Source organism: Epargyreus clarus, unplaced genomic scaffold (assembly GCF_041222505.1).
Source record: "Epargyreus clarus isolate Ecla_fem2 unplaced genomic scaffold, WU_Ecla_fem_2.2 ptg000007l, whole genome shotgun sequence".
In the NCBI taxonomy this organism is placed as follows: Eukaryota; Metazoa; Arthropoda; class Insecta; order Lepidoptera; family Hesperiidae; genus Epargyreus; species Epargyreus clarus.
In genome coordinates, this window is record NW_027332215.1 from 5,433,462 (window position 1) to 5,500,952 (window position 67,491).

At 35.2% G+C, this 67,491-nt stretch overlaps 1 protein-coding gene and 1 non-coding gene across 2 annotated transcripts; both read right to left on the bottom strand.

Moving 5' to 3' along the window:
- Nucleotides 1–24,941: 24,941 nt before the first annotated feature.
- Nucleotides 24,942–59,299, bottom strand: LOC140743256 (sodium/potassium/calcium exchanger 5). The gene is made up of 10 exons (XM_073074389.1): nucleotides 59,201–59,299; nucleotides 54,033–54,147; nucleotides 50,828–51,043; nucleotides 50,057–50,193; nucleotides 49,270–49,440; nucleotides 46,456–46,690; nucleotides 44,860–44,955; nucleotides 42,340–42,564; nucleotides 37,672–37,773; nucleotides 24,942–25,359 (listed from the first exon to the last, which is right to left on the bottom strand). The coding sequence occupies exons 2-10, from the start codon at nucleotides 54,115–54,117 to the stop codon at nucleotides 25,028–25,030; spliced, it is 1,599 nt and encodes a 532-aa protein (XP_072930490.1). The 5' UTR covers nucleotides 54,118–54,147; nucleotides 59,201–59,299; the 3' UTR covers nucleotides 24,942–25,027.
- TRNAR-UCG (transfer RNA arginine (anticodon UCG)) lies at nucleotides 30,381–30,453 on the bottom strand. Its single transcript has one exon. It is a non-coding gene; the product is annotated as a tRNA-Arg (tRNA).
- Nucleotides 59,300–67,491: the final 8,192 nt, after the last annotated feature.

The following is a 67,491-nucleotide window of genomic DNA, read 5'->3' on the forward strand; positions in this document are numbered from 1 at the left end:
AAAGTTGGTTATCCTCACGTGTATATTTTATGGGTTAACTTTTGTAAAGTATGCGCAGCGCCAGTCAACATTCTGTTTGGCCAGGCCAAATAACCACGTTCTCATCATGATTATTTTGCATATTTGCTCTATTTTGCCAGCGTATCATATTTCACTATTATGCAATTTAAATTATTAATATTTTCAACCCTTAATATACTGACAATTTTGCACTATAGTTGTCACAATTTAATAGGCCCATTTTGACACGTGCCATCCTAATGTCATTAATGTTCCAAACTAAATTTTTAGTAGGGAGTTTATGACCACGTGACGGCTAGAGCTTGCGGCTTCAAAGCATTCGGAAGAAACCGTAATCGATTAACTTTCAAACAATCGAAACTTAGAATTACCAATAACTAATTATTTATCTCTTTTTCATCATAACCACAATAAAATAATCAAGACTTTGTTTCTTAGTGAATGTTAAAACGAAAAAAATACAGTTTATGAGAGTTGATTTATTTAATCTTCCAAACATGATTAAATTTTTAAATTACACTAGAATTTATTTTCTTTTCTCCTTTATATTAAATATTTAGATGATTAAAAAAATATTAAATAAATATTGTGTTTACAAAATATTATGTAATTTATACAGTACGATGTGGGGTCGTAATCGATTTGTCGTAAAAATCGGTTCCTTTGGTTATCGATTTGTATGTGACATGCTTAGAGCCTAGAGATGGCACGTGTCAAATTGGGCCTATTAAATTGTGACGACTATAGGCCCCATGATGCGCTTCGGTACAAAATGGCGTCCGGGGTATATAACTGTTACTTGCCCCTTTTTATTCCATAGAAATAAAATAATACATATAAATTTCGCATTTTTGCTTATCTTGTGTTTGTTATGTAATGTTTTATGTGTTGTTCATCAATTTATTTATTTTCAGTGCGACTGTCAGTTATATTTTATTTAATGCAATTGCTTCATTTCGCGGCATGTATTGTCTGCTCTTTTTATGTTACTAGTTCTGGTAGCGATTAGAGGAGACCTGCTCTTGCTCCAATGCGGGATAACGCGGGTTAGTAGCCAACACGCGCCGGATATTTATAAAGCTCCTTTACAGACGGTTTCTAAACTAAGCCGGTTTGTGAATTTAGTCGATTTGGTATAGGGAATCGTTCGACTCCGGCAGCACCAGTGCCACACCTGTTTCTGTCTCATAACAGCAGTGTTAAACACTGCTGTGTTCTGATTTGAAAGGTGTGGTAAGGGAGACATACTTTTCCGAGGCATTCCCGCTTAGTCCTCAGGGGTAGCGGCGCATCTGTGGCCGACCTCAGGTAGGAATATCTTATCCTGTCTGAGGTTGATTACAGATGTCCATGGACGGCAGTAGCCACTTACCATCAGGACTACATGCTCGTCTGCTAATCTTATATTATCAAAAAGACCGTTATGACTCCGGACATGATTTAGAGACACCCAACGAGGAGAACCAAAAACCGACGGCTTAACGCGCTTGGAAGCACAGGAGCACATCTGTAACAGAAGCGTGTAATTTTTTTCTACCAGCGTTCATTAATTCATTCGCTTTGCAGTGTGTACTCAGTTAATTAGCTGTAATTGTTTTTATGTTTTTTTTTTTTATTTTAAAGCATATTTTTGGTAATTTTATTTGTATATTATTAGCACACTCCATAAGGTTGGTTATTATTGGAGCGATTTGAACGCAGGCTGGGTTTAACTCACAGGTACATAGGGAGAAAACACACGAGCAATATTCCGCTGAAACATCGCTATGGGGCAACAAATAACCCATGACATTCCTCAGAGTTCTTCATAATATACATATTGTAATGTGCTGTGTGCCAGAGTAAAGAACCATTCTGCTTATTCTATGAGCACGTGGAGTAAAAATAATTCATTTTTTAATTGTTATTAGTCTAAGATGACAAATCACAACGATTTTTTTTATTAACTTTTCTTAATATAAACATAATTAATATAATGCTCAGTGTGTTTTCTCACTTAGTATAGCTTAAAAATAGTCATAGTGGTAATGGTAGCATCATAGAGTAAACTAGTACTTTGTAAGTAAAACAGTAGAATATAATAACCAATAAGGCCACAAAATAAAATTACCTACATACATCTAAAATGAAATGCCTGTCGTAAGTGGCGACTAAAACGGGGCTTACGGGGTTGCGGGCGGCAAGGGTGGGAGCTCTAGCTGTCCCGCAAGCGACTTCTCCACCAAGCGCTGAGGACAGCCACCGGGGGGGTTTTAGTGCGGTAATAATCTCACATAACCCGGCGCCTCTCCATATGGCATCGGGTACCTTTTGAAAGTTTGCTCATCGTGAAAAAAACGTATGTCCTATGTATATATTGCTTACTACATCAAGCTCAAACCAAATACAGCAGCGTGTAACATCTCTTGGATAAATTATATTATTATTAATATTATTATAACCACTGTTTTTGACATAATAACCATAAACGTCAATTTGCATGAACCTAACAACTGTTGCATTGTTAAGTTCCATTTATACATTAGTTTAATCGAATGAGAATTAAATGCTTTCCAAATAGCCAAATAGTATCTATAAGTAATTGTAGTGCAGTCTTAAGTCTAGCTATATAGCAGTCTTAAGGGTTGATCTAAAAATCTAAAAAAAACCGTGACTCAGGTGCTTCATTGATTGTAATGATAATTTTTCATAGTGGTCGCTCCCGAATTAACGGAGTTTGAAATAAAATTCCAACCCCCATTTAACGACCTTAAGGGATGATTTTCCAAAAATAATGGTATAGGTGTTTAATTATTTTCTATCGAAAACCCAAATACCGATTTTTATACAGTTTACATCAAAACTGGAGGACTTTCATACAAACTTACAACCCCTATTTTACCCTCTTGAGGGTAGATTTTCCATAAATGGTGTTAAAAAGTTCTATTATTTCTAACAGGAAAGCCAAATGCAAGTTTTTATAGTCCTTGCTTCCGAATTAACGGAGTTTGAAATAAAATTCCAACCCCCATTTAACGACCTTAAGGGATGATTTTCCAAAAAAAAATGAAATAAGTGTTTAATTATTTTCTATCGAAAACCCAAATACCGATTTTTATACAGTTTACTTCAAAACTGGTGGACTTTCATACAAACTTACAACCCCTATTTTACCCTCTTGAGGATAGATTTTCCATAAATGGTGTTAAAAAAGCTCTATTATTTCCAACAGGAAAGCCAAATGCAAGTTTTTATAGTCCTTGCTTCCGAATTAACGGAGTTTGAAATAAAATTCCAACCCCCATTTAACGCACTTAAGGGATGATTTTCCAAAAACAATGAAATAGATGATTAATTATTTTCTATCGAAACCCAGATACCGATTTTTATACAGTTTACACCAAAACTGGGGGACTCTCATACAAACTTACAACCCTTATTTAACCCAAATAAGGGTTCATTTTCTAAACGGTAGAATTATAGTTCCACTGTATCTAACCAGTGAGCCAATGGCTAACTTACATAGTGCTGGCTTTCAAATTGGCAAATTTTAAAATAAGCTGTTAACCCTTATTTTACCAACTTAAGGGTTGATTTTCCAAAAATGGTGAAATAAGTATTTAATTATTTTTAATCGAAAACCTAAATACCGATTTTGATAGCGTTTACATCAAAACTGGGGGAATTCTATACAAACTTACAACCCTTATTTAACCCACATAGGGGTTGATTTTCCAAAAACGGTAGAACTAAAGTTATTTTATATCTAACCAGCAAAGCAATGGCTAACTTTCATAGTGCTGGCTTCCAAAATGGCAAAATTTAAAATAACCTGTCAACCCCTATTTAACCACCTTTAGGGTTGATTTTGGAAAAACCCTTAGATTAGATTTTTATTACTTTAAATCAGAAAGCTAAATACCAATTTTCATCTAGTTTGCTTTAAAACTGACGGACTTTCATATTAACTTCCAACCCCCATTTAACCCCCTTAACGGTGGAATATAAAAAAATCCGTTCTTAGTGCGCATCTACATTATAAAATGAAGCTATATTTCATAAATTTTTTTGGTCAAGTTTCAGAGTTTTAAAAGCGATAGATTGGAAGATAATTTTTTTTTTAATTTTCAACGCCCCCGCACTCCCCTCTGGGGGTGGAATATCATAAAATTAGTTTTTAGTAAATTCAAACATGCCAAAAAGAATATCCTGACTAAGTTTCATACCTATAAGAGCTGTAGTTTTAAAATGTGAATTTTTTTTAATCAACACCCCCACAACCCCTCTTGGGGGTGGAATTTCGTAAAATCCGTTCTTAGCTGACCTCTACTCGGTGAAAAGAATATTCCTACCAAATTTCAAGTCTTTAGCTCTAATGGTTCCAGAGATATCGTGATGAGTGACTATATACGTGGAAATCTCTTATATATATATAATAATAGATAATAGATAAAATAGATATTGTATAAATGGTATAATAACTGAAATTTTCATCAGTGAAAAAAGTTTCGGCCGATCTCTAGTGTATAAGTAGGCGTAAAATATTGAACATATAGTATAAAATTTGTTACTATTATCTTATTTTTTTATGTGGTCACATCTGTTGCAGACACCCTTATTCGGCTTACAATATCTTCTTATGCCAATGCATCCCCCCCTGGGGACCGTCTTGGAACTCATTTACGCTGTCTTCACCTCTATCTTCACCAGCTTACAGGTAACATTACCAAATGTCTAATTATATTTATTTTTTCATAGAAATCAAAATTTTATTTGATATATTTAAATTATACGGTAAATTTCATATAATCATGCATTCCAGTTCATTATAACAAAACAAAGTATTGTATATATCTAAGCGAACCAGGGTGCATTCATTGTGCCCAGGGTTGCCAACTGCAGGATTGCTCTCGTACAAAAATAGATAAAATCTCGTATTTGCCTTTTAAATCTTGTACACTCCCGAAAAGATGGTATATAGGCGAAGAAATCTTTGAAACGTGTCAGCCAAACATATCAGCCAAAAAAATGGTCGCCAGGACCAAACACTAAAACTGAAATACGTATTTATTTTCAAAATTCCGCTAATTTATTTTGAACTCAATACCATCTTTAGTTGGCAACGCTAATTATGCTCCTATTTTTATAACCATGAAGTTATAGTGAAACGAGGCGTCCACAGGACGGTAATTGTTCAGTACCGCCTGGACTTCTATAACCAGCGCCACATATAACGGGAGTTCTACTTGAAAGGTTTACATACCTCCTGTGTAATTCAGCCGCCTCTTTGAATGAAGTAAATCTAATGTTTAAGGACCACACTACCTGCCTTACTTAAACTCAGCTATTCACAAAAATCAATATTTGTTATGTACGAAATTATTACTGTAATGATATTCCAAGGATAACTAATATGTATAGAATGGAATAGAACAGAATAATTTATTTGCATAGAATAGGTACATTCATAATCAGGTGTTACAAAATTTAGGTCCTCTTAATCTGCTAACAATACGGTAGCATGCAAATTAAAGAAAATGAAATAAAAGTTAGTTGTTGACTAGACGTTGACCACGTCTGGTGTTTCTAGGGTACAATTGTTCAGCAGTTTTAAATATTTTTTGGTTGTACCTAACAAACAAGCATGCTTCAAGGATATACATAGATGCAAGAGTCAATATATTGAGCTTTTTGAATAGAGGCTTACATAATATATAATATATTTTTTTATTTCCCTAGGGTACGCTGCTAGCAATATTCTTCTGCTTCACTAATAAAGAGGTGAGAAATACAATTAGAACGGAACGCGATAGACGAAACAGACTTCAAAGGGAGATGATTGATATCCAGATGAGTGGTAAGTGTATACCACCAACACACCAACCACCAACACAAGTCACGCGTGATATGTGGTCACATAATGCCTTGTGGCAACATGCACAGTGCATAGTGGAAACACTTGTGAAGGCACACGTGGCGTGGTACGCCTAAAACGCGTGACGCTACCCGTCTGAGAGTAATAGTGGCTAGTGACCAATAAGAGAGACTGAAACTATTCCATACATTTCTGGGCCCGAATGTAACAAGATAAAAATGGTGTGAATTTAAAGGTTTCGTGTTATTAGTCCCTCACTGGATATTCTACAGATTTCGACCATGTGATAGCTGAGATGAACTGGTTTTAATAACTAATTATTATTGTATTCACCTGTCAAAAGTTTCAAAGTGTCATGTGTGAGTAGTTATGATAATTCCCACAGGCTATAATAATAAAATACTGATTTAAATCGATTAGAAACCAATTATAATATATTTAATTATTGTTAATTGAGGATTGTTATGAGATTATATTGTACTAGCTGACCAGGCCAACGTTGTGTTGCCATATAAATAAAATAATGTTAAGGGTGAAAAATCATTATCACTTAGGGGTTAGAAAAATAGCCGATTCTCAGACCTACTGAATATGCACATAAAATTTGGTGAAAATCGATAAAGCCGTTTCGGAGGAGTACGGTAACTAACATTGTGACACGAGAATTTTATATATGGGATTATGATGCGTGTGTATGCTGCATAAATTTACATAATATAGTGCAAAGATTTTATTTTCTTTAAATGGATAATCGATTGTTGAACAACTAATCAATTATAACATGAAAAACATTTTTTTTATATATCTCCACTTCCAGATTGAGAAAACAACTTGTTACATTTTGGCCCACTATGTTCATTCTCCTTTAACACTTACGTCCTCTAATCTGTAGCTTGATGCAGGCATGTTTTACATTTTTTTAACAAAGTAATTAACTGCATTTGTTAAACACAAAAAGCTAATTAAATTAATCATTAAATCAACTCATAAATCCTGCAGCCAAGTACTTACAGAATTAACAAACTCTTGGTAAAAACAGATCATTTCTTGTATATAGATACTAGTACAAGTACTTGTAAATACCCGAAATAATACTATTATTTAAATTATATTTGAAGAATGGGTCCAACAGCTTAAGATTCTTAAACAGCTATTAATATATAAGAAAATAATGTTAAGTTCTAGTAATTATATTGAATTAGCGTAATGTTGTATATGGTTGGTCAATATGACAAAGATAGTGAGGAATACCGATTATAAGTGGGTGGATACAATAAAACAGATCTTGTAGTGCTATTCTGTAAAATACTAACACCACTTCTATTCTCGGTACAGTCTTAGTTGGTCTGTGTAGTAGTTATTGCAAGTGACTTCGTGTATCAAAAACAATGTAACTAGATATTTGAGACGATAATGTTAAAAAATCTTATAATAATCGCTCTCATCGCCATTCTCGAATGCAACGATATTTAACTCTACAAACGTTTGGCTGGATCAAAAGCGCTTGCAAACCTACACACATCAAGCCGAACGCTCTATCCACACGTTTGGATTGTGACGGTTTGGCAAACTGTCTTCTGTAATCAGAATAGCACTTTGTTATTGTAAGAAATTTGCAAAGCGAATATTTGTATCAACCAAAATATTCCGTCTTTTTATATATAAACTTCTTTTTTTTAAAGTCCAACAACCAATTGAACGACATCGCGGTATGTGAAAGTTTTTCAGATTTATAACCGAATTGGTCCCCTTCGGAAAAAAACACTTTCAAAATTTATGTCTGTTCCTTTCATTTCGATGCGGTTTTCACTATATTGTCATGTTAGTTTTTATAAAATATGCCTTTATGACGCCTTATTGATGAGACATAGAAAAATAATAATTTACATCGCTTTCAATCTCTGTAATGTGTGAGCAGGATGTATGCAACAAACGTCGGGAAAGTCGACGCTGATTACTATAATACACATAATATTTAATAAATTAAATACGCGACTTCTTACTGTTAGTTACATCCTACTTTTTATAACAGACCGCGGAATAAATTAAAATTAATCAAGTGTCTATCCATTACGGTTGAAGTGATAGAGCCAGAGTCCCGACAGATAGAACAGACGGACTGACAGACAACGGATGCTTATTAATAGGGTTCCATTTTCTGCCCTTTGAGTACAGAACCCTTAAATGTATTAAAGGTAACTAAATCTCGAAAGCCGTGGATATTTTCCGACTAAGAGTAGAACACACCCTATTTCGCGTCTCAGGGGGGTAACTACCATGTCTTAAAACAATATTATTTTAATCATACTTTTACTTTTACTTTTACATGTTAGTTGATTTTATTTATACAATGGATAAGCGAAAAATTAATAAGGTTTTAAATTTGTTCCACTGTGTATGACGGAATATTTTACTGTTTTAACGGAGAAATAAAACTTTCCTGAACTATAATGGTTTTTAAAAGATGGTGGTAGGCCCCCAGGTGTGCAAAAATTTAATACGGACTTATATACGAATTTTTCCTTTCCAAGTCAAATAGTGGAAACCAAATCGATTAGAAATTTTGTATTTCAAACTATAACTAAATTTAAACGAACAGACAATGTGATACGCAAATAGAGTTTGTGTGATTGGCTGTAAAGGAGATGGGGAACTCAAAATTTTTATTTTTATTTACTCATGATGTGTACGTTGTTGGAAAATTTGAGCCATCTCAAAAATCCAATAACTTTTTTGTTTTTACATTTGTTTCATCTATTTCTATAAAAGTTGTAATAAAAAATGGTGGCATTTCTATTTACCTCTCGCTCGGTCACAATGTGTCAGCAAAAATGAAATGAAATTAACAAAATATATTTATGCATGGTTATACATGCTTGTACAACTGCTCAGCAAATCTGTTAAAAAAATACTCAATAAAGCTGTGTTGGGCTATCTCTGAGCAACATAGACGAAGATGGAGAGGTAAATGTAGAATTCCTGAAGACGATGATGACAAACGTATCACTAAAATCATAAATAATAAAAAAGATGTACAATTTGAGGATATTATTAAAAAGTCTAATGTGCCGGAGGAAAATATTGATGGAAAAAATGTCTTCCTATATTTTCCCGAGAAATTTGACGTATTTGAAAAAAAAAGAATATAAACCAAAACGATGAAGAATACTAGTTAATGATAAACAATGTTTGGCCTCGTATTTTGTTCCTGTATAAGTTTTATTGACGTTTATAATCCCATAAGTGAGACGCGTTGTACCCGCGATAATTTCTTGTTGCACCCGCGATTTTTAAAAAATATAATTAATTATTCACTTTAGTTTTCGACATATTTCTTTAATTTTTAATTTGATTGATTAATAGAGTTACGAAATGTGGAGTCATATTGTAATAAATATTTGACAAGTGACAGACTTTTGTGTTTTTGTACTAAAATCTGCAAAGGTGGGGCCGAATTTGTAGCACCCGCGATGACACTTTTATCCTTTCTCCTGACTATTCAAACATGAAATTTAAATTCTTACAAGCACATAAAACATAAATAAATTAAAATGTAGCCGTTCCCAGAACAATTTCATTAAAAATGTTTTTTACCCGACTGCCAAGGAAGGGTTATGTTTTTCGCGCGTATCTTGTATGTTTGTCTTTCTTTATTTGATCCGATCTAACAAACGGCTGGATGAATTTCAACAGTTAAGGTGTCATTATATTTGTCTCAATGACCCGAGTGTCCTTAGATAGGTGTTAGTAAAAAAAAAATCAAAATGGCGGATTTTTGGCGCGAAATAGTAACACATTTAAAAAAATAAGTTAACCGAACCTATCGAGTTGGGTACCAAATGAAAGGAAATTAAACGGAGATTATAAAAACATATTTGTATATATATATAAAACAGCAAGGTGACTGACTGACTGACTAACTAAATGACTTTTTCATTTTTCAGAAATCAACGTACAACCTAAACCAAGGACCTTACAGTTCTGAAATTTTGCACATAGGTTTTCTATATAGCGCGAATAAGTACTAAGAAAGGCCTTTTGGAAATTCTACCCTTAAGAGGGTAAAATAGGGGAAAACAGTTTTTTTTAAATCCTTTAATTTTGAAGCAACTACTATAAATTTTTGTATTTGGCTTTCTGGATAGGAACAAAGAGGCACTTATTTATCCCCCTCTGAAAAATCAACCTCATAGAGGGTAAAATAAGGGTTAAAAGTTCATTTGAACAATCGTCAATTTTGAAGCAAACACTATGAAATTTTATATCAGGCTTGTTGGATAAAAATAATGAAATACTACCTCTAACGAGGTAAAATAATGACTGAAACTTTGATTTACTGAATTTATATATTTTATAGACCGTAAATGGTGGATTTTTTTGCGAAATAGTAACACGTTTTAAAAAAAGTTAACCAAACCTATCGAGTAGGGTGTCAAAATAAAGGAAATTAAGAGGAGATTACACATACAATATATAATATATCTTATATATAAAATTCTTATGTTAGTTACCGTACTCCTCCGAAACGGCTTCACCGATTTTCACCAAATTTTATATACATATTCAGTAGGTCTGAGAATCGGCCACTATCTTTTTTTTTACCCCTAAGTGATAAGGGTTGTTCACCCTTAACATTTTTTTATTATATGGCAACGCAACGTTTGCCGGGTTAGCTAGTACATATATACTCCTATATACACATCGAGATGACTGTCTGACTAAATGAGTGAGTTGCTGTGCCAGAGATCAACGCAAAGGGAAACCGCTGAACTTAAGCGTGCTGGAATTTTAGACATAGGTTCTTTATATAGCGTAAATGAGCACTACGAGGATAAAATAGGATAATATTGTTTGAACATCTTTGTTTTTGAAGCAGACACCTACTATGAAACTTTGTATTCGGCTTTCTGGATAAATATAATGAAATGCCTATTTCACTGCTTTTGGAAATTCTACTTCAGCCTTTTTGGTGCAGTCGGGTTTTTGATTTTTTTAATTAATTACTTGTTTATTTTATAATTATGACACTCTAAATGCGTCTAAATGTTACACCCGCACTAATGGAATCGCCCATAACCGATTATAGCCGACGATCGTCGACTGTTGCCAATTACTGTCGGTTGTTGCATGCGGTCGCCGATTGTCAACGCAGTCGTCAGCGACCATTGCCGACTAGCAAAATAGCCGATTAAGGGCTCGTACACAAAACTGCGATGCGACGTCGCATCGTAAAAATCTGCGAGCTCCCTCGACGCATCGCAAGAACTTGCGAATTAATTCGCATCACATTCCTGCGATGTTTCGTCACACTTGTTGACGCCATTTATAGTTCCTTCTGAGACAGTGTGTGGGGAAGACGTACAGACCTGTATTTGCTGGGTGGGAAGACGTACACTTTAATGTAAAAAAATTACAAAGTACGTCGTTGACTTTTTTATATTACTGATTGAGAAGCGCCCTGTTCTTTGGGAAACTAAATATAAAATAAATGATATATGATAAATGGATGAAACCAAAATTTTGTTTGTTACTCTTTCCTGTATCTCTTAAGCAATAACAAAAGTGCACACTTCTTTTTATGATCCATGTCACGACCTCATTTTCAAAATACGTTCCGTACGGTTGACTGTTGTCGAAAGAATGGTCACCCTGGGAGACGCTATGCCGCGCGATATCGCATCGCAGCAATTCGTGTCGCAATTTTCTGCGTTGCGAATTCGCATCGCGTCGCATCGCAGTTTTGTGTACGAGCTCGGTTTGACGGTTTTTGACATAAACTGTCGCTTATGTATTAACTGACTGTCAGTCGTGTATTACCTCTGTTACGTTTTATTTTAGTTTTTTTACTTTTTGTGGAAAGGGCACGCAAGATTACTATTTACCGATATTCGCTTGAGCACGGAAAGATTTTAAAAGGTTTTGTTATATTATTACTGCCTTGCGACCCCACAAACTAGGATTTAGCTTTAAACTAACCACTCTCTCTGGCATAAAATTGCGTCCTTTGACAATTGCAACCCAAATGTAACATTTCAATGGAGTAAAATAATTTGTCGTGTGCTCTTGCTGATATTTAGATAAAACCGTTTAAAAAAAGTATCAACCGAGTTATTGTTTTTAATTTGTCCAAATGAAGCGTGTAGCACAACTTTCTTATCATATAAACGTTTTTGAAAGGGCCAAAGTAGCCTTTGAAATAGTATCTAAAATTGCCGAAGATTCACTTACATAGGATTTAAATGTTTTTATTATGTCAAGCGCTTTATTTGGACAGTGTTAGGTTCAGGCTACATGACAGCGGCTTTTTAATACAATCTATAGGAAAATATTAGGTTTCACATTAAGCTCCACAAGCCACGCCTACTCAATATCACGTGGGTGCTCGGTTGACTAAAATTGTTCTAGAGCCAATGTTGACGGAGTCTTTAAAGACTAAATGTAAAATATTCTAAAAAATAGTATAGTTCAAGAAATTTTAACTACATAAAAATAACGCTTCATGGGTTCCTCTTGGCCGCGGGGGCAGCGGAGAGGATATGCCGGACTCCTACCGGCTAAAACCCCACGGTGTTCCTCTGGACACCCTCTACCGGGACCACGGGTACGCTAGCAGCACTCGTCCGCAGTCCCGACGGCGGACGAGTGCTGCTAGTAAGCTTTTCTAACCTACTCTAACCTAACCTCCACCTGAAGTTATTTTATAATACACCAGTAATATCTATTGACTAAAATATTCATCATAATAATTATAATAGGTACAGTACGATTTTTTACGCTTCCATTTACTAGGTACAGACGGGACAGTCTGATTACGTGTTCATTACAAAACATCAATTTTATCCTAATATCAGAAATTAAAGTAAATATTTTAAAGGTTAATATGAATAAATTTTAACATAATAATATTGTAATTTAAGTCAATGATTTTTACAAATGAATTATATATTATAGTTACCTTAAGTGTGAGAATCGCCTTAAATAGCCCTTTCCATAGTCAATGCTATATGATTATGGTCTTGTCTGTTTCCATTAAGCTCAAAACGCGCTATCTCATTCGTCTGAGAAATAAACGATGGGATAGATCGTGCGTACGCGACTTTATATTTATACGTTTAGCAATCATTTCCTCCAAATCTGTGTTTAAATTTGTATGAACTAATTTTTATAAATATACTGATTTTTTATTCGCTATCGACTAAATTATATGATTGATTTACAAAGCTAAAAATATAAGTAAAAATAAATATGGACAAATTTACACACAGGTTAGGCGCATTACGCACATTAGAATCGCATTAACTTCGTTGTATAATATGAGCTTAAATTAACCATTAATATAATAACAAACTTAAAATTACTAACATACACTTTGAATTGCGCATACTGTTGTCATACAGCGTGTATTTTTCCTACACAAAAGTTGCGTGCGTTATTGGCCTAACTTGCGACGATTGTTATAACTCGCATAATATATTCATATGCCATGACTGAATGCCAGCGATAGAAAATAACAGAAAATGGCTTGCGGCTCGCAAATGGCTTGTGTTAACAAACACGCTTCGTACTGGTGATGTAGCGACGCTGACAATTACAAGCCGTTTGTTGAGAGGCGAGTGTGGAGAGAAGGAGTCTGGGACCAGCCGTGTCTTCGTGTCACACTTCAGCGGGGTCGACGTGGACGCAGCAGCCGGGCGTTGCAGCAAAGGAAATGACTCGCCCTCCAAACGGTTCGGTAAACAGACTAGCAACACCACAGTACAAAATATATGTTAAAGCATTTAGCTCATACTACTGTTATACCAGGCAAGGCCTATAGATGCTTTCTTATTTTTATTTTTCTATCCCCTTTGTATAAATGTTGTATCATATAAATGTATAACAAAAGGTGAACCTTCGTTATTGTATTAAAATTTCCCCTCTAAACCTAGAAAAATATTTTACTATGCGAAATTTCATTTTTAGAAATTTAACTCTTTATTATGTACATTATTTATTTGTAACACCCAAAGGCATTATTTTAAGGCATCTTACTTGTTAGTTACTAACCAATAATGCGTATTATATTTAACATTTAACTACCCACAGATTTAACTTGATTTTAGTAATAATGTTTCAGATTCTAGTGTTGCTTATCATCAATTGTAATACAAATGCCTTAAGATGGCCTTGTGTGTAATCAAATGAAGGGAAAATAAGACGAATGTTCACCTTCAGACTTTATTATTTCTCTTAATTATTTTCGTGGTATTACAGCGGCGACTGCCGGCGACAGCGTCAACATTGAAGAGCACGCTGTGTAAATGATTGAAGACCGACCTAGCGTTCCACCATAACACGATATGTTTTATACCAATTCAGTATTATACCGAAGAAGATTGTCATTATGTTACAACACATCGCGTTATGGTACATAAATAAACCAAAGAAGACCGACATATGTTACAACGTTTCGCCTTATGGCTCATAATTATACCAAAGAAATGGACTTAATAAAAGAAAATAATGTGTGAGCAAAACATGCGTAAAATATCTCAAAGTGTCTCGATCACTATAAACTATATTTGAGCGGTGGTGGTGGTGACCTTATGTGTATGGACATTTGAAAATACCAAAGAAGCCCGACGTTAAATTCCGTCATTGTCAATCAAGACGAATCTAATTGCATGCATGACTCAAAATGGAGTTAATGAAAATAAAAGAAATGGACTTAATAAAAGAAAGTAATGTGTGAGCAAAACATGCGTAAAATATCTCAAAGTGTATCGATGACTATTACTATATTTTAGTGGTGGTGTTGACCTTATGTATATGAACATTTAAAAATACTCATTACCACCGTACCCACCGAAAGCATTTCACTTTTAAGTGAAAGTGAATTGATAGTAGAATCAACTTAACGTGTGTTTAGAAATAATTACCCACCTTAAAAATAATTAACTTATTCCATTATTATAGTATGCATGATAGTCATTATTGTATGCACTTAGTACTTACTACTTATTAAATAAAGTCATTAAACTTAAATTAAGGGAAGATACTAAATACCTATTAATAAGAAATGACTTCTTTAAACTTTGTAATATTAAGGTTTAAATGTATTAAAAAATAATGTTGAGTAGAAAAGTTACTGTATGTGTATAGTTACGTACTTTAAATAAAAGCACTATTAGGTACTTCTATAATTACCATGGATATTGTATGTTATATTCTAGTCATAAGCACAGAAGAATCAGAATAATAAATCGTCTGTAAAATAAAAACAAGCAATCGTCTGTAAGTGTTACGAAATAAATGGAACTCTGCGCATTATTTATTTCATTACTCGACAAAAATATCTGAAACCCACACGCAGTGAAGTTATTTTCGATCAAATAATATTTCAAAATTAAACAGATTTCGCTTCATCATGTTTTAACAATTAACTTAGCTAAGAATTTTAGGTTAATGATAAACAAGATTAGTAGATATTAGGTAGAATCCGCCAAACTTCTAGTCCGCTCTGAATATAGAAACGAGTCGCGACGCAACAGCAAATTGTAGATATTAGCAGGATGAAGACAGCGCGGGATCACCCCGGCAGCCTCCACAGCCCGCTCTCGCCTTACTTCTTCTCGCCCGCTCGGTACTTAGCTGCGTGCGTTAGGGTATATGCTTGTAATTGTGTTCGACCGCATTGCCTCTCTGACTACACCTGCGCGCAACTACTTCGGAGCGGACTAGAAGTTTGGCGCGGACTATACATGTGTATATGTTAATGTAAGAAGATTTATGTATTTTAACTATAACTTCAAGCATAAAATTATTTCATAATTCGTACTGCAACCACATAAAACGGCAGCAACAAATGTCATGCGCAGCCAAACATTGCGTCGTCAACAGTTGTGGTCCGTTTGAATAAAACTACAATTTTTCATAGAAATCATCCGCTCATGCATTTATCGTTGTGATTTAGTGTGGTTGTGGTAGCTGTAAATAGGTGCTAAGGCTAGCAGCAGAGATACCCACAGATATGCTACAAATATCGCAAATACCACGTCGCAACATTTGGCATGGGTATTTTAAGGAAGAACTGATCGAAGTATTTAGCGTACATTTATTACGTAAAGCTGCATCCATAATGGTACATCTTTATTGCGACTTCTTAAATAACTGTGAATGCAAATGTTTGCAAATCGTATCCAAATGTTTGGATGAACTATTAAACTCTCCTTAATGTGTCTGGCGCTGGCCTTAGAGAAAAAATAAACTTAAATAGATACATGTTCATTCTCAATTAATTAATTAATTGTTATCGTAATAAGCTATAAGTAACTGTAAACCTATGAATATAAGATAGATTTTATATGTCTGTTGTATATAAGCTTTTTGGTTAATTTCATAATTTGTTAAAAGTGAATTTTCGAATTTTCCAATCAATTTCAATAGATTCTGTTCATTTGTTCAGTCGAGCTGTACCATTATCTTAATTAACTGAACTGTCATATTTCTTGATAAGAAAGTCAATCAAAAAAAATTATATTTTGTTGCAATCGAAAATAGTAACTTCATCTTCGAAAAATTATCGATACATAATTAATGCTAATGTATAAAACGAAACGAGAAGAAAATAGACAGTGAATAGTGAATGCAATCCCGACTCGAGATCGTAAAGTCGAGATCTCGGGATCCCGCGGGATTGATATTTCTAATCCCGCGGGTTCCCGAGATTTTCGGGATCTCGTCTAGTAAAAAAAATTACATCACTGTAAACGATGAAAAGTGCTTGTTGGTTATAGTGAGATTAAATAAAACAAAATACATATTAACAAAACAAAGTTGGAAACAAACGCCTTTATCCTTTAATTTAACTAAAGTAACGAAACAATTAACAGTTTTACTAAAATAATCAACACAAGGTATAGAATAGTTAAAGATTAAAAAGTAGTTATGGGTGATTTTGAAAATAACTTCTTAAATAAATATAGTTCAAAAAACTAAAAAACACGCTTTTATGATAAAATCAACTAAAAAGTAGTAAATAATTTTCAATCTAGGAATCAATTATACTATTTACTGTTCCTTAATTGATTCCTAGATTGAAAATTATATTCTAGTGCTTTTTAGATTTTTGAACTATATTTATTTTATTAATTTTCGGTATTTGTTGTTATAGCGACCATAATTATGCATCGTCTGTAAGAAAATCAAGTGTCTATCTATTACGATTTAAGAGATAAAGCCCCGTGACTCACGAACAGACAGCGGAGGGTTTCGCGAGGGGCGCGAGATCGGGATCCCGCGAGATCGGGAATGCATTCCCTAGCAGTGAACCGTTTTGTCTTTGCATACAGTAAGACTACCATGAGTTTACAAAAGTATTACTCGCTAGCGACTGCGTAAAATAAATGTATGAAAAATTGTACAGCGCCTCTGGTGGTTACTCGTAGAACTAAAATCCGTAGTGACGTAACTCGATACGTAAAAAACCTATCGAAATCAAATCGCTAGCGAATGTCATTATGATCTATCGCCATACAAATTCGGTCCCATGAGTCATTAATTTGACAGACGTTGTCAAGAAATACCGTAACGATAGTAGTTATGTTATTCACTAGCAAAATGACAATAGTTTTCTATTTACCATTTCTATAGTGGCGTTTCTATGCCAACTCATGGTAATGCTACAGATTGTTTCCATGTATTCGTTACAGAAACAGCAAGTTCTTACGATCAATTAATTACTAATTGCAAGTCGGTCTATTGCAATTTGAACAAGACTAATCTAGTAAATAAAATTACAATTATTAAATGCATGAAACTTAAAGTAATAAATGAAGCTATAAACTAAAAAAGAACTACATTTACAACATTTACAAGGAAATTATCAATAAAACCATCTAAAATTGCCGTGTAGGCATGGTGCCCAAAAACGCTGGCGGAGTTTACTTATTTTTTTTGTTTATAGTTTAATTTATTATATTTTACCATAGATTAGTAAAGATACTTCGCCGCCTTGAAATTGAATGAAGCCACAAATGGCTTATTATAGTAAGTTTTTTTTTTGAATTCTTGACAAATAAAAACATATTTACAGAAAATTTACGAATAAATAACTAATACTGCGTAATTTTCAATTACAACGTACAATTTACATAATAAATAAATAATTATTTCAAATATTTTAGGGACATTTTAGCACGGAGACGTGGCAAAACTTTTTTACGCAACTATTTCAATTCTCAAAACTGAGTACATTTTCTTGTTAGGAGTGAGTAATCTTTACTTATCTATGTATTTTACCTTAAACATGTTTTTAGTAATTATAATTACATAAAAAGTAAATAATATATAGGCAAAAACAAATCGAGTATCGAAATCATTATGAAATGTTACTGAACTGTAAAAAATCTTAATGTCATAGTCAATATAGAGAAATAATTAATTAATTACATTTTATGAGTATGTAGATCAGAAGATCAATTTCAATTTCTAATTGTTTCAATTTTCAACGTAGTAGAAGTATTTTAATTGTCTTAAATGTGTTGTATTTATGATGGTATGCACATTAAAACTGTCAATGGAGTATATTTTTTTATTATATAACCCTAAGAAAACATTCCTTATCTCACCCAAATAACTAAAAAATACACTTTTCTACACTCACAGCTCAAGACTAAGATTCACTGTGTTGTGGGTGCCATGGACACGCAAAGACATATACACCCAGACTCATTCCAAAAATCTAAATGCGTCATTCAGATACCTGTCTGGCCGGGGATCGAACCCGGACCAAATAAGCGTAACAAGGGTATGGTGACCGAGTTCGGCGTTTCGTCATAGTTAATAGTCTTATTTCAAAACTTTTTACTTCCTGTATGCAACTTTGTGAACTTACATCACGTTAGATAGTTTCCTAGTAATGTCTTATCAGACGTTGCTGTTCACCCTGGCCAAATGACGATTGGTAGACTTTATATGCCTTTAAGATTCTATAAGAGAACATTCAGACATAACTTTACTCACACACACACCTACTTCACTATTTAAACGTGATATAAATAATTTCGAACACACTACGATAAATGATTTCTAATACACACCTAGGTTAAAAAGGTAGAGATGGCTGAGATTTATACCTAACATTAGATGAACACAGTTTTAACTGATTGCGAAAAAGAGGATGTTCAGACACACCCATATCCATACAATACAGTGCCAGTGCAACAATACAGTGCCTGCATTATTGAAGCGCTTGATAACATACGCAGGTTATTATAATAAAATTTTCTGTAGGCGCTTATAGACCAATGGTTTAATGAAATGTTGTATTTAGTAGTAGTGTTTTATATAACATTATTATAATAAACGATGATACAGTCTAATGTTAATCAGGAATCTGTAAAACGCTTAACGGGAAGCATTGAAATAGATCATGTTTGCCGACATATAAAATATATTAGTGTCTTATATAACGATCGCTCTCTAATCACATATTTCGAACCACAATGTCAAAGCTTTGCTTACACACCATTTTTTCAAAATGGATTCATATATAACCCTTTTTGAACCTCAAGAAATTACCACTGCTTCGGAAGGTGTTTCGCTACGGAGAAGAAACAGCAAAGGAAACTCCAGTAGGGGTAAAATCGCAAAAATACTGGGTATATCAATTTCTTACCGTTATGAACAGAAATCACTTTGAGAGACATGACACATGAATAGATCACCACAATTTATGCTAAAAATCTTTTAAATAAGAAGAATTTAGGCGTTAGGCAACCGCGCTGGCCAAATGCGTATTGGTAGACTTCACACACCTTTGAGAACTTTTCTTTACAACTCTCAAACATGAAAGTCCCCTCAGATTATTTTTCGGCTTTAAATAACAGAGATACGAAATATTTGTAATACACACATAATTTAGAATAATCAAGTGTGGGTTTCGTGCCTCAGGCCTCCCAATCCGAGGTTCAAACACTACTTTATTAATCTCATATCTCTATGATTTCATGATGCATTAAATTAGCATCAAATCGACTACAAGATTACTATTTACTAAGGACTTTACTCTATGGCTAAGCTAAATAAATTTTATTCACAAATTACTTATTTCACGTATTGTTTGAAAGTTAAATATCATTTTTAACGAGCTTTTATTAGCTTGTATGTAGGTATGTATGTACGTAACAGTAACGGAATCTTTGAACCCGATTTCTATCCACACGAACGTTTAGTTTAATTAAAAATTTTGAAGAATTATCAAAAACCGATGACAATACACGATTTTAATAATTATGTAGCATTGCCCTTATCAACATCCTTAGGATTAACGATTTTCGAGGCGAGAGAAAGCGCCTTAGGGACAGTTCAGGCAATGTTACTAGATTGATTTTTAGCTTTGAATAATAACAATGTTACTTCCCTATAGCTCGAATGTACTGAAACATATCTATAATGTCATCTTGTAGAATGATTTTTAGGATTCCGTACTCAAAGGGTAAAACGACTGTTCGTTCGCTCTCCGCTGTCTGTTCGTGAGTCACAGGGCTTTATCGCTTAAACCGTAATAGATAGACACTTGATTTTTTTACAGACGATGCATAATGATGGTCGCTATAACATACTAAAAATTAATAAAATAAATATAGTTCAAAAACACGCTTTTTTCACAATTATACTATTTACTGTTCCTTAATTGATTCCTAGATTGAAAATTATTTTCTACTTTTTAGTTGAGTTTATCATAAAAGCGTGTTTTTTAGTTTTTTGAACTTTATTATACATATTATATAGAAGTGACAGGCGAAAATTCATTACATCTGATGGTTCGTAGCTGCCATCCATTGACATCTGTAATCAATCCGAGATAGGATTAGATATTCCTACCTAAGGTCGGCTACAGATGCGCCGCTACCCCTGTGGACTAAGCTGGAGCACCTCGGAAAAGTATGTCTCCCTTACCACACCTTTCAAACTAAAACACAGCAGCGTTTAACTTTACGAGTACTATTATTAGGTAGAAACAGGTGTAGCAGTGGTGCCAACAGAGGCTTACCTCAAAGGGTTCTACTACCTTCACCTAGATTCGGCGGTGGTAAACGCAACGTTTTGTAATTTAGTTCGATTTTAAGGATTTTGATCTCAATCCATGTCTTTTTCCATACATTATCACGAAGATACTTTTCTGAGAATTGTGAATCAGGTCTTATGTAACTATAATTTATAAATAAAATAACAGGTCCAATTTGAACAATTTATTAAATACTAGCTAAAATCTATTTATCAAAAATACTTCATATAAAATATAGCCTATGTTACTCGTGGTTAATGTAGCTTTCGAATAGTGAAAGAATTTTTAAAATCGGTCCAGTAGTTATTGAGCCTATCCATTACAATCAAACAAACAAACAAAGTTTTCCTTTTTATAATATTAGTATATATTCACTAGGCATTCTCACCAACCTGTAGATTGGAGAACAATGGCGAATGCACGATTGTTTTACAATAGCGATTCAAAATAAATTAATAATAATCGAAATAGTTCTTAGTTAAGTAAAGGCATATTTGACACTTTCATATTTATGTAACAGTCACACATTTTTATAAATTACATAATTATCTCCTCGAAAATACTAAGTTAAATTTTATTTGTAAAAACTGATTTAAAAAATATTTCATAGATGTCAGTGTATTTTTGTTCGGATCCTAATACGTATCGTTAAAAATACCCGAAGTTGACTTATCGACTCCTTTTTTTCATTCGATTTGTATAAAATGTCATTGCGATTTACAAATCTTTTGATTGAAGACCTAAATCTCAGTTTGATTCAATGAAGTTTACTTAAGGTTAAAAATCAAAAAAACTCATTATAACTCTAGTCTATTTACGTTTCCTCCAGAATTTTGGTATTTTTAAATTAATAATACAGCCTTGCTACACAGCGATGAAACGCTACCAGTGTTCCGGGCACTACGCCATAAGCAGGAGTTTTGGGTGACATAGTTATTTTATAAATATAATTTTATAATTAAGATTTAATTTTATAAGTTCAGTTTCACCTGGGAATGCACGCAATTCCAGGGACACACGCAATGTGTATGCTATACGTAGACATTCACTTAGTTAGTAACTATTCCGTAATAAAATTCGGCTCAGTAAACTAAGTCTTACATAAATGACTCTTATGTTCACGCATAGATTAGTAAAGATTATTCACTCCTAACAAAAAAATGTACCCAGTTTTGAGAATTGAAGTAGTTGCGTAAAAAAGTTTTGCCACATCTAAGTGCTAAAATGTCCCTAAAATATTTGAAATAATTATTTATTTATTATTTAAATTACGCAGTATTAATTATTTATTCGTAAATTTTCTCTTAAAATGATTTTATTTGTCAAGAATTCAAAAAATTAACTTACTAATAAGCCATGTGTGGCTTCATTCAAATTCAAGGCGGCGAAGTATCTTTACTAATCTATATGTTCACGTAACAAAACACGTGTCTTGTGATTTTCTTCTGTCTTCAAGAAAATTGGGTCTACAACGAAATTGGATCACTCAATGGCTTTCGAGAATAGGTCTTTGCTAATTATTTTCGTGTAGACATATTCTGTTAAAGTATCAATGGTAAATAGAGGTAATTTATAGTACGAAGGGTAATCTCAAAACATGTTTACGTCCAGACAAATATAAACCATCGTTATTGGTATTCATACAATATAAAATAGATAAGAAAGAGTAGATACATATTGAGAAGCATACTTCAATGTGATGCTATGGCAACCCGTTTTCTGGTTAAATATTACATACATATGTGGAAACATATGTAAATCATTTGTGTACTTTATTAGCGACATTGATGGCCATGGCGTCCCATAAAGTGTGGTTCTTAATGTGCTGTAACTCTTTGGAGAATAAGAGATTGGACATTTGTATGACGTCATTACTCAGTGCGGCTACTAATGAAACTTATTTCTATAGATTTCTTAGAGCCTTAACAGCATGAATAAAATCTTAGGAAATCTTATTTCTGCCATTTGTATAAGAATTTAAAAGAAACATTTTTTAATTATTTTAGAGATAGACTCATGGTTCAGAAAAGACATTTGTAATATAAAAATAATATAATAATCGCATAACATATAAATAGGTAATAAAATGCTCAACAAATGAGTGCTACTCCAAAGTGTTTGACGTTACCTATTTCTATAATCGATAGGTGAAGGTGAAGAAGAAGATCATCACCCGATGAATTTTTCAACTATCGTGAATAGCCAGATCAGAAAACATAAACCTATTTAAAAATGCAACCTATATATTCCTAATGTAGGTATTCATCTCAATAGAAATACATATTTTTCAACACTGACCGCCATTAATTGATGACTGGGTCAAATCTACCCTTATATCCTTTAATGTGTGATATTCCTAAATGTTCTCGTTAAAATATTATAATAAATAATATACTTGGCGGTTGAAAGCATCCTATAAGTTGTAAGAATTAAAGCGTTTGTCCACCTGTCAGGGTGGGTTTTACACTGTTCGCGTCGGGACCGCGGACTATGCTACTAGTGTACCAGAGGAACACCGATTGTTTTAGCCAGTAGGAATCCGGTTTATCCTCCCTGTTGCCTCCGGGACTTAGAAGATCCCATGCAGCATTTCCCCACTTAAAAAAAGTTGATTATAGCAATAACTACGACGATAACGATGGAATGTATAAATTCTGTGTTGCATCAATTTATTTATCGTTCTCGTCATTCGGTCATCATCATCATTCACGTCATCGAGTCATAAAGTTGCATTTATCCAAACCGATCTGTATCCGTTGATGGATGTAGGTACAGAAAAGATCCATTGATCCTGATAAGCAGGAATTTTATGAAACTGTTACTATTTTTAGTATTATAATGGATAAATAAAATAAAAAGTCAAACAAATACTGATATGCAAAATATTTTATGTAGGTACATATTTTAATTTCAGCTATAGGTAATAATGTTGTCCTACACATTTTAATTTTCAAAGCCAATTCCAGTGCCACCATATCTACATAATCTCGTAATCAGATCTAATACACACAATCACTACATAAATTTCGCATATTATTATTATTGTATTATTTAATAATATCAAAAATCTAATTTCGATTAAAAGTAAAACACTGTTACTCACTAATACGTAGTACCTACATAACTTAGAAAACACTTAATAAAATAGATAATATTTTAATAAATAATGAAACAATAACAATTATTTATAGCTACACTTATAAAACTTTCGTCACAAAAGCTTTGTAGACTGATGAAAAATCGACGGTCCCTACGTATAAAGCGACATGTCGAAAACGCAGGTTTACAGGAGAGCGTAATTAAGGTTCAAACCACTCTAGAAATAATTCTCTATACAATTCTAAGAATATTTTTTTTATAATGTTGTTATAGCTTTCGAAAGTTTGTACTAGTATTGTTTTTAAATATTGTTTTTTTTATATTTACCAGAAAAACTGACAGATGACTTTTTCTACGTGAAAAGGCAAATAAAAGCATGCCAGACAAGTCTGAGATACAACTTTATACGTAGGAAACATGAAAACGGTATTGATATCTTACTCAAATTTTACATTGATGTCTTACTTTTGTAGTTTAGAAAAACAATATTTTTTTTTATGTTCTTACTTATTATTTAAAGCGGAAAATATGCTTTTTAGACGTGATTTTAAGTTAGACATGATCGCGTTCATGCCGAGTGGCGCGCTTTTTAAGACATCGTGCAAAACGATAAGTAGGAGATATCCGCATGTACGACACCTATTTCCTGTAATTGTTATACTTGTTCTCTTATACGAATGGTAAATCTAGTAAAATACATCATATTTAAAGAAAAATCTTATACAGGCATAAGCGTATGGACAATCTAAAGCCGAATATGCAATAAAAAATGCAATTTTTGACATGTCGCTTTATAAGTAGGGACCGTCGAAATATCGTCATCACATAAGGGCCGTAGTTACGTTACGAATAATCACTAAATGATTGCTTTGAACAAACTCGATTACGATAACGTAATACATAAGTTATCATCACAGAGTTGCCTCAATTTCTTGAGTTTTTGGCTTCATCATGTCATTACAAACGTTTAAGTAGACACTTCACAAGATTTCTAAACTTTCGTTTTAAAATCCCTCAATAGCTCTATCCAGGATGATGCCCATTTCGACCAGGATAGCAAAGGTGATGAATATGAGGTATGCCACAGCAAGAACGAATCCCATGCTTCTTCTTAGAGTAAATCTACTTAAGAATAGCACAATCCACAGACATGTGACTGCGACGAGGAGAGAGCCAACGACGAAGTCGATGCCGGCCGAGTTGATGTGGACGGCAGAACTGTCCGCTCCCTCCACTAAGAGAGTCAGGGTTTTTATGAGCCACGGCAGACCCAACGCGAAGAGAATCGCTAGAGAGTTGGCTCCAAGGGCATTTGAAACGCCGATACCTCCTTTACCTGCAAAAAAAGAAATAGATAGAGTTAAGTACTATCCCAAATCACATTTATAAGGTTCCGTACCGAAAGCGTTAAAACAGAACCCTATTGCTAAGCTGTCCACTGTCTTAATAATGGCCTATACGTAGTTTGATTCGCACTTGGACAATTATTATTCTCTATAATTCGAAAATCTTGCAAACTTTCTACCCCTTTTTTGAAAAAACTACAGGGCTTATAAATTTGAAACTTAACATAGTTACTTAAGGTTATATCTAGATTGGAACAACACGATTGAAATAAGGTTTTATACACAAAAAAAAGCACTTTATCAAATTTAAAGTTAATGTAACATTGATGGCCGCTTCCCTGAGGACTAGGCTGAAACATGTCGGATAAGTATGTCTCCCTTACCACACCCTTCAAACCAGAACACAGCAGCGCTTAACGCTGCTGTTATGAGGCAAAAATAGGCGTGGCGGTGGTGCCGGAGTCGAACCACATAGGGTTCTACCAACTTAATGTAAACTATCCGTCCGATTTATTTAGTGTCAGAGAAAAAGTTAATCTATTTACAATATGCGTAGCGAAAATGTATCTTAATTAATACTAATTTATGCATGATTATTTTGGCTATGTGGCTTCCATATAAAATTTACGTATCATCGATATCTACGTATCGTACATCAAGACATCTCTGACAGCAAAGTATAATATAGCCAAAACACATATCTTTATGAATTGGATTCTCCAGGTTATTTTGATGTAATTATAGGCTGTAATATTGTAAAGTTTCATTCAAATCCGATGAATATAAGGCACAAACATCGCCTTTCGCCTTTATAATATTAACTTTAACTCACAAACTTTCGCCTTTATAATATTCATTGGATATTATAATGCTTTTGACGCGGTGTAGTTTCAAAAACTCCACATGATCGATTAAACTAAGTTTTTGTTTAGAATCTATCCGCAAATTTCATTTCCATCGTCAAAAAATACTTCGTGATAAACAGGCCAGCGACAAATTTACAATTTAGCGACTAACACATTGTGTTTTCCGGGAATACGTTCCCGTAAGAAGCATAAAAGACAATACAACTCTAATTGAGCAGGCCACACAAAACAAATACAGGTCTGTGCCACACGCATAATTCATTAATTTACTTCATAAATTTAATAGTTAATTTTACAATTAATAAAAAAGTTATTTAATAGAATTAATTAGCAGCTCAATCGCGGCTTTACGGAATGTACCCTCGGAGCTTTAGTAAATTAAAGAAGTCGTTATGGCGAATTGAAAATTCACTGATAAGTAAATGGCCAAAATCGACATGAAGAGAATAATAAAGGACATTCATCAGGTCATCTTGGTGATTGGTATCAGACGCCGGATTATCTTAAAATGTACTACGTTTCAGTCATCCACAATAGCTTATGACTATACATACTTAAAAAAAAATACAAATCGGATGCAATAATTCTAATAATAACGATAAGTATAACGGAGTTTAAATTTAAGAGTAAAAAGATACCAAGGATAAAACGCAAAAAAAAAATGCAATCCCAAAAAAATATATCTAATGTAAGTTATTCACCACAAGCATTTAAAGTGGCTCTGGTTCTGGATCAAAGGTAGCTTTGCTCCTCATATGTCTTCTGACGAAAGGTAGATTATAAGTGACCACATCATCTTTGCTGATATAGTATCTTAAACTGAATATACCATGCACGATACGCGAGCCGTATTAGCCGAGCGATATAAAGCTGCGCTTTTTGGTAGTAATAATTAATTTTACGTTAGTGTGTACCTAAATTGGTCACGCCTTTCTCAGAAATATGCACCAATACTTTTAAATATGCAGTTCTCGTCAGATCACAATCACAATGTTACCCAAATTTCGAAATATTAGATTGTGTCCCCGTGGCCTAATAGGAAAGGCCCGGTTGTTGGTGCCGGAGATTGTGGGTTCGAATCCCACCGGGGAACACAATCATAACAGAATAGGTTTCACCAGACAGTGCGTTTTTGTGATTTTTTTCAATGTTGCTCACAAATTTCATTTAATTTTATAATTATTTGCATATATACATTGAATGAATTTTCCTGAAAAATGTTAAATTTATTTAATAAGTAGAACTGATTGTCATATTTCATTTTTTTAATCGGAATATTAATTGTAAATGTGTTTTTTTCTTATTTTCACCCAACTGCAAGGAATACTTATGTTCTTACATTATTTTTTTTTTTACTAAAGTAACAATTTTTATTTCACAATTATTGAATTCAACGCACCCTAGTGAAATCCTTGCGAACTAATTACCAATGAAATCAACCCTGCGCAAAAACGCTACGTTTACACAGCGCCAACCATAATATAAAGCGACAGCGCCCTCTAGGGAAACATCCAGAATCAACCCCACATAAGAGTACTTGAGCAGTGATAGCCTAGTGGTTAAGAAACTCGGACTCTTGATCGAGGGGTCCGAGGTTCAAATCCCAGGTAAGCACCACGGGATTTTCAAATTTATGTGCGAATTAATTATCACTTGCTAAAACGGCGAAGAAATACATCGTGAGGAAACGAGCATACCTGCGAAATCTTAAAAAAAAAATTAAAGGTATGTGAAGTCTACCAACACGGACTTGGCCAACGCGGTGGACTACGGCCTAATCATTCTCATTCTGAGAGAAGGCCCGTGCCGTGGAGCGGTAATGGGTTGATGATGATGATGATGAAGAGTTCTTAAAAACTGCTGTCGGGCATGAAGACATGTGTCTAGCAAATGGTACATACATAATATATATTCACCAGCAAATCCCCCGGCTTCGCCCACGTTTAAAATGTAACATGAACCTTCAGGAAATAATTATTTTCATTAATAATAATTAATTTTACTTTAGTGTGTAGATACCATAAATATATTATCCTACTGAAATATATCTATGGTAGATACCTAAAATTGAATGTACCATGCACGATACGCGAGCCCTTATAAAGCTGCGCTTTTTGTTAGTTACTCATAAGTCGAATTAACAAACAAGGATCACCCTTACAAATCTGTAATCAACCCCAAAGTAGGAATCTAGGAAAACTAAGTTAAACGCTTCGTATAAATATAACTATTTTACCACCCGTCCTTAACCCCCAAACTTAACATTTATAACATTACATATTATTTTACATTGATAACAGCAAAGGCCCTACTAATATTATAAATGCGAAAGGAACTGTCTGTCTGTCTATACTTCCCATCTAAACCACTGAACCAATTTGGATGAAATTTTGTACAAAGATAGTTTAAGACCCAAAAAAGGACGTAGACTACTTTTTTTCAAATAGTTTTCTGTATATTAGTGTAATTTAAATTTTTAGTAACGAAGTCGTCAATAAGATCGACTTTCAGCGCTTATGTGGCTTACGCAAGCAATATGGGACTTTATACCCACTGGTCTATCATAAGCTGCGTCTGTGTTTGCAATATGGGGGTGAGTAGGGATTATTCGGGTCTCGAGGATACCCTCTTTGCCCGGGTAAATTCTCAAGGGGGTGGATATCCCCCTGATTTTTAATAGATTTTCATATTAATATAATAATTTTATAATATAATGAGAAAACATTAAAATTATACCAACCCCGCTTAGCCCCGTTTAGCGGGGGGTGAGGGACTCGGTTAAGTTACCAAGCTGGCAGTCCCCTCCTGATAGTCGGAGGGAGGAATCAAACCTGGGAGCTCGCGCGGGAGCGGTCGCCCCTCAGGTCGTGAAGGGGCGCGAACCCTTTCAATGTGGCTTACACTGCTTAAACCGTAAGATATACATACATCGAAATAGTGTACTAGAGATATGTAGCTGTTTAAATAACTTACAAATAAGTCCGCGCTGGCATATGTCTATTTAGTAAGGGTGACTACAATAAGCATTATTATCTTTAAAAAATGAATAAAATATATTGGGCTATTTGCGAACCTATTCTCTCTAATTCGTTATTAAACCTTATCCAAAGTTTGAGGCCTTTGAAATAACGTAGGATACGTTATTTCAAAGGCCTCAAACTTTGGATGAGTTTAAACGACATTTAACGTTTTTTATTCGACTAAAACATTTTTCTATTTAAATTTATGTGACATTGAATTAAACGTCACAAATAAATAGACAATAGAAAAAAGTTCATAGAGAAAAAGAATAAATTAAAATAAACTTTTTCTTTACATATTATAATGCATGAAGTACATATACAAGAATATTCAGTACTCAACATCAAGTTGCCTGCCCGCTTGGAGGTGGCAGAACCCTTTGTGTCTAGACTCCGAAGGCACCACTGTCCTATTTATGCCTTAGGCCTGCAGTGTTAAACACTACTATGTTCCATTTTGAAGGCTGTTGTAAAGGGACCACTTGCTTATTCGAGGCATCCCAACTTAGTCTCCAGGGGCATCAACGCAATCGTAACCGACCTAAAGTAGGACTCTACGCTGTTTGTCCACTGCACCGTCACCGAGCCGATACCGATAATTAATCACGGCGTCGAAGTAGCGTACACATACATTTACTATGGGATGACGGTGCTCAGGTGACGGACGTTCGGTGGACAAGCTGCTATAGCAAACGTATGTACGCTACTTCGGCGCCGTCATTAATTATCGGTATCGACTCGGTATCGTGGTTGGTGGACAAACAGCGTAATCTTATGTGGGCTTGAACGACGTACTCGCTTGCTAAGAAGTGCTATGTAAGCTAGAAAATGTTTCTTATTTTTTGCCACTCTAATAAAAGTTTTAATGTAATAAAAGTTTTAAGTGTTTCATTAAAATTAATAAATAAAATTTAATAATTTTAAAAGTTTTGGGATATCAAGTAAGTAAAAAACATATTGTATATTATTATGGCTTCCTATGGATAACAACAGATTGCTGAAAAAGAAATGATAAAAAAATGTTTTGTTATTATAGCGTTAAAAGAAAGAAATAGTAGGTACATTAAATAAATTACGAAATTATTACAAAAAAAAATGTCAAAAAGATGATCCTATTCAAATTAACGATCGTGACAGGACTCGAACCTGCAATCTTCGGATCCGAAGTCCGACGCCTTATCCATTAGGCCACACGACCATTGAAATGTACGTTGAAAATTGTATTCAGTTACGGCGACTTGTGAGTAATAAAATCAATGGAATTATATCAAATAGAACACTTTGCTTTATAATAAATATTTTATAGACTATTTTTTTAATAATGCACCCTGTATTATTACGATAGTATCGCTTAAAGGATTTAACTCGATCAAGTCATGATATATGACAAACTTAAGTAAAACACTCAATTTAATACGCTATATATCGTTTTCATACATTTTTAAACTAACCATTCCTTTTAAATAATCATAGTTTTACCAGAATATTTAAGCCAACTCACTTGCGACTTATTTTTAAAATATTATATTTGATGTAAAACCTCCATGTTTGGATCCATAAGACGGATGGGTAAATTCCCACTAATTCGAATCTTCCAATTACTAGTTATAAAGTAAATTAAAAAATATTTTATACACATGCGGAACAGAAGCCTTCAAAATCTAGATCAAGATTACAAATCGTGTTTGAAAAATCTTCTCTTTTAGGTAGGTTTTTATAAAGATTATTTTTAAACAGTTTACCTGAAAATTGATATCCATTTGCAATACCTATGTACAAGTTTAATGAGCCATAATAATAATTATAATATAGGTTATTGATTTCCTAATAAAATCCATAACCTTTCTTTTTTGTTAACGAGGCAAAAACCTTCAAAAGGTCCCCGGTGCCCTTGGAGCGACACAGAGTTATGTGGGATTCTTAACCGCACTAAAACCCCCCCGGTGGCCATCCTCGGCGTAGCCAATAGGACTCCGGGATCTCCAACGGAACGCTGGTGTTTACGACGTTATGCCACCACACACACCGCCGTCCTTCCCGGAGTTGCTTACCGGACGGCTCGACCTCCCAATCTAAACGCCCGCAACCCCGTAAGCCCCCGTTTAGTCGCATCTTACGATAGGCAGCGTATACCGTAGCCCTATTCTAGTCCCGGGATTACAGGGACAACCAAAGTCCATAACCTAATGTCAACGTGGAGAATTTTAAGTGGCTTGTGTAAATGTATCTTCCTTATCTCACCCTTCAAACCAAAAGAAGACTTCAGTGGTCGACACAACTTTTTAAAGTAGACATAAATACTAAAATAACGTATATAACTTATAAGCATAAATAATAAGTGCTATAGTTTATTATTAATTATATTTAAACTTTACAATTCTAGTCAAAAATGTTTCCTAAAAATCGTATAATATTATTTATCAAAATATTATTCTTCGTTTTTATATTATCGGTCAATTAGTTAAGCCCCGAGGTAACTAAAATGCGCACCAATTTTATTATCTATATTTTATCTATGTATAATTATAATATATTATGTAAGACATTGTACATAAGTTTCACGCATTTGCATTAAAATTTTATGTCCCTGATTGAATTCCGATGAATTTCCATATTTTAAAATTAGTAAGTACTTAAGTATTTATATGTATTTTCTCAACTTTGATATGCTTTTAAAAGGAACTGTTCTATATAAAGTTATTAATTGTATTATTAATTGGAAAACATTTAGCCAAAGAAGTCAGTTAAAAGATAATGAAATATTTTGAAATAACGACTTCTATTAACTTCTATTATTTTACTATATGGTACTCTTGTAGTCCATTAGAAAAGTCACGATATACTTTTCTTATTTTATTCTCTTTCTAAATATATTCTAATATATTTTTGTGTAGTCTTAATTTAACAACAATCATTTTCGATTATCAATCCGAAAATTGATTGTCAACAGAACAGAAAAGTAAACATTATTGTTGTATTGTTAACAGAACAGACAAGTAAACCTTTTATTTATTTTATTTTATTTATTTATTTAGACATACCAACAGCAAAACATATAAACACATTTACATTAAACATACAACCAGACAGGTAATACTTATATGTAAGCCAATATAGGCATGTACAGCAATCTCTTAAATCTAGTATTACTGTTAAAGCAGTTACAATTTAGTTATTAATAGTATATAATATAAGTAAAATATAAAGAAAAAAATGTATGTAAATGTAGAGATATTATCTATAAATTTATATCTTATAATGAAATAAATTTTGTCTTAAATTTATTTTTGAGACCAAGACATGTGTCATGAAATATATCAATATTTTCGATTAATGCATTTGCTCTATTGTAATCAGCACAGATTTTTGATAAAGGGGAGTATTTTTGTAGATTAGTCCTACCTGTAGTAATATGATTTTTTTTTGCTATAGGGTTCCGTGGATATTTGTATGGGACGTTAAAATTAATGTTATGGAGTAAGTGATTACATTCTATGTTACCAGATATATATATTTTTTTAAATAATATATTTGTTAAGAATCGTCGGTTACTGAGCGACATCATTTTAAAATGCTTGAGACGAAAGTCATAGGTAGTACGGTGGGATATGCTACTGGATTGGAATGCCAGATGTCTAGTGAATGCACGCTGTATATTTTTGACTCGCTGGGAGTAAGTAATAAGGTGGGGACCCCAAACCACAGATCCAAATTCAAGCTGGCTGCGAACGAGAGAGTTGTACAATATGATTTTAGTTCTCGAAGACATAAAACCCTTGGTATTTGTTTTCAAGAATCCAAGCATTTTTGCCGCTTTCCTGACATTCGTATCAGTATGCGCTTTAAATTTAAGCTTGCTATCCATTATAACACCTAAATCTCGTATTTCACCTGTTGCAACAAGTCGGCATTTAAGTTATAAGAGGACGTTATTGGAGTAGGCTTTCTCGAAAATGTAATGTGATGGGACTTTTTGGTATTCAATATCATTCCATTTAACTTGCACCACTCGCTAATTCTATTAAGGTCACTTTGAATAAGCTCAATGTCTAATTTAGATGTTACTTTTCTATATATTTTTAAATCGTCTGCAAAGAGGCAGTATTGGCTATTGTGTATTTCCAACGTTATGTCATTTATGAAAGCAGAAAAAGGAACCGGATCTAGATGAGATCCTTGTGGTACACCTGAGACAGCAATATAATTGTGTGATTTGTAACCATTGAGTACCACAAACTGGAGTCTTTTTGCTAGATAAGAGCGGAACCATTCAAGCAAAGATCCAGTAATCCCATATCGTCGTAGTTTATTTATTAGACGGTGATGACAGACTTTATCAAATGCATTGGAGAAGTCCATGTAAATCGCGTCCACTTCTTGGCCTTTATCAACTTCTTTACAGAGATATGATGTAAATGCTACTAAATTTGTTTCCACAGAGTGTCCTCTTCTGAACCTTCATATTAAAATCAGTGACAAATTTAAATCGAAGACTAACTAAAATAAATTTTATAATTATATTTTGTTGAACTAATGCATAAACATAAATAGGTTACTTTGCAAGCATTTCGCGTTACGCAGCAGCAGTGGTCTATCTTAATCTATGATAAATTTAATTGGATACGAATCTAAGCTTGATAAGGCTTATCAAATATCGGACATCATCGTCTCAGGTGTTACTATTTTTCAATGATAAGTCTTCAATAAAAAAGCATTGTGCGTCAAACGATGACCATAACGCATAGTATCTTTATAATATTTGCATGCCATTTCACGGTTGCGAATGGTCAAAGGTTATTAATAAAATGGATGAAAGCAATTATCTACTTCTGTGCCAAATAATATAGTATAGTATAACATAATAAATAAAGATAAAAAGACAGCATATTATATGGTTACATATAAAAGATATTATACGAGCTATTAATTGTTAATAATGCTATAACATCAAGCGTTGTATAGGATCGAAAAAAATATAAGTCTTTGGTTGTAAATAACTTGGTACGTAGTTACTTCCAACTATACATGTAGGAAGCGAAAAAACTCCAAGTGTATGCTTCGAACAGTACACCAACACGTGTGTGTAGCTGAGAAGACGGCAATACCCTCTTTACTTTATAAAATACGTTATTAATAATAAATATAATCTACTTTTGCCTATCAAATATCAAAAATTGACCATTTAAGCAGACGTCTAAAGTTGCGCATATATATATATAAAATAATAAATACAATGTTATCACAGTTGAAATGATATAAGAAATTTAATAACTATATCTAATCGAATCGACCTCCGTCACATTTCAATGATCTCTACATAGGGCGAAAAAATAATAATATGTTTATAATAATTGCGTCTTTTGTATTAAAAAGTCTCATATTTCTTTACAAAATATAAACATGCTATACATTCCTATCACTACAATGAGGAGTGATAAATCATTATAAACTTTATCTTGGATTAATTTTGACACATTCGTTAGTTAATTCACTGATAATAGTAATTAAAGCGAGAAACTGATGTTGACATTTATTTTATATGGATGTTTGAAAATGTATTATCTCTTCTTTGTAGGATCGATAAGATCTTAATCAGATCTTGATGTTGTGCAATGGTGACGTCGATAGACCTTGTTACTAGAAGATCCGAATTAGGGATGACCTTCATCCGTCCTTTTAATCAAAGTCAAAGTCGAAGACATCCTGGCCAGTCTACAATAAATTCTACCTGAAGCCGATCGCATATACGGCGGAAGAACCTACGAAGGGTATTGTAAGAACTGTGCCCTTAGTATATGTTTTAACGTTTTGACAAAAATGACTGTTTTTGTTTTTGTTTACGTATTTCCCATATATTTCCAATCAGTTCTGATACAATCGGCTAGGGGCGCTGTTTGGAAATGTATGGGCAAATACCAAAACAGTCATTTTTGTAAAAACGTAAAAACTCGTACTATAGGTTCTGTTTCACGGTAGCAATAGGTGGCGGTGACACCTCCCCGGTCGAACCATAATGATTCTACCACCCTTGAAATCGCTTAAAGTTAATCACTTTCCTCTACTTATGATTATCTCCAAAATATTGAACTATTAGTGATCGAAGAATGAAATAAATTCGGCTAAAAGATAATTTAAACAACCTTTTGTAAAAGTTAAACATATTTAAGTCTATATTAAGTTAAAATATTGAATCATCTTAATTTTTCCTTTAGTCAATTTTATGATGATACGGAATTCGATTGATAATTGAAGACGTAACGAATATTGATTTTTAGAAAATGTATTTATCATTATCTCCAATGAATAGAAATCGTGATGAAAATTTGCTTAGCGACCGTTTATTATCAAAATAGATAATAAGTATATACCGTAATTATGATATCAAACTCAGATGTGTTACTTGTAATAAATGGCAGTAATATTATTAAGCTTTTGATACATGATAAGTTTATACTTGATAAAGTATTTTTCTCTAAAACTCGGCATTATCATGAGCAAATTAGCCTTGCAGAGCCACATACCTCTGGATGCTTAGATGTTAACACTTAAGTAACGATTGGGGAACTTCTAACCCCTTTGACCGTCTAGTAAAATGTTAAATATTTCTTATATCATTTTACAGACTTCATCAGAATCGGTAGACTTATTAGATTAAACTTTTGTTTATCCTAATAAGAATAGATATAATCCCTTTGTAATGACGAAATAAAATCTACACTTCTTATAAAAAGTGAAGACAATAAATAAGTACAACTATTAGAAGATGTCACATAAATATCTATTTTTTATTCCGTCACACGATAATTACTGAATGGATAAATTTTCTTTCAGTTTAGAAGCTCGTCGAATGTAATCTTTAGCCTAATGGTTAAGAAACTCGGCTCCTCAAACGAGGGGTCCGAGGTTCAAATCCCAGGCACGTACCTCTGATTTTTCAAAATTATACTGTGCGTATTAGACATTAATTATCACTTGCTTAAAACGGTGAAGCAAAACACCGTCAGAAAACCTGGATACCAGATACATTTATAAAAAAATATGTCAAAGGACATGAAGACTACCAATAAGCACTTGGCCAGCGCGGTGGACCATAGTCCAATGAGAAGAATTATTCCTTCTCATTCTAAGAGCGGACTCGTGCCCAGCAGTGGGACAGTAATGGGTAGATGACGAATGCAATATGTGCGGGGTACCGTTCAAAAGCTAGTACACAAATCTTTTTAAAAGTGGCAGAACCCTTCGTGGTACAACTCCGCCACACCTATTTCTGCCTTTGAACAGTGGTGTCAAGCGCTGCTGTGTTCCGATTTGAAGTGTGTGGTAAGGGAGACATACTTTTCCAAGGCATTCCAGCTTAGTCCTCAGGGGTAGCAGCGTGTTAGTGACCGACCTCAGGAACTAATCTTATGTGTGGTTGATTACATGTCTATGGGTAGCAGTAGCCACTTACCATCAGGTGGATTGCTCGTCTGTTTCTCCTATATTATATATAAAAAATTACAACTTCAAACTTCAACCAAGTTTCAAGAGAGAAACTTCAGAATCGCGAAGCTTTCATAACAAAGTGCGGAAGCGCACACAAATTCGCCACGTGACCGATAACAATTATATCAAATGGATTATAACTAACTAATCTTCAGTAATGTATTGGCGTCATTGCCATATCCTCGACCTTACGAGATTGATTGCGATAATGTATCGCTACATATTTTTCAAAAATACCTACCTACTAAAATAATGTAGCAATTCGCTTTGCTATATAGTGTTCATACTTTTTATATATTAGCCAAAATATTTGTACACGTACCTAATAGACTTTAAGTTATAACTAAAATGTATGACTGCAGTAGGCCGTAGTTAGTGGTGGTAGGTGGTTTAAAATCTCCTTAGACTTTTTGGAGGCCAATTAATATTTCTATGTATCTGAATTAAGAACGAATGACAGTAAAGCTGCATGTCCTTCCCGTGATAGCGTCTGTAGCCGGAAAGTAGATTGTACTTCAATTTATGTTTTTTGACATTAGTAGAATTTGAAATAGACTCTGCTCGAGATTTTTTTGGGTAGCAGACAAATGTTTGTGGCCTTGTTGTAGCCTCTACATGAAACTTGTATATGTGTAAAAAAAATGTAACAAAAAGATACAACCGACTTCTGTCACTACAAAGTAAAAAATAATTGAAATAAATGTTGGTTTAGTACGTCTTTCTGAAGTCGGCGCTCATATTAAAAGAAAATAAAAAGATACCGGCCGAATTGATAACCACCTCCTTTTTTGAAGTCGGTTAAAAATAAAACATTTGTGGTCCAGCAACCATTACTTAATAATCGTTTTATGTGACAAAAAAGGGTTGTAGCTTAGGTTCTTGCACCAGGAATAATGTAATGCAATTTCAATTAGTAAATAAGGTTACTTACCCCGTCTAGACATAATGAAAATTGAGCAGGCCTCGGGCAGACATCCACCGAATGCTAGGAACGTCATTCCCATCACTGATTCGGGGATGAAGAACGTGTGACCTAGAAAAACCATAGAATAATATTAATGTTTGTTTTAATAAGGGCAACGCAACTCATAACTTCTGGAAGTAAAACTTCTATCCAAAATATCCTTAAAGGTAAACTACAAACAGAGGTCTAACTCACATGTGAGGCGACCTTAGTTTTTAAGAGTAATAACGCATAACCTTCAGGAAGAACTAATATTTTACAACAACTTGGAAGGTGGTAAAACACTTTGTGGTTCGACTCCGTCGGCACCACCGCCACACCTATTTCAACCTCATAACAGCAGTGTTAGGCGCTGCTGTGTTTTGTTTTTAAGGGTGTGGTAAAGGAGACTTAAGTAGGAATATATAATCCTATCTGAGGTTGATTACAGATGTCCATGAGCGGCAGTAGCCACTTACCATCACGTGGACTGCATGCTCGTCTGCTACTCGTATATTATTTTAAAAAAACTTAGTTACAATCGACGGGCGGTGATCACCAGCGTATATTAAGCTGGCATATTATTTATAAGTATATTATACTAATACTAATACTATATTTATCAACATTTTATAGAATAAACTAGCTGACCCGGCAAACGTTGTGTTGCCATATAAATAAAAAAATGTTAAGGGTGAACAACCCTTATCACTTAGTGGTATGAAAAATAGATAGTAGCCGATTCTCAGACTTACTGAATATGCATTTAAAATTTGGTGAAAATCAGTAAAGCCGTTTCGGAGGAGTACGGTAACTAATAGTGTGACACGAGAATTTTATATATATCTACATGTTAAGAAGGGAGGATACAAATGCCTTTACTATAGAGAAGTGAGAGTTTCTGTTCTCGGTAATAATTTTCAAAAGTTTCCGAATCTACCTACCGGCTGTGCATTTTGTAATATAACACTTAACCACTCATTTTATGAGGGAAAACCAGCTTCTAAAATAGAACAGTAATGACAAAATGGTACATAATAAATAAATTTACAGAAAAATTCATTGTTCTCTAATTCAATAAAATCTTTTAGTTTCTCAATAAAGAATAAAGCATACAATAAATTATAAACTAAGTAAAAAGTATCGACATTAAGATAATTGTTTTATGGAACCATTAAAGTATATCACTTTTCGTCGTATATTTAACGATAACTAAAGTGTTGAATGAAATCATTCGATAACGATTTCAATGGACAATAATTATAATGGACACACTTGTCTGAACAGGATATATCTGTATGATTAGGGTAAAGTTTATTCTAGACATTAGGGCATTTTCATACATTAATGTTATTTATTTATTTATTTACATGCCAACGGCAACACACACAATACATTATATAGTACTTAGAAGTACACTATAGTAGTATTAATAATAATAAGGGTCGTATGAGTGCCAATTCCAGGCATGAACAACGTTTATATATTAGTCTGTATTTTTAATTTGTATGGAACAAATCGAACCATTATAATGCTGACTGAGCATGGTAATACTGAAACAACCGCAACTGTTGCCCACTAGTTTCGATATATAATGTATGACAATTATATTTTTGAAGGCCTAGGCTCTTGACACACACAGCCCACACTCAGGATTCTCTGTGTTGTGGACGCACATGGACAAAAACACTGGCACCTAGAGCCAGAAACAGAATACATAATTTTGAGATCTGTCTGGCCGAAGATCGAACCCGGGGACCCCCTGCGCATCAGACCGGTACGCTCCGCCACGTGGGTCGTCAAAATATTTACAAGATGTTTTGAAAAGTCGAAATCGTGATTCTGGATCATGTATGTGCTGTAATTAGACGCCTCCTACAAAATAAACGGAAAATGAAGGGGCGAAGTCATTACATATGCCCAAGTTTAGGTCACATGTTTACAGCAACGAAATGTAAACCCGCCTGCGTAAATAAGTCGCGTGAATGCCGAAAAAAAATTACCAATTATTAAAAAAATCATACCCAAAGAATATAAACGGAACCCCATTGCTAAGCCTCCGCTAAATGTCTGTCTGCCACAGGGCTCTGTCTTGAATTTTATTTACAATTCAATAATTAGTACTTGGGCACTAGATGGCTCAGAAGACCTTCAATTAAAAGATGCAACACGTTCAATATAAACGAAGCCTTACTAACTAAGATAACTGCCTATTTGTGTACCAAACACTTAAGGCACACACGCCTCGTTTCCAATTGAGTGGCCACTCATCTCTAGACTACATTTGAACACCCTTTTGTTCAGTATTTCACACCTTTCACTCGATTTGTTTCAAGTGTCTTGCGCAATCAGATTTTCCTTCACTGATAGGTATCAATAAGAAATCAAGCAACAGTCTTATAAAATTAATATTATGCATCCTAACTAATATTATTTGAACTATTATGAAGGTGGTAGAACTCTTTGTAGTTCGACTCCGGCGGAACCCCAGCCACACCTAATTCTACCTAATAACAGCAGTGTTAAGCGCTGCCGTGTTTTGGTTTGAAGGTGGGGTAAGGGGACATACTTTTTCAGCGTTTCAGCTTAGTCCTTAGGGGTAGCGGCGTATCTGTGGCCTCCTCATGTACGAACGTGTAGCCTGGGGTTTATTGCAGATTTCCATGACAGTAAACAGTTACCATCAGGTGGACTGTATGCTCATCTGCTACTTCTGAATACTAAAGTAAGTTTCTGTTTGCTACGCTTGCACGCCTTAACTACAAAAGCGATTGTCATTAAATTTTGTAGATATATTGTTAGGTTAGGTGCCCAGAAAAGGAGATAGCGTACTTTGTAGTTCTTATTAGTGATCGAAGTTGTATCCCGAAAAAAGTCCTGTTCGATAGACGAAACAACTATTTTCATGGACGTCTGATCGCGAGCGAAGCCGCGGGCAAAAGCTAGTATTCAATATAACTTATTATAACCCACCAAAGCAACGACACCAATGGTAACAATGAATTTGGGCCGACGTCAATGACGACTCAAATATATTTGTGCCAGTTTATACACTGTAATGTTACATTTGGGTTCAATAGTCAGAGGACGCATTTTAATTTATATCCTTATAATGTGATAAAACGGTGTGGTAGGATGTAGCTCCATCTCCACATGTACTATTAGGTTAAGTTTACCATTGTAAATAACACCTTGTGAAGCGACGGTAGATGTATTGTCATTCAAAAAGTGCTCTGTAAAAAACCTATTTTAAATTTTAAAAAATCATTTGATTCGATTTACTACGACCGAACATTTTTAACATTTCAAAGGGCCTTTTTTTATTAGGGGGAAACCTTCAAAAGGTACCCGACGCCATGGGAGTGACGCTGGGCTATGTGGGACTAAAACCCCCCCGGCGGCCGTCCTCTGCGCTGCATAGAGGACTCCGGGATCTCTATAGGAACGCAACCGGAGTCCTCTTAGCGCATTGCCCCGTCGGGCGCCGCCCAGGTGTGCTTGTCGCTCGCCACACCGTCTGGTGTGTACGACGGTATGCGACCACACATAGCGCCGTCCTTCCCGGGGCCGTTGGCCGGGCGGTTCGAGCTCCCACTCTTGCCACCCACGACCCCAGTCGCCTCTTACGACAAGCAAGAGATACCGTAGTCCTATTCTACTCCCGGAACTACAGGGACAAACATTTCAAAGGACCTACCTACTTTCGTTCAGTACTTCGATTAAATTAGTAGAACAAATAAAAGCTTGTCATGTCAACGTGCAACTCCTACTTATTGACTCTTTGATTACTACAATGATAAGCAGCCGTATCTGTTTGAAGATTTTCGTAAGACTTATGCGAGGTTGTATCAAGGCTTACAAAACAAAACATCTACACAACGAGATAATGCTGAATAAGTCGCCGCGTTGACAATATCCAACAGAATGAAGACAGTTCCTAAACGCTAAGTAAACATTTTCTTTGAAAGTAAAAATAATATCATATAAAATTATCAAACGTGTATGCAGTCCACTTGATGGTTATTAGCTACTGCCGTCCATGGACATCTGTAATCAACTCCTGATAAGATTAGAATCCTAACTGAAGTCAGCCACAGGTGCGTCGCTACCCCTGGGGACTATGTTGGAATGATAAAAGTATCCTATACTTATCCTTTAAACCAAAACAGCAGCGTATAACACTGCTGCTTACCACACCATTTAAACCAGAACCCTTACCATGAATCTTTACGTTTTGACAAATATGACTGTTTTGGTATTTGTTTATGTATTTGCCCACGCAAATTCCAATCAGCGCCCCTTAGCGGATTGTATTAGGACTACAGTGTCAGTAACGTAACATTAAATGACTAAATTGACAAAATGGCACTTTATGTTTTGTCTCTTTATTTTGCGAACATGTCAGGCAGACAAAAAGACTTGAGCACTTACTTATTGTTACGTTTACTAAGTCTATTGAAGCAAACGGAACTGAATAATGGATTGAGTAAACGTAACGTAAAATTGTGAGATGTTTTGAAAACTCATGGTAAGGGTACAGAACAAGGCAACGATTAACACTGCTTATTTGGCAAAAAAAGGTGTGGCTGTGGTACCGCCGGAGTCAAACCACAACGGTTCTCCCACTTTCAAAATGTATTTGTAAGATTTACTTACCTATAACAGTCATACTCCACGACACGAAGTACGAGTTGACTCCGATCCAAATGATGCACATTAGGAAAGCCAGGGGGTAGAACTTCCTGCAGGTGACCGGGGAAGGGATAGTTATCCCGAGCACCAGCTTCAGTGGCCATGTGAGCACCCACCACACCTTGTAGAGCACCGAACGTTCCTTCGGGAACGTGAAGATACTTGTCCTTGGTTCGTCTTCCTCGTCATCTGTCAAGGAATAAAGTAGTAAATAGGTATGTCATATCGTCATCCATTTTATTTATTACAATATAATAATTTTATAATAAGTCACTAGAACCTCCTTTTAAGCATTACGTACTTGTATTACTGTTGCAATGTTGGACACAGGTCTCACAGTATGAGAAGGATTGAACGGCTTGCAGGGCAACCTTTTTAAAAGAACTATTTAGGTAACTATTAAGCCTCCCCTGTTTCAATCTGTTAAAGGTATCTATCATGTGAACCTTAATATATGGACACTTGATTTTTGGACAGAGTATGTATAAAGGTGGCCGCTATAACAACAAATACTAAAAACAAACTTCTTATAAGTACATAACTTTGAATAATTCGCCCAGTACGAGTCGAAGTCGCACATGGAGGCTTCCGTACCACAAAATGTTCATTATATTTTACTTATTTCTATAAATTAACCATATTAAAATATGTTTCATTGTTCTTATTTGTATTGATTCTAATAGCCGTTATAGCAGTCAACGGATTGTAAAATTTTCAACTGTCTTCCTCGTACGAATTAACAGTGAGATCGAAAAATGCCGAAAAATACCGGTTTGTTGTATGGGAACCCCCTTTAATATTCAACTTTATTTTATTTTTAGTATTTATTTAGTATTTATAGCGGCCACCGTTATACATCCTCTGTAAAAATTTCAAGTGTCTATCTATTACGGTTCCGGAGATAGAGCCCTGTGACAGACTGACCGATGGACAGGCAGCGAAGTCTTAGTAATAGGGTTCCGCAAACTCGCAACAAAACTTCGCCCTCGAAAGAGAGGCCGAGTACCAACCACTAGGCGATCACTGCTCTTGAGTAGCTATAGAGAAATCATATACGATTTCCCTAAGAAGTATCTATATCTATTATTAATTATTATTACAAGAGATGGTTATAGGTATAGTCCGCGTAAAACTGCTACTCCGCTCTGAATATAGAAATGAATTGCGTCGCCATAGCAAATTGTATGACTACACCTGCTCGGAACAATTTCAGAGCGGATAACTATATATGGTTAACCATGGATTATTTGTTTTGCTTTGGCAGTTGCTAACAACTTATAAATAATCCAGTGCGAGCCATAGTAAATAAACACTGTGTCCAGACTAGACGTGTTTACTGTTTATACTGTACAATCGTCATCGAGGTTTCGAATTCGGATCCGACAGAAAGTAATCGATCGTTAATGTTCTGCAGCGAGAAATGGCTGAAATTTCGGATTTATGTAGATTATTGTAGATGTACAAAATTATTAGGGGAGACCTAGGTGAGTTGTGACAGAGGAGAGTTGTGACAAAGACGATTTCTCCCTACCTACAATAGTTAGCGAGCTGGCAACTACACTTATTTCTCGCTTTAGAACCGCTACTTGACTTAGTACCTGCCGACAGCGTACAAGAAACAGTTGCGAAGTTATGACGTGTAGGTGCAAAAAACGCGAAAAGTAAGTTGTCCCTTCAAATGAGACACAAAAATTCGTCCTATTAGGCTATCATTTCATGGTAGATATAATCTGATAATTATATTCAAGTGGTCTGTCATTTGCACAGACAGACATATAATTTGTCTACGTTGATAAGATACAATTCTTAACCCAAGTACCTATTCTTTTAATTACACTTTTAATCTATCGTGGAGTGTTCAGGCTTTCACCAAAACCATACATAGAGATTTGTAATACTGTATACTCGACATTAAGAGATCTTGAAAAGATTGTATCTATTAGTAGATAACTATTACATAAAGTTAAGCAAACTAAAAAGGTATATGTATAATAATTGCCACCACCGTCAGACTGTAAAAGGTTTTCTAATAATATAGAAGTAGCAGACGAGTATGCCCAAATAGGATTAAATTCCTATCTGAGGTCGGGTACAGATGCGCCGTTACCCTTGAGGACTAAGCTGGAACGCCTCGGAACGGTATGTCTCCCTTACCACACCCTTCAAACCTGAACACAGCAGCACTTAACATTTCTATTATTAGGGAGAAGTAGTAGTCGCATCAGGAAGGTTTGTACCTTCGAATTAATTTATTTTGACGATCCGCGTGGCGGAGAGGTCACCATACCGGTCAGACGCTCAGGGGGTTCCGGGTTCGATCCCCGGCCAGACAGATATCTAAATGATGAATTTAGGTTTCTATTTCTGGGAATCCTATTGTGAGGCTGTGAGTGTAGAAAGCGTTTCTATTTCGTTTCTATGACCCTGTGTAATAATTAACATCACACTCAAACTAAAAAAGGGCTACAAAGGTATAATAATTACCTTTTTCAGCTATCTTCTCGGTGACGGAGACACGGTTCGCAAGGTCTCCTTTCTCGTTGCCTTCCTCCACTGGCTTGCTGTCGGCTGTTGTGAAAACTGCAACAATATTATAATACAATTTTAAATTTTTTTTTAGAAATAAGTTTTAGAATAGAATTACGAAATACAAAATGAAGAGGACCACCCATTCAAAATGTATAATAAGGGGAACCCACGAAAACATTTCGGGAGTATGTCAAACGTGGCAAATTAACATATGGGTGATATCTTGTAGATATGTATGAGATTAGTAATCATCATCATCAACGCATTATTGTCCCACTGCTGGGCACGAGTCTCCTCTCAGAATGAGAAGGATTAGGCCATAGTCCACCGCGCTGGCCAAATGTGTATTGGACTTCACATACCTTTGAGATTTTTTTTAGGCAGAGGTCCGTGCCTGGGATTTGAACCTTGGACTCCTCGATCGAGAGGCCGAGTTAGGCTATCACTGCCTCTGCTGTATGAGATTTGTACAAAAATATTTTGTTCTGGGTCGAGAAATTACGATAAAAAAAGAAGAAACACTGATTATCTGAACTAAATACGGCAGATCGAGTTTATAGAATATGGATTTTAGTACTCAGTGAATAGTTCTGCACATAGATACATCTAGTAAACAATTAAAGTAAACTAGTAGACAATTTCGAAATGCTTCTATGAATCTGACAATATTTTTAACATTTCACGCTAACAATAAATAATAATGGCGCCAAACCTCTCAACATAAAAAATAAAAAGGTCCTTGAATATATCATACGATTCATATATTTGCCACATATCAGTAACGTCAAGAAAATCATTACATTTTCTAAGAACCCAATAAAAAATCGAAATGCTTTATAAATAACAAAATAAAATACCTCGTCCTTTCTGAAGTACATTAAAATATTAATTTATATACAACACGTTCTTATCATTTTTAAGAGCAATTTCCGTCAAGAAAATGATTGTAATGACCATTCTTCATAAATCACATTTATGCATAAGCAATAACAATATTTCACTTTACAGCTTACGTAATAGGACATTATGCAATACTAAAGGTATAATAAAAAAATGAAGTTCAAGTAGTAATTTAACATACATAAAAAAAATCTAAGCTTTTTTGGATCCATTATTAGAGTGGAACTCTATAATTGGGGGAGACATGAAAATATTGCTACTCTTCGATTGTTATAATCATTTCAACTTTAATTATTATTAGAAGTATAATTTCGATTTAGTGGCCAATCAGTGTCGGATATTTTCAAAAAAAGGTCTCCGACTAGATTTAAGGACTGACACTGGACTATTATCATATTACTTAACAACAAGCTTCGGCTCAGCGTGATTTATAAAGTACGAAAGCGCGGGAAAATATTTAGCCACTAGCGAATATCCCACCACGTCGCGACCGCACCCGACTATACACGACCGCGCCCGACTGCACCCGACTTCATACGACCGCACCCGACCGGGCCCGACCGCGTCCGATCGCACCCGCCCGCGACCGACTGTCGATACAATCCACAAAATCTTATTTACAACATACCTACATAAAACAAAGACGCTTACCTTCCACATCTTTCTTCCTGCAGGGTTTAGTAGCGAAGTCGTAGATCTTGCTACAAATCATAAAGATCCGCATGCTGTTGAACATGATCACGAAGTAGAGAATGTACAAGATGCCCAGGACTAGGGCCTCGTACCAGTCCACCTGGCCGTCCCACACGATCGACACGAGGACACCGACGTTCACCATGTAGATTATAACGTCTCGTGTCACGGCGTTCCTTTCGATCTTGATCGGCTGCATGAGAAATATTGCATAAAAAATGATCAAAGTATTAATTGCATATCATAGTCAATGGGTATTATTATGATTAGTTGATGTAATAGCGCTTACAGCCATTCACGAAATACCTATTATTGTGCTAATATGGACAATGTCACAGAAGCGTTCCCCAGAGTTTAGTAGAAACATTCTATAATGTTACGCTCGCAGGATCACAAAAATTGTTTTGTTAGAATGAAGTGCCATCGCAAGCCACATGTAATTTTGTTAAGCCGAATAAACTGACATACATTTCTACAACTTCTTTTCCTCATTAAGAGGTTGCTATTCAATTATGGCTGTGGCGTTTCAGAGGACTAAAGCCAAAAAGGGGGGTTTTTAGTGGATAGGGCATCCCTTAAGGGTGAATCCCACACTACCAGGCAACCGTCGCGGCCCTGATGCTATTGCAAGTGCATTCCCCCTCCCTGTTCGTAGGGTAGCCCATTTATTGTTTGGGCACAAAAAAGGACATTTCTTACTAAGCAGAAACGTATCATAATTAATAAAGGACTACCAACAAAACATCAAATAGTCAAATCAAATCAAATCAATACTTTTTATTGTACCCAATAAAAGAAGATACATATAAAAAATAGATAACTAATTTAAAAGACAATACAAAAGGCGGTCTTATCGCTAACCAGCGATCTCTTCCAGACAACCTTTAGGTGAGGAGTTATAGTAGGGATGAAAAGAAAAATAGGTAGGGTTAACAATAATAATAATAATTATAGGACTAAGATAGCATATAATAGATAGTCAAATTTGAGGTTTGATTCGAGCAAACATATTACAAAAAGTTACCTTAATTATGTCAACAGAACTTATGTACATAAATATGTGCATTAAAAAGTATCGAAAGGATGCGCATTTTTCATATCATGGTATTAAAACGGTGACTTACATAGATTTTAATATCTGATAAATACGTGATGATAAAGCATAAAGATTGAAATAAAACTTTTTAGGTAAACAAATATAAATCAGTTATGATATGCAAATATAGTGCAAAAGACGTCATAGCCCCGTAATTAAAAAAGATTAATTAGAATTACACTCACGTGCATAACAATCTATTCTTAAAATAATCAATTGACAGTAATAATTGCGTTATCAACGCATTACTGTCCCTCTGCTGGGCATGCCGCTGCCGTCCGAGTAAAAGGGAATTAGGTCATAGTCTACTGAACTCTACTGCACTGGTCAAGTGCCAGTTGGTGCCAACTTCATATGCCATGGAGAACTGTTTTCAAGCGTTTAGATCTCCTCGCGACGTTTTCCTTAACCGTTACAGCAAGTGATAATTTATTTCTGATACGCACATAATTTTGAAAATCAGGGGGAGCGTGCTTAAGGTTTGAACCTCGGATCCTACGACTGAGAGACCGAGTTTCAACTATAGATGTTAAAAAATAATCAATTTTTAATTTAATCGATTTTTTCTTATAATCTATTTTTACAGCAATATTAATCGATTCTTTATAAATCGATTATATAAACTACGTATTTAAATCTATTTTTAGAAACATTTCGTATCTATGCAACGGTTGAAAAATCGCGAATTAAGTTTAGACGTATAAATTAATTAAATAAAAACGGTGGCATGCCGGTGCCGGTGCAATTTGTATATAGTCGATTTATAAAAAAAAACATTAATAATACTGTAAAAATCGATTATAATTAACATCTCTATCGACTCTCTAATCGATTAAAATAAAAATCGATTATTTTTAACATCTCTAGTTTCAACTACTATCACTGCTCTTAACAATTAATTGACAGTGATCAAATATTTTAGGTCTTTTTATTGAATTTGAGATCTTGAAGGTGATAAAACACCAATAGAAAAAGCAAGTTAAACAAAATGAAGCTATCGATCATAATTACATTCTGTTATTACCGTCGAGAATTTATAATGTTTTATTCATTTGAAAGTGACTTTCCTCAAAGACCAGGTTACGAGCCTTAATTATACCGTTTGCTTGAGTACCCCAATTGGCATATTTGTGCCTCAAATAATTGGTCTAAGCTTCATTTTTAACTAAACGATTATCTAAATAATTTTTAACGGACTTTTAAGACGTGGATGTTCTGTTAAGTTCGGCTGTACGTATTTTAATGTATCTATGTTCACCGATTACTGGTGTCATAAAACTGGCCCGCATTGATTTTAAAACAATATTGAACCGACAAAATTTATGAGTTGGGACTTAGTAAAACATGAACAAGAAGCGTTCCAATTTGACTCAAATGAAACAGCGAATGAAATGCGACCTCGGAACTATACTTTCTATTTTTGCAGCTACAACTACAATCCTATTTAAAGATGATCACAGATTCCCAAAAGTGACAGCAAACCGACGACCGACGTTCCGAATGGCGAAGCGGTCACCATACCGGTCTGAAGCACAAAGGGTTCCGAATTAAATCCCCGCCCAGACAGATATTAGAATGATGAATTTAAATATCAATTCTCGTTCTGCATTTTTTGTATTAGTCTTTGTGTGTATTCGTGTAGTAAAGTATTTAAATAATATAACTCGTGAACTCACAGCTATAGCAGCGATGCCTCCAACAGCAGCTACTCCAAGCGCATTGAATATGGCCGAGCCCACGATGGTGCCGATGCCCATGTCCGACTGGGTCAGGAACGTGGAGATCACGTTCACGAAGAACTCCGGACACGACGTAGCCACCGACATAAAGGTTGCCGCTGCCACATTCTAAGGATACACACTCATTTGAATATATATTACATAACCTCCAACCGCGAAAATAAACGTAGTGGTCATATTTAAATACATAAACATTACACGTTTACGGTGGGATGCACCGAAAGCCTGTTTAAAGTTTGCGTTAAAAATAATTATATAATAATAATTTAATAATATAATGATATAACAATAATTTTGACGATAGCAATGGAAAGTAATAATTCTGTGTTGCACCGAATTATTTGTCATGCACGTCATTTGTGCACAATTTTAAGTCGACGTTGTCAAGTACGGGTTGAGAAAAACAACAACCTTAACCGATCGACATCGACTGATTAACGCTGTTTTTTTATAATATAGGAGTAGCAGACGAGCATGCAGTCCACGTGATGGTAAGTGGCTACTGCCGCCCATGGACATCTGTAATCAACCCCAGATAGGATTAGATATTCCTACCTGAGGTCGGCCACAGATGCGCCGCTACTCCTGAGGACTAAGCTGGAACGCCTGGGAAAAGTCTGTCTCCCTTTGAATGAATTACGACAGCAAGGCGGCTTTTTTATAATGTTAAAGTTACACTGTGTAGCCCACCCTTCAATAACGATATGGATATAACTTTACGAACCTGCGGTATCTTCAGGTCCTCGCATATCATTTCGACGCACGGAATGAAGTAGTCGTTGCACACTATTGCTAGCAGGATAAAGGAGTATATCCCGAAAATGACGTACAGTATGAAAGCGCCCTTCCTCAGTTGATCCTCTGAAAATAAATATACACTTAAAAACTTACACTTAACTGCTTCTTAGTACAAAACTAAGAACTAATGCCCGCTATTAATATATTCAATCTTAATCAATGTTGCCTACTAAAGTTCGAAGTTTGATAAATTTTATGCACAAACTTGACAAATGACAACAAGAGAGATTTGACAAATTTCGAACTTTAATAGGCAAAAATTGCTTAAGTTTGATTATTACTTATTACTGATGATAATTAGTAATGAGTGTATAGATATATGAGATGTATAGAGTAACATCTATAAATATAAGTGTGTTAAAACTCATTAACGCTAGCCAATTGCGATTAATGTTGATCGCAATTGGCCAGCGAGGTGGACTATGAAGTTAATTTTTAATTGTGAGGAGACGAATTTTGATGGATTACATATCAATCAATGTATACTTAAAAAAATATATACTTCTTAAAAACTAAGAAGCACGGAGTGCGTTGCCGAATTCCGCTTAATTACAGCTTAAAATAGGCAATGCATAATAAATGGATACTAAAAGTCTAAAGCTAGACTTTCATGAGTCGCGGCTAAACCGACTGACACAACATCACATCAGTGCCTAGACCACACCTCTCGAAAGTGTACCTTAAGGGCGTAACTCACCATCAAATAATCCGTCTGGGAAGCTGTCGATGGAGTCTCTCTCGGAGCGCACCAGCTCTCTCATGATGTTGTCTTCCACCACGGTTCGGGTGCGGAGCCATGGCGTCCAGTGCCACGTTTCTGACTCCTCAGTTAACTTCGCCATCAGCTCCTCCGATACGAACACAACTTGCCCATTGCTGTTCAAGATCGGCAGGTATTTGGTCGTGGTTTCGTCTGTTAAAAAAAATATCATATGGAAAAAATGAAGAGCATGCCGTTCTTCTGGTGATGATGGTCGCTGCCCCAGATAAGGAGTAGTATCCTCCCAGAGATGGACAAAAGATACTTTGCTAACTGAAGTCTAACCTAAAGAAGTATGTATCTCCCGTATTACACCCTTCAATGAGATATAGGTGTGCTAGTATTAATTTTGGAATCGAACTTATCGAACCATAAACTATTCTACCATCTTAGAAGTCTTTCGTCGACTGCAATTTTTGTATACGTGTACCACATAAGTAAATTACATTACATAGTAAATTTTGTACTCGCATATAAGCACAATAATTTTGTTGTTAGACAAAGGATTGCCTTTGTCAGTGTGGTGACCAATGACCATGCTTCAGTATAGTGGGTAAACTGTAAAATCAATGCTGACATTTTGAGCTGTTTGCCGTTGTGTAGTTTTTACAGTTTGTTTAAATACGGCAAGAGCAAATAAGCCGAATTTGTAGAGAGTCTCTTCAATATTGCCGCGGGCGATGCAGCCTGGCAATACCGAAATATGTATTTATATTTATATCTTTTCGATACAATATTTGCATTGAAGAGAAAGTACCTACAGTTCACTATTGACTACCAAAAAATTGCGACATATTTCCCATAAAATACCCGAAATCATAAATTACATGTGAGTTTGTTTCTTTGTTTGCTACGTGTGTTTGCTACACTTTTACCCCTTAACTACATAATCTATTGTCATGAAATTTTGTACACACGTTGTCGATCATTCAGAAAAGGATGTGGAGTGATTTATGTCCCCAAAAAAGTGATGGACATGAACAGACCTACCTCATATCCTGATAAGAGTAAGAACAATGTTATCAAATTATTATTGTGTCATCGACCTCTGACCGCGAGCGAAGCCGCGGATCAAAGCTAGTATATTATCAACCTTAAGTTCAGTAAGTTAATTGGCCTTAGCGATACTGCGAGCTGCTGGAGCACTACAATCACAGTCACTTTCATTTATTTGCATAGACATGTAGACGAAGATTATGAATAATTAATTACCCATAAATATGTACGTCTGTCAATTTAGTCTTTCAATTGTGTTACACGTGTCGTATAACATGTTTCATATGAGCGTACGAGTCTGTTGACATTTCCAAGTAACCAACATTCGCACGTTGATCGCACATGACATCTGATTGACATGTTGTAGGGCACATGTTCGTTTTAACAAACTTAATATTTAATTCCTATGTATTAGTAATGAAGACGCTACGCTATGGTTTTTTTATAATATAGGAGTAGCAGACGAGCATGCAATCCACCTGATGGTAAATGGCTACTGCCGCCTATGGACATCTGTAATCAACCCCAGATAGGATTAGATATTCCTACCTGAGGTCGGCCACAGATGCGCCGCTACCCCAGAGGACTAAGCGGGACGCCTCGGAAAAGTATATCTCCATTACCACACCCTTCAAACCGGAACACAGCAGCGCCTAACACTGCTGTTATTAGGCAGAAATAGGTGTGACGGTGGTGCCGCCGGAGTCAAACCACAAAGGGTTCTACCACCTTGAAAATTATGGCTTATATTTCCATGAGAATTTTCAAGATATAAGATAGGATAGGATAATTTTATATCGATATGAGTTGTAAAACATACTAAAGGAAATATAATTAAAGTCAGACACTTTCATTTATTTGCATAGACGTGTAGACAAAGATTGTGAATAATGAATCGCCCATTATATTGTTTGTATATGTACTCGTATGTCTGTCTATCAGTCTGTCAATTATGTTACACGTGTCGTGTAACATGTTACATGTGAGCGTGCGAGTCTGTTGACATTTCCAAGTAACCAACAATCGCATGTTGTTCGCACACGACATCTGATTGACATGTTGTAAGACACATGTTCGTTTTTAATACTTATTTTACAAACTTAATACTTATTTGGTACCTTTGAACCTAGTAGCCTAATGGTCATAAGTCATGTTACGCTATGACTTAGATTGTAATGAAAACTTCAGCTTATAAGGTAGATAAATTATCAGCTTATATTATTTGGTATTATACACTATTATAAATAGAAATGCATTGTTATATTTTTTTAGGGCAATTATTTACCATTTACCAATTTTTCAAAACATAAATTGTTATTTTGTTTCTCTGTATATATATACAGAGTTACTGGTTCGGCCACTGTTATATAATGTATAAGAGTGACTCGATAGAATATATATTAACTGCATCAAACTGCTATCGGTTATAAATAGTTCCCCGAAAATCAGGGCCACGGGCTCGAACAGTGCAAACAACAAACAAAACAAACCGATTCAATTGAAACCTAGTCAACTTTGATATTGCTATTTTGGTCATTTTCGCTATTTGTACTCTATGTATAGCTTTCAACCTGTGACCTAACCGTGCAGAAATCGCCACGTGTAAATCCCACACAAATATACATTTTAAGCATTTAATGGACCCAGAATTTTCATGAATAAAATATTGCTTTGTTTTGTTCCATTTTTATCCTTATTACAATGGACATGATGACAAATTTGGAAATCCCCTTCTACATTGTAGGTACATGTCTACTGACATCCCATAGAAAAGTTCAAGCAATACGGTGACATGCCAGAAAAATGACGTCATTCGCCTCTACTAATCTGAAACGCTATCGTTATAGTCAAGATGACCGACTGCATCATTTTATACTTTTATTTTATTAAAATTACAATAAATCTTAAAATTTATATTAAAACTTGGTCATTGTTAAAAATCCTTTCCATATATTATTTTTACTTAAATCATTGATAGCAATAAACAAGCAGTGATAGCCTAATGGTTAAGAAACTCGGCCTCTTGATCGACGGGTCCGAGGTTCAAATCCTAGGCACGCACCACGGACAGTAATGGGTTGATAATGACTTAAATCATTTATTCTTTGGTTTTTTAATACTGCCATGCCCATTATGATGTACTTACTGAAATCTTCCAGTGCCAGAGTTTGAGAGAAGTGTATCCAGATGAGCAACGCCGTGGCGGCCGCCGCGTGGCTCAAGGAAGTCATGTTGGCCAGTCTCTCAGGATCCAATCGATACTGCACAAACACAAGAAATTAAGGTTTTTTAGTAGAGTAGCAGACGAGCATGCAGTCCACCTGGTGTTAAGGCTACTTTTTTATTAGAACTGGTTGTATCACACTTTTATAATTATCGCCTTTGCTTTTAATGAATTTATTTATTATTTATCTTTAATTTGTTAGGTGATAAGGCTACTGCCGACCATGGACATCTGTTATAAACCCCAGATAAGTTTAGATTCCTGAGGTCGGCCACAGATGAGCCGCTACCCCTGAAGACTAAGCTAAATGCCTCGGAAAAATATGTCTCCCTTACCTGACCCTTCAAACCACAACACAGCAGCGCTTAACATTGCTGTTATTTGGCAGAAATAGGTGTGGCGGTGGTGATACCGTAGTCGAAACACAAAGGGTTCGACCGCCATTCGCCATCACCAAGAGTATAATAACGAAGACATATTCAAACTGCCATAGTACTTTCCCTATCTTTCTTAGGGCTATGTTATGTTGGCTGTTAACGCATTTTAATGTTGGCTGTTAACGCATATCATATTTACGAAATACTAACAATTTTGGTTATACATCGGCCTTCATTATTCAAGAGCTAAAATATTCAGAGATGTTTTTTTCTCTTTTTAATTTACGTAATTATTTTCTCTTATTGAAATATGTTTTAAAGAATTGAACATTAATTTTTGCCCACTTTTATTAGTACGTTGCTAACATGTACTATGTATTTAACTTTGTACAAAGGTATATAAAACGAAATATATTTTTTTATACAATTAGAGTAATTTCCACTTATTGTGTGTATTCCACGTATTCCACATAAACAACCCTGAAAACGTGAAAGAAATATTTCTTTGTGATAGGCCAAAAGTCACGAAAGATCCCTAAACCCTTTATTGATTTTAGGAACTATGTAGGGCTCTCTTGGTTTGCATATATGTACCTATGACGAAGTAACATCCTTCAATCAGGTAGCCCGTCTACCTTATCGTTAATTTTAGTTATAAAAAGGTAAAATTAGTGTATATTATGCAAACTACTGCTGCTTATCTATAGTGCCATTTATCATATATTATTCACACACATAATATGACATTTTTGATTATATCGTTATCGTAATGGAATTGATAATGTATAATTATTTATAGAACTGACAAGAACTTTATTGCAAAGTGTCACTTGTCTAGATTTTTTTATTACTACGGTCATTTGTTATACTATTTCCATTTATTTATTTTCTCGATGACAGATCGATGCCCATGTAATTTTGTGTTGTTTACGTTAAAATATCACACAGATAATACTGTACTTCCTATTACTATAGGAGCTATAATAATAATAATATAATATAATAATCATTTATTTCAGAATTAGATTCCATATTATAAAAAACATAATCGTAACACGATAACAGACCCTTTTTTTACAATATTTAAGGAACTAAACTACTGCCGGATACTTTTGTACATATTTATTAACTGTAATATTATATTACATATACTTAGAATATTATATTTCATTACAAGATGTTACACGTATAATTTTTTGATTTATAATGCATATAATGCCTTCTTTATAATTTTCGAAGCTGTTGTAAAATAAGTAGGTATAGGTACGTACTCCACGATGAAACAAAATAATTATTACGCCATGTAATTTTTATTTATTTATTTTAATCATAATTTGAAGAATCGTCACTGTCACTCGATGAGCTCTCCTCAACATTTATTATAAATTCCTGTTCTCGTATATTATCGAATGCCACATGAATTTATTATTTTAAGGTCTTATTTCTTATTTTTCTCACGGCATAAACTTTGTTGTATTTGTCTTTGTTCAAAATACCTATAATAAATATATGCGATGAATATCATTGCTTATTTGGTCACTAAAAAGAACTGTCATCGAGAAAATAAAGAAATGGAAACAGTATAGTTTTCTACCTTAAGGGGGGTTATTTTTTCGGAAATATATATTTTTGTGTGTACCTATGCACATTTCTTTAATACGGACTTTCGTCTGAATACCTATTAAGGTATCAATCATCGTCATTTTTCTATATAAGATGCCATTACATTCGATTCGATTAGTAGCCCAAGTTATAAAGTACTGGTAGGTACTCTAGGCTTCTAAAATATATGAGTCATAAAAATATATATTTTTTAAAAACTTCGCCCAAAAAACCCTAAAGAATTTAATTGAAGAGCTGAATTTATTGATGTTTTCTATTATTTTGCAAAAATACTCGTATTATTATTTCATCGTACACATAAATTACCTATTGAATTTCCCTACGAGTTTTCAATTCGTTCTAAGAATGTAGTTATGTTTTCCTCAAAATCGTACAAAAGAAACCCTTGAAAATGTATCGAGTACTTAAGATAATGAAGAATCAATAAAATATTTCTGTTCTAAATGTATAAATCTTATATGTAAAATTCTCGTGTTACCGTACCGTACAATGTTAGTTACCGTACTCCTCCGAAACGGTTTTACCGATTTTCACCAAATTTTACATGCATATTCAGTAGGTCTGAGAATCGGCTACTATCAATTTTTTAGACCCCTAAGTAATAAGGGTTGTTCACCCATAACATTTTTTTTATTTATATAACAATAAAAATAAATGAACATTTGTTGGTATAGAACCTTCAGAATGCGAGTTCGACTTGCATTTGACAAATTTTAGTTGAACTCTTCGTGGTCCAGCAAAATGGTTTATAATTATAACAGCGGTGCGAGCGGTTGCATTCTGGCTTGAGATTTATAGTAAGACACTTTCATCCTATTATATATACACTACCATAGTATACAACCCTTATCTTATTTTACATATTTATGGTACATACCACCGCATCAACCGTAGCTTGAATGTCCTATTGTTTCTTATCACACATTTTCCTTGTAGTTATAATGTACGGATTTATGTCAAAAATCAACATATCATTAAGGGAAGATTTCACTGACACTTGGTATTGTTTAGCACATTTTTTCAACTTTTAAATAATTGTTTTAAAGCAAAGCGTTATCTTCTACCAACTGCAACAGTTTTCTAAAGGTAAACTAACTGCGAAATGATTACTAATTCAATGATAAAATAAGGTAATTTCCTTAAAGATCTTGCTACTGAAGAATATACGTTCATTTCACCTTTTATGAAACAAAGAACCTAAATAGTACCAACGATTTCATATCATTTATGTCATCGGTTATATGCACATAAACAAATTTAAATTGATTTCTTAGAAACTACACAACGGCACTTTTAACTGTGATTTTTTTCGGAAAAAATCAATTAACCACGTAGTAACACGGTATTACGAAACGTTATCCTGACGAAAGCGCTCTTACAAATGAAATGTATGTGCATAATGCCTTAATTTATTCATTTACTTACAAGTATCTTCTATAGAAATAGAGTTCTTTAATTAGCAGTAACTGTCAGCGTACTCATATGAAACTCACTTTATGCGCAAACCACAACAATGGTCACGATGTTGGATGAACACGACCAACATTGAAAGGATCAATAGAATTTATTATCGTGTGCTGCATGATGTGCACTAATTTATAGTAAAAGTCTAACATTATCACCTATACATTTAAGGCATTATTTATGATAATAAAGGAAAAAGTATTTCTTTCAATTTCTTTACCCGACTGCGGAGAGTAAAGTTTTTCGAGGATTTTCGTGTCATTCTTTGGCACGATTATAAAGGCTTGACGAAGTTTAACATATGAGGGGTCATTTTCATCATCAACCCATTGGCACGGGCACGGGTCTCCTCTCAGATTGAGAAGGATGAGGCCATAGTCCACTGCGCTGACAAAGTGCTTATTGATAGACTTCACATACCTTTGAGATTTTTAGGTATACCTTTTAGGTATGCAGGTTTCCTCACGATGTTTTCTTTCACCGTTTAAGCAAGTGATATTTAACTTCTAATACGCGCATAAATTTTTGAAAAATCAGAGGTACCTGAGATTTAAACCTCGGACCCCTCAATTGAGAGGCCGAAATTCTTAACCACTAGGCTATCACTGCTTCCATTTCATTCGTCTATATTGTAGGAGAGACATAGACTACACTTTAAAACGGTCAAGTTTTATAAAAAATCTCTAATTAATTTATTCATATTTGCTATTATAAGAGATGCCATCTCTATTCGACCTATATAGTATTTACGAGTACAGTTTGTTTTTCAAAGCGATCTATACTGGCCATATGCAAATTTGAATTTTGAATGGTGGTTCACATGACTAACATAAAAAATAGGAGCACACAAAATAGGATTTAGTGAAGAACTTCGTTAAAGTATATAAAGAAAGATCAAAAACATATATTATATTTTTAGAATAAAAATCGTTTGATGAATTAATTTAAAACATATATTTCAGTTGACCTTCGTAAATAAAAAAAAGTAAACAAATATAAATGATTTACAGGATCGAAACATTTGGAACTTGAAACCTTATTAAAAACCCTTGTCAAGTGTCGCCAGCCAGTACAAAAATTTGTCAAATCTACCTATCGGAAAACCGTAACTTTCAAATCACCGCATAAAAAAAACAATAATTAAATACTATATTATCTTAATGAGTTTTTACAAAACATCTAATGCTGTGGAATTTCGGGCAACCTAAATATAAAATTATGAGAAACATAGTGCTTAACGATCGTCACTTATTTTTCATTTGAATTAAGCAAAGACATGATAGGTATTTTTACAAGTAATATTTTTAATAATATTTAAAAAATGCAAGACACTAATAACGAAAAATCCACAGGAAACAGCTCTAAGTCAACGACGAGATTTTACCTTAAAGTACGTAATGTATACGCTAGCCGACATTTCGCGAGATACAATTTCGAAAACATCAAGGAAACCACTTTCCTCATCACAGCATAGCAGAGGAAATCCCCCCATAAAATCAATTACTCCAACAATTACTGATAACAGTTCACAACAAAACGCAACAGCAAACATATTCGATAACCCATATAAAGTGAATAGTTTAAAATAATCGACAGTAACAAACATTTCCACATAACAATACTTACAAATTATTTCGCTGCTAACACAAACTGAACTTGTTAAAATCTATTTAGAGTGCATTTTTGTTTACGATCCACATATAGCTTTAGTATGCAAAGACTTCATTCTTGGCACTGAAAGAAAGATATGAGCGCGAGGGGTTTTTAAAGAGATAATCTTAATTGATAAGGTTCCACAACGATTAGTATAGCTATTCAATTATTACGCTTACATGTGTTTGTATATGCTGTTATCAATACACAACGATATCGAATATCAATTTTAGGGTGTTCTAGATCGAGCAGAACCCTTGTAGCTGTCAGATTGCGTGTTCGATTAGTGCGAATCTGTTTGGTTATGGAATTATGATAATGTTACGGTTACGGGAAATTATTCCCTATGGGTAGATATGGGTACTTTATTTTCTATTGTATTCTGTACGTCATATAAGTAGCTTTCGATTATTTTTAGGAGCTTCATGAATATTGTTACATATTTGGTTTATGTATTCTGTAGCTTGACCACATATAAAACCAGATGAACAGATTAAACGTCATTAGATCAATAGCAACCCTGTCTTGTATTTGCTTTATGCATTTAGTTTAAATAAAAAATAATTATCAGATATAATATAGATGCATGTCTTAATCTACGCAAGTGTTAGTCAAAATCGTAATACTATGTTTCTTTTTTTTATAATATAGGGGTAGCAGACGAGCGAGCAGTCCACCTGATAGTAAGTGGCTACTGCCGCCCATGGACATCTGTAATCAACCCCAGATAGGATTAGATATTCCTACCTGAGGTCAGCCCCAGATGCGCCGCTACCCCTGAGGACTAAGCTGGAACGCCTCGGAAAAGTCTGTCTCCCTTACAGCACCCTTCAAAACGGAACACAGCAGCGCCTAACACTGCTGTTATTAGGTAGAAATAGGTGTGGCGGTGGTGCCGCTGGAGTCGAACAACAAAGGGTTTTACCACCTTCAAATGTGTTCCAAAAATAATATTTCTAGTACGCATGCAATGCATGCAAAAGTATTGTGAATATGTACCTACTATGAACATTTAGATGAACCGAAAAATACCAGTTTTCGATAATACTTCTTTTATTTTTTAGTATTTATTTTTACTATTTATTGTTATAGCGGTTAGTAATACACACTGTAAGATCTAATCCAACTCTACAGCCCATCCATGATGTGTATCAATTACATACAGTTGAAATTATAGAGCTTTGTTATAGGTGGACAGAGGGACGCACGGTCAGCGCAAGCCAAAACACGAAAAAACTATTTTCTTATTGTAGGATGAATACTTTTCTAAACAACTGTAATATTAAGATTACAGACAGAATTTCAATTACTTTTATAGATTATTAGAAAAAGAACTCAGTCACAATGTTTCGTCGTCCATTACCGTCCCACTGCTGGGCGCAGATCTCCTCATAATGAGAGATTAGGCGATATTCCACCGCGCTGGCCTACTGCGTATTGGCCTTCACATACCTTTGACAACTTTTACAAAAGATCTTCTACGTACGCAGGTTTCCTCACAATGTTTTCCTTCACCGTTAAAGCAAGTGATAATCAATTTCTCATACGCACATAACTGAAAAATCAGAGGTGCGTTCTTGGTATTTGAACCTCAAACCCTCGATCGAGAGACCGAATTTCAGCCGCTAAGCTATTACTTAAAACAAATCACGGTGTTTAGTAGCCCGTAAATAATACAGAGATCCCTGGACATTTTTAGGCGTAAATAAATACAAGTCATGCCTAAAGAAACCCTTATCAGAACCTCGAAGCCCTTGTACTTATATGTATGTTGGTTACCACACACCACAAAATAGACCTTTTTTTCTTGTTAACTAGGAGAAAATGTACCCGGTGCCGTGGGAGCGATAGGGGGTTATGTGGTATTCTTACCGCAGTAAAACCCTCCGGTGACCGTCTTCGACGCTACATTGAGGCCTCCGGGATCTCTAAGTCGGGTCCTCTAAGTGTGTTGCTTCGTCGGGCTCAACCCTGGTAAGCATGTGTACTACGATATGCGGCCACACATACCGCCGTCCATCCCGGGGTCGCTTACCGGGAGTTTCGAGCTCCACCACCCCCGACCCTTTTAGTCTCCTCTTACGACAGGCAGAGGATACCGTAGCCCTTTTCTGGTCCCGGAACTAAATGGACAACAAATTCAACCTAGGAGTACAGTATAATACATAATATTTTCAAAGTAAAAGCACCTTATCTATCAGACAGACATATAAAAACTGCTTTTTTTTTAATTTTTTGTACGTGTGAATTATCGCATAAGCTAGATGGCATCTTTAAAACAATCGCGGTTTGCATCATTATTAATTAGGTACGTATGTTTTTTTTATAATAAAGGAGGAGCATACGAGCATGCAGTCCACCTCATGGTAAGTGGCTATGGCCACCCATACTCATCTGTGATTAACCCTTGTTAAGATTAGATTACTACCTATCCCTGCGCCGCTATGCCTGAGAACGAAACAGGAATGCGTCCAAAGTGTGTCTCCCTTACCAAACCCTTCAAACCAGAACACAGCAGCGCTTATCTGCTGTTATTAGGCATAAATAGGTATACCGCTGTTAGATAGACATTTTATTTATTTATTTATTTATTAATTTATGCACACAAAAATACAACATAAAAGAGAGCTATATCTAAAATTTAGTGCAAAGGCACTGCTTATTTCTAAAGAAATTTCTTCCAGCAGACCTGAGATTGGAAATTTGTTAACACCTGGTAAGCGTGCACTTTTAACATAATATATAACGTGAATAATATTATAATATATGAACATAAATATATATATCTATATAAAGTAATAAAATACACATAAAATATACACATACATTTAATACTTAGATACATAATATTTTCATACTCATACGGTTAAGGAAAGGTAGTGATGTTTTACTCTTTTCTTGAAGATATGGATATTTTTAGAGTCGCGTATATTTGGAGGGAGCGAATTCCACAACCTGACTGCATGAACAGTGAAGGAGTTGGAATAGGAACTGGTTCTATGTGATGGGAAGTTAAGGAGAGTCTTTAAATGGGTTCTACAGGGAGCAATAGAAGGACGTGCGGGAGAGAAACGCTCTCGCAGATAGGATGGAGAGGTTGGATTGTGACGGATATTATATAGCAAGCATAAAATCCGAGTGTTTCTGCGAAGGCGGATTGGGAGCCACTTGAGATCCTTGCGAAAGTGTGAGACATGGTCAAACTTACGAATTCCGAAGATGAAACGAATACATAGGTTTTGCAAGCGCTCAAGTTTGTTAAGTAGCTCCTCTGTAGCATCCAGGTAACAGGTGTCAGCATAGTCAATAATGGGTTGAATTATTGATTGAGCGAGAAAAATTTTAGTTTTCAAGGGCAAGACATCTTGTAGGCATTTTAGCGTATGAAATGAATGGTGCACCTTACTACTGACTGCACTGACGTGTGCATTCCACGAGAGGGTGGAGTTGATGATAAGCCCAAGATCTTTGACTGTATCACTATATGGTATAAGGGTACCGTCTAAATTTACTGAGCCCAATGATGAAAAGTTTATTAGGCTCCGTGCATGTCTACTACCGATTATGATCGCCTGCGTTTTATGTGGATTAATCTTGAGACCAAAGGACTTAGACCATTCAGTAATCCGACTTATATTTTCGTTGATTGCAGTGATGGCTAAGTCACATTGCTCCGCAGGAAAGTGGTGGTAAACTTGCAAATCGTCGGCGTAAAGATGATATTTGGAAGAAATTACATTTGTGACAGAATTGATGAATATTGAAAAAAGTAAAGGAGAGAGAACGCCACCCTGAGGCACACCCGCGTGCAGCTCACAAGAGTCTGAAAAGAAATTGTCCACACGAACACGCTGCGAGCGGCCCCGAAGATATGAATCGAACCATAAAATGGCGGTTGAAGAAATGTTGATGGATCGGAGAATTCCTAGAAGTATGTCGAAGTCAACGGAAGAGAAAGCGTTACTAAAATCTAACAATACTAATAGTGTTAGCTGCTTATTCTCTATAGCCCAGCGTATGTCTTCTGTCACCTTTAAAAGAGCAGTGGTAGTGCTGTGGCTTTGGCGAAATCCAGACTGAAATGTGTTGAGGACACCGTTAACAGAAAGAAAAGAGGACAATTGAGCATGAACAATGTGCTCAAGGACTTTAGAAAGAAAAGGTAAGATGGAGATGGGTCGGTAGTGAGATAGCATGGAAGGAGAAGTGACTTTGGGTAACGGGATTATGTGCGCCTGTTTCCACACTGCTGGAAAAGTACTAGAGGATAAAGAATGGTTAAATATATGAGTGAGTATAGGAAGGACAAAAGGTAGAATCAGTACTATCATCCTTGAGCACAGATTGTCATTCCCAACTGAAGTAGAAGAAATGGCAAGTACCGATTTCTTCACTATTTCCTCTGAGACAAGAGAAAAGCAAAAACTAGGATGTGATGGTTTTGACAAACCTGCCAATGAATCTAAAGTCCGAGATTTGATATAAGGATCCATAACTGTCGATGAGTGAGAGAAATAATTATTTAAATCGCTTAGATCAATATCTTGACAAACCGCATTGGGAGATTTGCCAATACCAACAGATTTTAGAAATCTCCATACATCAGCTGTACTTTTATTGGTGAGAGAATCATGGAAATAGCGTCTCTTTGCATCTTTACACAGACGATTGCAGCGGTTGCGTAATACCTTATAAGACGTAAGATTACGATCTGTGGGACACCTCTTATACCTCCTTTTGGCTTTGTCTCGACGTGCCATAAGTTCTTTGATTTCAGCAGTGATCCAAGGCGCAGGTTTACGCCTAGTCTTGACACGTCGCAGTGGAGCATGCTTGTCATACAGTGTAAGGATAGCCGCTGAAAAACTATTTACTTTTCCGTCAATACTGCAATCATTGTACACCGGGGACCAGTCCAAGATACGAACATCATGCCGCAATGCCTCCAGATCGATGCCCTTGTAACTACGAAGAAGAAGATAATGAGGATTACGTTTAGGAGAACGAATGCGGTAAGAAAGATAGACCAAATCATGGTAGGAAAACGAGGCAGAAAGTTGCCCGTGCCTGACAACATTATCCGGGGATGAGACGATCATCAGATCGAGAAGCGAGGGAGTACAATTAGGGAATGTATGAGTAGCGGAAAGAGACAGGAGTTCAAGATTGAAAGAATTTAAAAGTGATGTGAGTCTAGAAGAGCGGGAATCATTTTTTAGTAAACATGTATTGAAATCACCCATTAGTATTATATGCTCATATATAGGACACAGCTCGCTAAGAATTAAATCAAGTTGTTCAAAGTAATCAACAGTAAGATTAGGGCTATAAAAAACAGATAGTAAAACTTTAACCTTATTAACAGATATTTCAATAAACAAATATTCTGCAGATTGAGTGTACTCGGAAGGAGATGCGCTGACTACTTTGTGGGAAATACCGGAGCGTAGGTATATGGCAACACCGCCACACCCTCTACCGATACGATCATTTCGAATGAGATCAAAGCCTGGTAACGCGAACTGGGCAGAAGGAAGAGAAGGTTTGAGAAAGGACTCAGAAATAAGAAGAGCATCAAGGTGGTCGCTGCTGAAGGATGCTAGAAGATCAGAGTAGTGCCGAGGAACACTTTGAACGTTTATGTGTGCTATGTTAAGGTGATTGGGATGACACAATGCGGAAATCTGATCATGCAGTGTTATTGTGCCTAAAGAATCGCCATCTGCGCTAAGAAAACTGTTGTCTGTGGAAGAACAAGAGTAAAAATTATCGTTAAGCTGAATATCAACCAAATCATTCATAATATGTAATGTATGAGTATAATCAAAATATAAATAATTGTATATCAAATTGTAATAATATAAAGTAATATTATATTATATGTAAAACAAAAATAAAATAATATAAACAAAAACTGCCAAACCCCCTGCTCACTGGTACTGTGGAAGAATTTTTTTATTCTACGAAGTGATACAATACATATTTAAAATAAGTTTACATTCAAAATTTTATATTACGACATTTATGAACTAATGCACTAATAAAAATTAGAAATAATGACGGGAAAAAAAAATATATTAAAAAACAGAAAAACAAAAATACAAGATAAAACAATATTGCCTTCATAAACACTAAAATTTTAAAAGTGAAATACAATTTCTGGACGTAGCGACATTAGTCTAAAGTCATTATCGAGATCGCTGTCACTACTGTCATATGTCACTAATGAGTGCTAACTTTTCGTTGATGTATCGGCTAATAAAATGAGTGCAACTAATTATCAGCTAAAAATAAATGCTACTAGAGCATACAATTAGTTACATTGCAATGCAACATAAAGTGAAGTGATAACAGTTTATTTTATGAATAACGAAGTACCGACGAATAATACATACCAACAACAGACTATTGTACGACCAATTGAGAAGGTACCTTCAGAGAATTCCATACATAAACAATAAGAAATTGGTGCTTCAGTTACGCCTGCGAGTCTTCCTGGGTGCATTGACTTGTGACTTTTGGACGGTTGTTCTCGGCGACGACGAGTCCTGGTCACCCGCAGCCGGACCAGACGGAAATTGAGATGTGAGTTGTTGAAGCTCACCTGAAGACTCAATTTTCCGTCTTGACTTGTCTGGAAGTATGATCAATATCTTCCCCTCAGACGTCCAACACTGCTTAGTACCAAAATGATCGCGGGCAGCCAGGAATACTTGATGCCGTGACTTTGTCAGGAACTCTGAGATTGTGATGCCGGTGCCCTTTAGTGCCGTTTTGGTATCCCAGACAAGATGTCTATGCTCCACATCACGGAATCTAATTAGCACTGGACGAGTCTTAGCTTGAGAGGAGCCCAGACGATGACAAACTTGTAAGTTGTCAAGCGAAACTTCTGTCAACTTCATTTGGTCGGTTAATACTTTAAGCACAGCGTCATGCAAGTTTTCATTTGGTTTTTCAGGTAAACCATGGAGTAATAGCACCTTCCTCCTCATGGCTGTCTCATGTCTATCAAGCCCAAGTGTCAGTAATTCAACTTGTGACTTTAAAGTTGACAGAGTTTGCCACACAAAAGTTTTAAAGTCAAGAAACTCACGGGACAGCGATGAAACGTCAGGGTGTGCAGATCCAGATCCAGTTGTGACTTTTTGTAATTTATCTTCGTAGTCCCTCATGCGAGTGCTAAATAGTTTCTCAAGCTTGTCCATATTGTTGGCCAGTTGGATGTCCATTATTGTGGTGACAGAATTATGTATTAGTGACCGTAGAATGTGATAGGTAAATTTACAGTGGAAGCAGGTGGGTTTTGTAAGTGTCTACAACATATATTTTGTAAACAAAAGTGCAATTATAAATTAATATACACAAAAACTAAGAGAGCAAAAAATTTCGCGTGTTTATGTTCTCCTACCCACAGAGGAAAAAAAAGTCATGTTCGTTTACTACTTAAATTTAAATATAAAAGGAGCCAAAATGAATATTAGTTGCTCATCTTTAAACAATATCGACGAATAACTGACCATAACTAAATCAAGGTTAATTTAACTAGTAATTTATACCAAAGAAGTGGCCTGATGCTGTGAAGGTAAATGGAAATCAATGGTAGTCAATTAGCTAATGATTGGGATAGGCGTGTCCAAATTACTTCCCCTCACGAACTCTACACTATCGTAATTATCTTAAGGTGTATAAATTATAGGTACTATCGTGATGCGGTTGTACAAATTGGTTAGAACAATGGACAGTGGATATTGTATTTTTTTTCTTTTTTTTTGTATTTTTTTGTATTTTTTATAATTATTATATGCCCGCTTGCGGCGGGAATATTATTATTAGAGGAATATTATTTTATGACTACATGTAGGTACAACCTAGCTTACCTACATTCCATAATAAACGAATTTGATTTGATTTGGATAGTTGTATTAACTCTAGCTATTACCGCGGCAGTTTTTTACGTATCCCTCGAGATCGGTACCTCTTTCGGAATAATAGGTACCCTTTATTCTTTTTCGAGAGGGAAACCTTCAAAAGGTTCCCGATGACGTGGGAGCGACGCCGGGCTATGTGGGATTCCGGGATCTCCGACGGAACACAACCGGAGCCCTCCAAGCGCCATGCCCTGATCGGGCTTTACCCTGGGGGGGCAGTTTTCGCTCCTTCCACACCATGTAGTTTTTACGACGGTATGCAACCACACATACCGCCGTCCTTCCCGGGTTCGCTTGCTGGACGGTTCGAGCTCCCACTTTTGCCGCCCGCAA

Bases quoted from the DNA above. Each gene is read 5' to 3' on its own strand.
- LOC140743256 (XM_073074389.1), bottom strand. From the start codon at position 54,117: ATGACTTCCTTGAGCCACGCGGCGGCCGCCACGGCGTTGCTCATCTGG. The intron at 49,441-50,056 runs GTTCGTAAAGTT...GTGTATCCTTAG, and splicing joins AGGACCTGAAGATACCGCAG to AATGTGGCAGCGGCAACCTT. The intron at 46,691-49,269 runs GTGAGTTCACGA...TTTCTCATGCAG, and splicing joins GAGGCATCGCTGCTATAGCT to CCGATCAAGATCGAAAGGAA.